Here is a 72089-nt window from a genome sequence, read left to right as displayed (position 1 = left end):
GATCTCTCCTGATAGACACAGCCAGAATACAGCAAATACATAGGCGAATGCCAGCAGCAAACCACTGAACTGAGAATGGGACCCCCATTGAAGAATTCAGAGAAAGGACTGAAAGAGCTTGAAGGGGCTCGAGACCCCTTATGAACAACAATGCCAACCAACCAGAGCTTCCAGGGACTAAGCCACTACCTAAAGACTATATATGGACTGACCCTGGACTCTGACCCCATAGGTAGCAATGAATATCCTAGTAAGAGCACCAGTGGAAGGGGAAGCCCTGGGTCCTGCTAAGACTGAACCCCCAGTGAACGTGATTGTTGGGGGGAGGGCGGTAATGGGGGGAGGATGGGGAGGGGAACACCCATAAAGAAGGGGAGTGAGAGGGGTTAGGGGGATGTTGACCTGGAAACTGGGAAAGGGAATAACAATTGAAATGTAAATAAGAAATACTCAATTTAATAAAGATGGAAGGGGAAAAAGGGAATTATAACTAGGCCTGAGCGTGCATGGATGCCCAAAGTTTCTATTGTTGAGGTTGTTCCTGGTGTAGGAGGGTAGAGAAATATTTAGAAAACCATGTCCTAGGTAGGACTGGTGATGAGGGTGGTCAGTACATAAAGATTGTAACAGGAAAATTTGGAAAGAACACTCCAGACAATATCTGCAGCCATCCTTGCCTCGTCCCTGTCCAGAGTAGAGGCAGCTTAGGGCTGGAAGAGAAAGGGCCCTGGAAAACAACCTGAAGCTTAGATGAGGACAGAGTTTAATTTAACTCTTCAGGAAATACAGCAGAGTGTCAATAGATGTGGCTGGCCCAATGGTAGCATGAGGAACACAGGGTGCTATTTGGATTATTTTCCTGAACTAATTGATTGTTAAATAAGACTTTTAGTCCATAAAATAAAATTATAAGTTTACATTCTCACTTTGTTAACTTAAAGATATACCTGCAAATTCTTTGATATCCTTTCCATCATGAAGTAGAAGTCCAAATTCCTCCACCCTGAGAACACAGTAATTCTTTCAACCAACCTTTCATTCTAGGCCAGATAAAAGACATGAACATGGCCACTTCTATGTTGAGACACATGTACCTTGGAACTCTGAGCTATCATGTAGGAGCTTCAAAAACCCCTAGGCCATCTGAGTTCTTTGCTCTTTAATCTTCACAGCTCAGGACCAATGAAGGGATGAGCAGGGCATCAAGTGACTCAAGGTGAAGCCACCATGCCACCATAGACTTCTGAGGCTCTAGATCAACACATTCACGGATCCATGAGAGGTGGTAACAAAATATGTGTTCAGAGATAGATTGTTATATATCAATAAATAATCAGGATAGTGGGATATTAGCTACATTCCTTATTCCTACTACAAAACACCTGGTGAAAGTAACTTAAAGAAGGAGTTCTTAGTTTGAGGATATAGTTTACTGTTGAGGAAACTCATGACAGCAAGGGCATCCATTGTGGTAGCATGCTCTTGGAGGAGCCAGTTGATCCCATCCTGTGCACAGTCTGGAAACAAACAATAATGAGTACTGGGGTCACTTTATAGGTAGTCCTGGACCTCAACCACTACATCCAGGGTTAATCTTTATATTTCAACTAAAACTTGCTAAACTATCATCATAGTCATATGCATATGATCGTCTTCAGGGAGATTCTAAATCTTATCATGTTGGGATCATGGAGATGGCTCATCTCCTCAGAGTACTTGTTATCAAACCTACATTTGATCCCTCCAGCCTGCCATGTGGCTTCCCAAACAAAATAAATACATTTTTTAACAATCTTTTCGAGATTAACCATCACAACTGATATTCCGAAGTATTTACAAATAAAACAACACAAAACCATCATTAGAAATTCATTGTATTTTTTATTGAATTATCTTAAGATTTGTAAGATTATAATATATCCAAAATCAATTCTGAAATAAATGTATAAGGATAGAGTGAAGTGCTTCTTAGAATTGTAGAATATATTTACATACAACACAATGTTTGGATAACTCTGGTGGGTAGAAAGAACTTCACTTTAGATGCCTTTGGATTGGACTCAGGTCTGGTTTTACACCATTAGCTTTTTGGCACTGAGAACATCCCTGGACTGTGCTACTTCAGCCATATACAATAAATACAATGTGGGAAAGTAACCAAATCACCTCCATAATGGCAAATTTCAAAGAACAAGACCCTCTAGAAAGTACCAGGGACCTGGGGAGTGAGAGACTCTCGGGACTCAAAGGGGGGAACCCTAGGTGAAAGACCCTTCAGTGGGGAGAAGGAACTTATTGAATCCACCTTCAGTAGAAAGACAGGGCATCAAGTGAGGCATGGGTTTGTTATCCCACAGTCAAGGCTCTGACACATAATTCTTCCTATCCTAAGAAATGCAGGAATGAAAATGAAGAGGAACCTGAGGAAATGAAGGTCCAGCAACAGGCCCACAATGGGTTCCAGCTCAAGGGGAGGTCCCAAGACCTGAAACCATTACTGAAGCTTTGGGCATTCACAAAAAGAGACCTACCATGATTGCTTTCCACAAGACCGAACAAGCAGTTGAAAGAGTCAGATGCAGATAGGAGCACCTACCCAACGAACAGAAGCTGCTGACCCCTCTGGTTGAATTAGGGAAAAGCTGAAGGAAGCCAAGGAGGAGGGCAACCCTGTAGAGGACCAGCAGTCTCAATTAATCTGGACCCCCAAGATCTCTCAGACACTGGATCGGATCACCAACCAGGCAGCATACACCAGCTGAGAAGAGGCCCCCAACACATATACAGCAGAGGACTCCCAGGTCTGGGTTCAGTCAGAGAAGATGCACCTAACCCTCAAGAGACTGGAGGCACCAGGGAGCTTAGAGGTCTGGTGGGGTGGGTGAGGTGGGGACATCCTTGTGGAGAGGGGGTGGGGGAGGAGTGCAGGGAGCAGGAAGGAGGTATGGGATGTGGAATCCTTGGGGGTAGGGGTGGGGGACCAGGAGGGGAATAAAATCTGGAGTTTAAAAATAAATACATAAATAAGCAAGCCTAAAAAAATAAGTAGAAAGAAATGCCCACCAGATTATATTACCCATAAACTTATCATGTTGGAGAAAGCTGTTATAATGTGTAGAAAATCCGAGTAAGCTTTATCATAGGCATACAAATTTAAGCCAAAATTTATGCTAATTTTATAAGGATAACTAAAATTCACTAGTATGTGCCCACATCGTCTCTCACAACATTTTAGAAATATTTTAATCTTTCGCTCATATTAATTTCAGTAGTATGCTCCAAATGTCACAGTCTTTGATTTATGATTTCAGTTTCTTAAAAAATAGACTTTATTCTTAAAAACAAGTTTAGATTCATAGAAAAAAAATACGACAGTGCAAGAGTTCTGACATTTCTCTTGCCCAGTAACCCAATCTTTAAACTCACATGTTACAATCAATAACCAACAGACACATTGTCAATGACTTAAGTCCTTAATTTGCTTCTATTTCCTACTTTATTCCTGAAATGTGTTGTTATATTTCAATCTAGGTCATTTCCAAGGCACCACATTACATTTAGATGTTGTACCTGCCTCCTTTCACTAATGTTTCTTGTGATGGTTTCTTAGACCTGGGTTTTACTGGATGACTTGAAGAGCTTTGAGGAGAGCTGCCCAGGTGTTTTATACACTATTCCTGTAATGAAATCCATGGTGTGTTTTCTTCATCATTGGACTGGACTTGCTGGGTTTGGGGAACGGAGAGATCACAGATGTGCCGTGCTAATCAGAGTATGTCAAGATGCATACTAACTATATGATCTAGGATTGCTGATGTGACTCTGACAACTGTACTAGGTCATACTCTCTGTAAAGCAGGCTTTTCCTTTCTTGTACTGTATGGTATTGAAAGAAGTTATCACCACGCTTTTGGAAAGAAGTGCATGCCACACTTTAGTGAGAATTTATGCTCTTGTTCCTCTGAGGAATTATCTATATAAACTTCTCAAAACTCTGTAGGGAAGAAATACCCCTTTTAATTGGATGATTGATTGACTTAATTTATCATGTCAATGCTTTTATATTGTGCTAATGCCACTGTATATTATTTCTCAAATGAATCCAGTTCTTCCAGTTACTTCTTGTATGGTTTCAGTAATAGATATCAATATTGATTTTACCTGCTCTCTGGCACGGTAGTGTTCGTGAGGCTGATTTTTGTATATTTTCTGCCAAATTCTAGAATTAATCATTTCACTAAGGAGTCCTAATTATCTTGAAGTTATGTTTTCATGAAAACATGTAATGTAGTTGAGCATCCTGGCTGCACAATTTAACACAGAATAAAACAAACATTTTGCAATTTCTTACAGTTTATTACAGAAGGACACTGATGAGGACCCAGTAAAGAGACACTGGAAAGCTGAATCAATTCACATCCAAGAAAGTAAACCATGATAAACACAGAGATTATTATAAGGATTTCATTGGGACCACTGGTTACAGATTATATATGTGTCCCCAACAGACTCAGAAAGGTTGACATCATCACTGGTGCCACTCTTCCAGAAGATTATAGATCCTTTAGGAGTTGAGAACTACCCGATTAAAGTAGGTGTTTTGGAGAAGGCCTTTGACAGGTTTACCCCACGTTCTGGTTCCATCCTCCTCTGCTTCCTAGTCTACTACGATATGAATAGCTTTGGGCACACTCACTCACCAGGATGACCTGAACCAGTCTGCCGTGCCTTCCCAGCTGTGATGGACTTAAACCTTCTGAAATTATGAGAGAAAACAAATCCTCCCATTAGTTTGTTTTTGTCAGGGGTCTTAGTCAAGAGATCTGCAGGCTGACACTGAAAGTGAGGAGTTGGATCGTGATTTTAAATAAACTTGACCGTGTGGTACTTGGCCTTGGGTACTGGTTTTCAGGAGAAATAGAGATGTTTAGTAATGAAATGGGCCAAAACTGTTCCAGCAGGCAGCCCACTTGGTGTTTGTTTGTTGGCCATGCATACTACTGACTTTACAGGTAGGCAGAATTATATAGACTTATGAAGGCTTCTGGTTTTCTTTTTTTTAGGAAAGAGGCAATCAGTAATGGAAACAGATTCCCCATGAGGAGTCTCTAACAGGGAGGTACATGGAGCTTTGTGAGTATAGATTAAGACCCTGGGATTTTTTTTTGACACCAGAAACATGGACATTTTGAAAATGGAAGATGCAGATCCCAAGTGTCACTATCAGGGGAGAGAGGCTACAAAGGTCAAGAGTGGAAGAGAGGAGCATCCTAATCCTTATTAGAGCCTACGGGACACCAAGTGCCCGGATCCTGACCATGGACATCTATAGTTCAGTGTTTCCCATGCTGGCTTTGAATATTGTTTTATCCCAATCTTTCCTTGCTGTCCTTCAGTTCTTCCCCTTGAGAATAGGAATATTTATCTTGTGCTATATTATATGAAAAGCATCTAATTCTAATTTTGAGTTTATAAGGGCTAACAGGTTAAGAGTGTGTCTTGTCTCAGGAAAAAAAATTACAAACAAAAACCAAAAACCCTGAATGCTAGAATTATGAACTGTGCTGGGAAAGTTAAGACTTTGGGGACGCAAAGTTGAATAACATGCATTTTGCAATACAAGAAAGCCATCAGCATCAAGGGCCCATGTCAGAAATTCTGGTTTGGATCTGAGACATGCCCTGAAGTCTTTTGTTTTGATCCTCATTACCAGAAACCAGCATATGTTGAGAGCTATAGGACTTCAGTAGAGTTTTCTTATGGATTGAACATAAAATATTTCAGCACAGGCTCAGTGACTTAAGCATTTGTTCACCAGCTGCTGATGCTGAATGAGAATGAAGCACCTTTCTGATATTTGGCCAATAACTTGTAAAGGAAAGGCTCTTTCACATCACTGTTCATCACCAGAGGAAGTCACAACAGGCACTCAAACAGTGCAGGAGTCTGGAGGCAGGAGCTGATGCAGAGGCCATGAAAAGGTGCTCCTTACTGGCTTGCACAGCATGGCTTCCTCAGCCCGCTTTTTTTACAGAACCCAGGACCGCCAGCCTAGGGACAGCATCACCTACAATGGGCCAGATCCTCCTCTGTCAATCACCAATGCCTTATCATGGAGGCATTTTCTCGATTGCCGTTCCTTCCTTTCAGATAACTCTAGCTTGTCAAGTTATCATAAAACTAGCAATGCCAGGCTGGCAGAGAAGGGTTCACGGGGCAGGCCTAAAAGGTACCTGTACATTTTTGGTCTGAGCATCTATTTCTCAATCTACTAATGTGATAAGAAACTATGTCTCCCCCCCCATTTTTCTTTAATTGGATATTACTTATTTACATTTCAAATGTTATCTTTGCTCCTGATTTCCCCTCCAGAAATCACCAATCCAAATCCCCCCAGCCCCTGTCTCTATGAGGGTGCTCCCCTACCCACCCACCCACTCACTCCGTTCTGCCTCCCTGCCCTGGCATTCCCCTACACTAGGGCATTGAGCCTTCACAGGATCAAGGGCCTCTCCTCCCATTGATGCCCCGCAAGACAATCCTCTGCTACATATGCAGCTGGAGCGATGGGTGTACTCTTTGGTTTGTGGTTTAGTCCCTAGGAGCTCTGGGGTGTCTGGTTGGTTGATGTTGTTCGTATGGGGTTGCAAACCCCCTCAGCTACCTCAGTTCTTTCTCTTAATTCCTCCATTGGGTACCCCGTTCTCAGCCAATGGTTGGCTGAGTCTCTGCCTCTGTATTTGTCATGCTCTGGCAGAGCCTTTCAGGATACAGCTATATCAGGCTCCTGTCAGCATGCTTTTCTTGGAATCCCCAGTAGTGACTGTGTTGGTGACTTCATGTGTGATGGATCCCCATGTATGGTAGTCTCTGGATGGCCTTTCCTTTAGTCTCTGCTCCACACATTGTCTCTGTATTTCCTCCCGTGAGTATCTTGTTCTCCCTTCTAAGAAGGACTGAAGCATCCACACATTTGTCTTTCTTCTTCTTGAGCTTCATGTGGTCTGTGAATTGTATCTTGAGTATACCGAGCTTTTGAGCTAATATCAACTATTGGTGAGTACATACCATGTGTGTTCTTTCCTGATTGTGTTACCTCACTCAGGATGATATTTTCCATCCATTTGCCTAAGAATTTCATGAACTCATTGTTTTTAATAGCTGAGTAGTATTCCATTGTGTAGATGTACCACATTTTCTGTATTCATTCCTTTGTCGAAGGACATCTGGGTTGTCCAGCTTTAGGCTATTATAAATAAGGCTGGTATGAAGAGAGGGGCGTATGTGGCCTTGTTATATGTTGGAGCATCGTTTGGGTATATGCCTAGGGGTGGTATAGCAGGGTCCTCAGGTATGTCCAATATTTTGAGGAACTGCCAGCCTGAACTTCAGAGTGGTTGTACCAGCTTGCAGTCCCACCAACAATGGAGGAGTGTTCCTCTTCCTCCACATCCTCTGTCACCTGAGTTTTTGATCTTAGCCATTCTGGCTGGTGTGAGGTGCAATCTCAGGGTTGTTTTGATTTGCATTTCCCTGATGATTAAAGATGTTGAACATTTCTTTTTTTTTTTTTTTTCAGAGCTGGGGACCGAACCCAGGGCCTTGTGGTTGCTAAGCAAGCGCTCTACCACTGAGCTAAATCCCCAACCCCTGAACATTTCTTTAGGTGCATCTCGGCCATTCAATATTCCTCAGTTGAGAATTCTTTGTTTATCTCTGTACCCAATTTTTAATAGGGTTATTTCATTCTCTGGACTCTAACTTCTTGAATTCTTTGTATGTATTGACTATTAGTCCTCTATGAGATATAGGACTGGTAAAGCTCTTTTCCCAATCTGTTGGTTGCCATTTTGTCCTATTGACAGTGTCCTTTGCTTTGTAATTTTATGAGATCCCATTTGTTGATTCCTGATCTTAGAGCATAAACCATTGGTATTCTGTTCAGGAAATTTTCCCCTCTGCCCATGTGTTTGAGGCACTTCCCCACTTTCTCTTCTATTAGTTTCAGTGTATCTGGTTTTATGTGAAGGTCCTTGATCCACTTGGATTTGAGCTTTGTACAAGGTGATAAGAATGAAAAAAATTGCATATACAACTCCACTGCCATGTGATTTTCACATAAGGCCCTGAAACCAGAGCCAAGTAAAATTTTCTTTCTGTAACTTGAATCTGCCAGGAACTTTATGACATAGATGACAAAAAATAAGAAATACTGCCTCAGCTGGGAGTAACGGGTCACTAGAGTGAACCTTTGACCCCAAATAACCTTCACAATTCTAAAACATTAAATAAAATGTTGCTAATTAAATGCAAAACAAAAACAAAAGGAAAAGAAGGAAGAAGCAAAAGAAAAGAGAGAAGGCTAACCCTAGCCCTCTTTTGCCAGCAATGAAATGAACAACCTGCACCACACACTTCCCCTTCCATAAACCGAGTCACTCTCTAATAGATCAAACTTCCGAAGTCCTTGAGAACTATAAGCCAAAATGAGTTGTGATTCCCTGAAATTCTTTGTGTGGAATATTATAGCTATAGTAACACAAAAGTAACTAATAAACCAGTAATCATTAGAGCAGAGGTAAAGGCCAAAAAGGCCCCAACTTAAACCACCAGCAATGGCTCGGTATTGCAGCAGCAAAGACACTACTAATAAAGAATTGCTTTACTCCGGGGAGAGGAAAATTCTGTAGTGTATATTTCTACTCTGCTATACTGCAGACTATTGGAGTTTGAAAAATGTGAGGAGGAAGGAAAACAAGCTGAACATATGTTCCTTAAATATATATGAACATACATACACACACACAGAGAGAGAGAGAGAGAGAGAGAGAGAGAGAGAGAGAGAGAGAGAGAGAGCAAGAGAGCAAGAGAGCAAGAGAGCAAGAGAGCAAGAGAAAAATATAGACAAAACAAACCAAAAATCAAGTCACTTTTTTGGGCCATTAAAAAAGAAAGAACTTGTATTTTTCAAACAACAGAATAAAGGTATTAGACGTAACCTGATGTGTGCACCAGTTCCAGGAAGCTGTTGCAACAACACCACAGATTGAGTAGTATAAGCAACTTGGTTTTTGTTGTTGTTGTTGTTGTTGTTGTTGTTGTTGTTGTTGTTGTTGTTGTTTAACAGTATCAAAGGCTGGAAGTCCAAGATCAAGGTGATAGCAGGGCTGACAGCTTTCGAGGCTTCCTCCTTGGCTTGAGGTAGATCTTCTTGTCATGTCTGCCTATGGTCCCCCCTCTCTGTACAGTTAGTTGACTCAGTTTCCTTTTGTAATATAGACAGCAGTCAGAGTGGATGGAAGGGCATAATGGTCACCCCACCAGCCTCATTGTTAGTTTATTTCTTCTTCAAAAGGATTTTTTCCCTAATACAGACACAATCAGATGGATAAGTTGAAAAAGTTATAGACTAGAACTATAGCTTTGATATTTTCATTTGAGAACAACATGGTTGTGCAATCCACACTCATCATTTTACAAAAGAGGAAAATCCAAAGCCTGGGGATTCATCATAGATTATGAAAACTTGAGGTTAGAAGCCAACTTATTCAGCAAGTCTAAGGTCCTCCACCATCACACAGGCTCAAGGCTAATGTCCTCCACCATCACACAGGCTCAAGGCTAAGGTCCTCCACCATCACACAGGCTCAAGGCTAATGTCCTCCACCATCACACAGGCTCAAGGCTAAGGTCCTCCACCATCACACAGGCTCAAGGCTAAGGTCCCTCCACCATCATACAGGCTCAAGGCTAAGGTCCTCCACCATCATACAGGCTCAAGGCTAAGGTCCTCCACCATCACACAGGCTCAAGGCTAAGGTCCCTCCACCATCACACAGGCTCAAGGCTAAGGTCCTCCACCATCACACAGGCTCAAGGCTAAGGTCCCTCCACCATCACACAGGCTCAAGGCTAAGGTCCCTCCACCATCACACAGGCTCAAGGTTAAGGTCCCTCCACCATCACACAGGCTCAAGGCTAAGGTCCCTTCACCATCACACAGGCTCAAGAAGAAGAAACCAGTGCAACATTAAAATATATAAACGGATATAGCTTGGGACAAGAAAATTTCTTTAGAGTAGTGTGAATATTCTGCTACCCTTTGTAAAAAAAATTGCTAAAGTCAGTGGTCAGTTCCAACAAAATTTAGTTTACACAAAATTCAAGACATCTCTTTTTGTAATTTAAATTTTGTGATAGTGCTGTAGAATTGGTATTTTGATTTGCTTCATACTTCTGTAATTAAACACCATGACCAAAAGCAGTTTGGGGAAGAAAGGAATTATTTGGCTTGTAGTGCCCCATAATCATTCATCACTGAGAGAAGTCAAGGCAAGAATTAGAGGCAAGAACTGAAGCAGAACTGCAGATGAATACTGGTCACAAACTTGATCCTCATAGTTTGCCTAATCTGGCTTCTTATACAACAGAAGACTACCTGCCCATGGGTGGTACCACCCTGAGTGGTCTGAACCCTCCCATATCAGTCAAAAAATATCCCACGGATTTGTCTATAGGTCAATCCAACAGAGGAATCTTCTCAAATTGTGTTCTCAGATTAGCCCTGTCAAGTTGAGAAAACAACAACCAGAACAAGCAAGCTAACCAGTATAGAGGACCCTGTAGTTAAGAGCACTTATTGCTCTTGCAGAAGACACGGCTTTAGTTTCCTGGAACAATGTGGCAGGTTATAACCATCTGTTACTCCAGTCCCAGGGATCCCATGCTTTCTTCTGACCTCTGCATGGACACAGTACACATACAAACACACAGGCCAAGAATTAAAACATAAAAAACTTTGCAAAATTTATGAAATAACCCCAATACATATTCAGAAGATAATATAATACCTATTAATAGCTCTGAATATGATACCTATTATTTTTATATTAAAAATTATACTTTAAAATCCCAATACCTTCTATTGAAGACTTACTGTCATGAATGTAAGGTTATTATTCTCACATCTTAGTATAGAAGCATATGTAGATGTACATTACTGTCTGTGTTTTTTAAATTTATGTATCATGCTCTATTTCACCTTATTTCTATACACATATATATTACATATATATGTAAGAGATATTGACTTTATTTTAATTGGATGATTATTTTATATGAAGATTAGAAAGTTTGTTTCCATGGGTATCAATGTTTTCCTTTTTCATTATGGCTTGTACTTTCTTGGGAATATTTTTAAAAATAATTATGCTAGAATATGGAAGTAAAATTATCCTTTGAAGGCTATGTGTTTCTTCTTTTCCTTCTCAAGCATATCAGTATATCAAACCACCAGCAATAGTTCAGAGCTTCTAGAAAATTATATCTTGCCAAGGCTTGTACTACCTATTTTTGTCCAGCTGATGTATGTGAAATGATATTTCAATTTGGTTTAATTTGCACTTCCCTAATTAGTAGTTAGCTTGAATAGCTAATTTTCAGTCTACTGGGCATTAAGCTCTTCTTATAAGTTCTCAGTGGTGTCCTTTGCCTGCGCTTTTCTTCTACAGTTTGTGAGTACTTTTCCTTGTATAAATATTTTATTCTTTATAGATTACAATCTGTTGGTTATAAGGATTATACATATCAAATGCTTACTGTAATTATTTAAAGTATGCCACATGTCTTCTTTATTTACATACATGTGGTAAAGCAGCTACTGAAGTCAAGCAAATTAACATATCCCTGGCCTCACAGTTATCCTTTTTATTAAAACATCATCTAAAATATGAAACTTTTAGCGAGGTACAGCCTTGTTGAAGGGAATACATCGCTTGGAGTAGGATCTGAAAGTTCATACTCGCACCCAACTTCCACCTCACTTTCTCCTCCAGAATGTGGGTAGAGATGTGACCTAGGTGTCTGCTCTCATGTCTCTACCACCACTATGATCCTCCTGCCTCTGCCTCCTTCAGCAAATCCTATCGGTGTGAGCCACCACAACCCACAACTGGCTCCACCACTATTATGAAATCTTCTGGAACCATTAGTTCTGAAATAATTGTGAAGTTGAATTTTACACGCAATGAACTGATGTCTTAGGCAGAGGGAATTTCAGGAAAGCATAGTATTCAGTTTGTTTCTTGATAACTATTCTCTGCTTGTATTTGGGTTATAATGGAGACAAGGGCAATGGTGAAGACAGACAGATAAGAAAGAAATACAGTTTGATGAGGATAGAAGAATGAGCAAATTTAAATTGTAAACAAGATGGGTAACAGAGACAACAGCTGTAATTGTTTAGGAAATAGCACAATTTAAGTGAAACCTCATCTTTGCACTGGGAAAACAGGAAAGGTTTTATGAGAGTAAAATGCCATCTGTTGAAGGGCCCAGTGTGTACACATGCAAACTCGTTTGAAAGGAGAGAGAATGGATTAACTGCAGAGCTTCCATGATTAACCTAGGGAAGTGCACTCTCGGGTTCAGCAATTGGAGATACGTACAAGCCAATTCAGTTGTGTTAGTTAGCATGGGGACAAAGTACACCTTGAGGCAGCAAAATCATGTCTCGGGATCATCCCAAGGGAGCTGGGCTTGCTAGTGTTCAAGAGTCAGTGAGGCTATTCAGGTAGGATCATATTCCTTCTAAGGAGGCCTGCCATTTATTTCTAAAGATGAAGGTTATGTTGTCATGGAGAGTCCAGAATGTTCAAAATATAAGAAACAGTGATATTCACCAAGGAACATTGCAGATATGGAGTTGATCTAACCCAAGAAAGAGACCACATTGATGCGGGCTGCAGAGCTGGAGAGAAAGGGCTTCCAAGGCTTTGAGAACGAGTTTGTGCCACCAAGAGCCCAGCAGCTCGACATGGAGCTGCAGGATGGAATGTTTTCCTTCTCGCTGGGATGGAATGTTTTCCTTCTGGCTGGGATGGAATGCTTTTCCTTCTGGCTTTCTTTCCTATACATTCATTCCTCACTGTGGAAAAGGAATGTTTATTCTGTTGTTGAATACTGGAGCTACTGTCTTTAGTCACTTCTATTTTTGTTTTATATGGGACCACATTTAATAGTAGCTTTGAGTCTTTCAAAAGATCCTGCATTTCTGGTTTCTGAGCAATGTTCAGTCTGTTAAGACTTACAGAGCTTTTAGAGATGACCTAAATTTGCATCATGTGATGCAAATGAGTCTTTTGAGGTGCAAGTGGTAGAATGTTCCAGATTAAAGTGATATGGTGTGTGGTTCATTGAAAAGGGGTCAATGGCGAACCTTCATTGTCAGTTCAATTGGATTAGAATCAGTGATGAGACACAGCTCTGGTCATATCCATGCAGGTGTCTGTACAAAGGGTAATTAAGAAAAAATGGTATTTTCCCCTCCCTGGCTTTATGATTTTCCTTTTTCTCTTTCCTCCCTTTCTCCCTCCTTCTCTCCTTCCCTCTCTTTCTTTCTCTTTTTACTCTGTTGGGTGTAACTTTGTTTGGATTTCTCAGCCTTTTCTTAAACATAGGTATTTAATCACTAAACATTCCTCTTTAAACAGTTTTTTGTTGCATCAACCTACTTAATTTTTTAATTTTCCCTTTGAATTTATTCTATGAATCATTTCTCTTCAAGAACACATTATTGGTTAATCTTTGCAAATTAATGAGTTTTCCAAGTTTTCTTCTAGAATCTATTTCTAATTTCCTACCATTGTGGTTGGAGGATATACTTCGTAAAATTTTATGTTCTTAAACTTATTGAGCTGTTTTGTGACCTAACTTATCATTGCTCTCAGAGCGTGTTGGTGAGTGGTTGAGGAGCAAGTGCATTATGCTGAAGCTAGCTAGAATGTCCAGTGCCTGGATACTATGTCTGAATTGTTGTAAACTATTGGTAAAACCCAACATTTCCTTGTTGATTTTCTGTCTAAATGAGCTTCCCACTGTCAGAGTATTAAAGTCCACAATTCAGATTTTTCCATATATTTGCTTTGAATGTTTAAAAGGTGTGTTAGAGAATATATCATTATCATATATCATAAACATATAAGTTTCTTGTAGGCTGCATGCAGTGGAATATTTTAATTTGCACACTTTATGTCTTCTTAGTGGAGAATTCAAACCATCTGTACTACAGGAAATTACGAGTAGTTTTGCTGGTAATCAATTCATATTACATGAGCCCAATAGGAAATGCCATCTAAAGAGCAACCAGTTGTTCACCTGTGCATCGGATTTCTTTTGTTCCACACTGTAATGTACATGCACAGAGTTAGTACAGGCATTCATTCTTTCTAATTTACTTTCTTTTTTGTTTGTTTGTAGTATGATCATACTAGGTAGCCCAAGTTGGCCCCACGTTTATGATCATCCAATATTAGCCTTCAATGGAATGCTGGGATTATAGCCTTATACCACAATCTGGCATAGTTTAAAATGACAGAAACATCATAATTTAATATATTTACAGTGTTGATAGTATTGAATGTGTAGGCATTCTTGGTTATATCATAGAATAGATATTTCACATATTGTAATGTACAATCTCATCAGTGCAGAGGGAATATTGCTATTCTAATTTGACAGGTCCTTTAAATTTTAGTGTTAGAAAAATATAGGCTACTCATTAGTCTATGTAACATCTATAACCCCTTAATTATCCTGAGAACATTTACAAACGCTTACCTCTGAACTCTTGAAATTTCTGTGTGCAATTAGATTATGAAGTTGTTTCCTACAACTCTAACAAAAGCATATTTTCTAAAATGTCTATTTTATTTTTCACATTTAGCTTTTTTAATGATGCAAAAAAGTATTTTTGTATACAGTGAGATGCATGTATCTAGATTTACATGTTTCGATAGATACTTTTACATTTCTAAGGTCACTCATTGAATAGTCGGCTCTCATTGCACTGATGCAAGAATATTCTGTTTTAATGACAGAAACTTTTTCTTCCAATCTCTCAAATTAAAACCTCAGAAAACATTACAGCAAAGCAAAAATAAACCTGAGAATATCCTGTGTCATTTTGGAATTCATTTGATTATACTTTGTTTTAAGGTTGCATTTCATGAATTTTCTGAATATTATTACAGCAGTCTTTTTTATTTATATTTCTATGTACTTCTGTTATCTTGAGCTTCTTACATTATTTTTATGTATAAAACAATTTCAGCTGATAATTAGTTAATTCTTTGACACTTTCATACATCAATAGGATGGATTCTGATTGCTTCATTCCCATCCTTGTCAATCTTCCCACCTTCTTATCCATCACATTCCCAGATTTGTGTGTTTTCAATTTATCTGCGACTCAGTGCGTCACTAGGCTGAGAGCATGCATTTGAGCCTAGTGCAGTCACCAGGGAAACAGAACTAAAGTCGCTGACCTTTCCTTTCCCTGATCCTATTGGTAGCATGTACTTTATCAGTGAGGGGGAAGACCTGTCAGCAATTCCTCTATCCATGCCTGGATGCTGATGGGATCACTGCTCTTTAGGCCACACAGGGTTGTTCTCTCTGTCTGTCTCTGTCTCCTCCATCCCCCTCAATACAGCATACATTAGGATAAGCATGCAATGAGTTATTTTCAGGTTCTCCTGTCTCTGCCTCTCACAGTGGATAAGAGATTACAGACATGTGTTACTAGCTCAGTTTTATATGGTTATGGGGATTTGAAATCTGACTTTATACTTATGTAACAAGTACTTTATCCACTGATCCATACTGAATATTAGGTAAAGATTTCTACTACAGTCCATTGAGTTAAGGGAAGTGATTGTACTGTTCTAATCTTCTATAGCTAATACTTTATTTGTTTAATCCACTATTAACTGAAGGCATTTAAATCCGTAATTATGAAAATGAGGTGTGACTTAGTGTGGAAATTTTAGAGCACTTCCCTAAGATGTCGGAATAAACTACAGCAAGACGTAAATAAATGTGTGTGTGTGTGTGTGTGTGTGTATGTGTAGGGGGTATTTCTCAGGATATCTGAAGCAGAAGTGAATATACATTTTCTTTTTCTGTTCATTTGTGAATGTTTAGCTAATAGTAAACATATTGCCATAAATTTGGGTATATATATGTATATATGTATATATATATGTATATATATGTGTGTGTGTGTATGTGTGTGCGTGTACGTGTGTGCGTGTGTGTGTGTGTCAGTGCATATGTGTTCAAGTTTTAAGTTTTAAAAAGCCTGCACACTAGTTTTCAAAGTGGTTGAAATAGCTTTTGTTCCCACCAACAATGCCTATGGTTTACCAACCTTTACTATTGCTTGACCTCCTGAGGCTGGCTACTAAGGTATAAGAGACTCTCACTTACTTTGGTGTGTCCTTCCCTAACAACTGAGGCTATTGACAGTCCCTTGTGTGTCTATTGGCCATTTTACAATCTTCATTTCTAAAGAACCTGCATAGGTCCAATGTCCTTTTGGTGACTGGGTGATTTGCTCTTTTGGTTTTTACTTTCTTGAATTCTGTACATTTTAAATGTAAATCACATTTTGAATGAGCACTAGGCATAGACTGCCTTCTGCTACAATATATTTCTTCACCACACTGACTGTCCTTATGCAGAATTTTATTTTTCACCTTCCCCTTCCTATCCTCTAGTGTTGTATCTTTTTCTTCATTCCCTGAAATCCAGTTTGTATTACACAACTCGTCTTATGAGTAGCACGTGTTCTGATGTCACACCAGTACAGGGAATGGACTTCCTCTCCTAGTAGCTCTCAAATGGGATTTTGTACCTACATTATCCCTCCATGCTAGGATTTTGTCTTTCTTGAGCTTGTTCAGATCTTGTGCATGCTGTCACAATTGTTGTGAATTCGTATGTGCAACAAATAAAGTGTGGTCCTTTCCAGGAAAATGAGCAGAACTAGAGATTAGCCTACTAAGTGAAAAAAAATCTAGGGGAGAAAAAGGAATAAAAGTGAAATTGCTAGATACTTGAAGGAGGAGGAAGGGAAAGTGGGAACAAGGCTAGGAAAGCAGGGGCCGGGACTGTAAAGCTGAGCAATCCATAAGGGACAAGCCAATAAGCAGCACTCCTCCATGGCCTCTCCATAAGCTCCTGCCTCCAGGTTCCTGCTATGCTGGAGTTCCTGTCCCGACTTCCTGTTGTCAGTTTGTACAATGTGAAAGTATAAGTCAAATAAACCTTTCCTCCCCAACCTGCTTTTGGTCATCGTGTTTCATCAGAGCAATAGTAACCAGAAGGAAAACCAAAACGTGGATGCTTCATTCCTTCTTAGAAGGGACAACAAAATATTCATGGGAGGAAATACAGGGACAAAGAGTGGAGCAGGGACTGAAGGAAAAGCCACCCAGAGACTGCCCCATCTGGGGATCCATGCCTTATACAGCCACCAAACCCAGTCAGGATTGCTGATGCCAAGAAGTGCTTGCTGACAGGAGCCTGATATGGGTGTCTCCTGAGAGGTTCTGCCAGAGCCCTACTGATACAAATGAGGATGCTTGCAGCTAGCCATTGGACTAAACAAGAGGACACCAATGGAAGAGTTAGAGAAAAGGCTGAAGGAGTTGAAGGGGTTTGCAATCCCATAGGAAGAACAACAATATCAGCCAACCAGACCCGACCAGAGCTCCCAGAGACTAAACCACCATCTGAAGAGTACACATGGAGGGACCCATGGCTCTAGCCACATATGTAGCAGGGGATGGCCTTGTCAGGCACCAATGGGAGGAGAGGCCCTTGGTCCCCTCCAATGTAGGGAATGTCAGGGTGTTTAGGCAGGGGTGGGTGGGTGGGAGTGGGAGCATCCTCTTAGAAGCGGGGGGAGGAAAACGTTATAGAAGAGGTGGGAAGGCAATAACATATTAAATATAAATACATAAAATATCCAAGAAAATTAAAAAAATAAAAACTGAAATAAAAAAAGGCACCTGACAGAAAGGCAGTTCCACAAGGACAAGTATACTTTCTCTCATTTGGGAAATCTAAGAGAGAAAAAAGAACATGGATGTATACATGAAATTGTTAGATTATGAAAAGGGAGTCAGGGATAATGAAGACAAGAACGACAAAATTCTGATGACATCTGGGTGTATCTCTCTGGTGAGTATCTTTTACTTTGTCATTCGTAGGAACATTTCCTGCAAGTTCCACCTGGTTGTTTTTTATAAACTGTATTACCTTCTTGTTGCACCAATCCATTCTTTTGTGATACAGAAAGAAATTTATTCTATAGTTCTTTTAAGTTGGTGAATTTTCTGAAAGTTCATTATTTCCTCCCACATTTAACAATTGCAGGGGCAGATTTCCATGTAACCTGGATTATGTATTCTAATTCAATGTTTTTGCAAAGAATTCGGCTATAGAATTATAGGTATTCCCACCCCATGACTAGTATTTGTAGTTTGACTGTCATTTCAGAATTGATAGTCTGCCTATGGCTGTGTTTCTTATTCAGTGCGAAGATGGGGGTATTCATTTGTACTGAAGACAATTATCATGCTCTCTTTTTAGTATTTTTCACTCAGGTTCCAAGTAGAAGAAATTTCATTCTGGGTTCCTTCTGAATCCTAAGAAATTTGTGTTCCCCCTTCTGGATATTCAATTCTCTGAATCCTAGAACTTTACGGTTTCGGCTTGTGTACTAACATTACTCCAAGGGCTGTCATATCCCTTCCTGAATGAGTCTTACTTACAGACTTAATTGTAGAACAGAGACTCCAGAAAACTGCATGCTAGATGGATGTGCTTTCCTCCCAGGGATCGGTCGACTCTTCCTTTTTGGCACTGTGGCAGATCGCTTCCTTTTAGGAACCCGCAAGCATTTCAAGCTGTTATAATTTTGTTTTCAGGAGGAAAATGACCACACATGCTAGTTTGATTTCCTCTGTCTTTATTCTGATGGAATCACCTTATTTGACTTAATGTGGTTTACAGACTAATTGCCTTACCACAGTGGAATGCACTCTAACAATTCAGAAGGACTCCATATGACAGCAAAACCCAACAACTTGAAGAAATCATTTATTAAATACTTTCAAATTGTATAAAACTGAAAATGTTTGAAATGTTTTTGTCACAATATTACTCTTCCCATTATATATTGGAACTATATTATTTTCATCATTTAGTCTGTATTTATTAAGTGAGACAAAAACATATAGTCACATATAGTTATTTCAATGTCAGATTTTCTATTTAATTGCTTTCAAGTAAATATGCACTTTATGATAAACATTCTGATTGTCATACATGAATACAATGTATCAACATCATATCCATACTTTTTTTCCCAAAACCTCATGAATCTGCCCCTTTGCCCTCCCTATTCATATCTTTTTCTATTATGATTATAATCATTTTATACATACACACACACGGGGAAACAAAGAGAGAGGGGGAGGGAGGGAAGGAAGGAGAGAGAGAGAGAGAGAGAGAGAGAGAGAGAGAGAGAGAGACAGAGAGAGAGAGAGATCTCAATTGAACCTGGGTAGTGTTGCTGACATGGAATATAGGGCTGGCTATTTGTGTGTGATCAACCTGTAAGAAGTCTCACCTCTGAAGAGAATTCCTCCCTCTCCCAGCAGCTACTGACAGCGTATGGTTTTTCACTTGGGGATGGGGCCTGGTGAGTCTTTCCCTCCTTGTCCATGCTAGATGTTGGCTGGGGTGGTCTTCTGCAATCATACTGCCCAGATTTACAGCACAGTACCATCATATCTAGAAGACACTATTTTGCAGAGTCTTCCAGTTCCCTGTCTCTTCCGGTTTCTGCCCCCTCTTCTGTGATTTTTCCCAGATCCTTGGGAGTAAGGATGATGTTAGAGAGGTCCCATAAGCACTCCATGGTGACTTATGGTTGCCACTTTGACCACTTTCTATAATAGTCTTCATCTGTTGGAAAAAGAAGCTCCTTGATGAGGAGTGAGAGCTGCCCTTACCTATGGGTACAAGGATAACTTTTTTTACTTGGATACTATACCAATCTAACAGAATCACAGTAGTCAGTTCTCTAAGGTCCATGACCTCTCCAGCCACAAGGTCTTGGCTGGTTCTACAGCACAGGCATGAATTCCTGTGTGTTGAACAGGTCAATCAAATACCTGCTGAATATAACTTCCCAAACATTACTGCTGCCATTGTACCATTGGCTATACCTTTCCAGGCTAGTCATTAATTCAGTCAGCAGGATTTACTGCTGAGCAGGCCTGTGGACAACTTTTCTCCTCCAGCTCGTCTCTTGCATAGCATCTTCCAACATTGCACAGACATCATGGAGGTAAGTAGTAGCTTGGTTTTTTCCAAGTCCTGTGACTGAAGCATGTATTGTCTTTAGCAGTAAGGTCTTATGTTCAAGCTCTGAAAGGTAACGGAGAGCCAAGGCAAGACCCTGCATTGTTTAGTATGGGGTGTCTTGAACTTCCTAATCAACAATTTGAAGGGAGGTATAGTCACCTAATACAATGCATTTTGTTTGATAGTTTAAGGCTTTGTGTGGAAATTATTGCTTACAGTGGGGTGACTTAAAATAAAAGAATTATAAGTTTAATAAAAGCTTATAAAATAGTTGGTTTCCCCATCGCATTTTCAAAGTGTTATCTAATTCCGAACACACACACACACACACACACACACACACACACACACACACACGCACACTCCTTCATTACCCTTCCATCCTTCCCTTAACCCACTTTTTTCTAAAAAAAAAAAAAAAAAAAAAAAAGGAAATAAGCAATATGACATGCAAGCAGACAGAAATCAAGCTTGTTTCTTTTAGCTATTTAAAATGTTATAATATGGTTGGGAGGGGTGTAAACTCAAAATTCTTAAGGAGGAGAAATAATTTTGTGGAATAGTACCTTTTTATATGGTCTTAAGACAAAGAGATTTAAGTCACTCCTAAATTGACTCTTAAATATTTTAAATGGCTGTGCCTCTGCAGGGACTCCCAGGTTTAAGTGATTTCTAATGCCAGTCTCACCACCCACCATATTGTTTACATTGCCTAGTCCATACTGTATTTATTTCAAAATTCCTGAACTGGACATTGCATGTACAACTGACTGCCGTATGAAATGACGCAAATGTATACTTGTCTAGGTGGTGGGTTTCATTGATCTGTACATAAACGCCAACTCTTATCTTACAGTATTTGTCTGACAAATGATTAAATGGAGTTAATTGTATGGAGCTCGCATGGAGATAGAACCAGAATAAAGCCAAGTGTTCTATTAGCCCCGTCTCCCTGACCTTGTTAGCATTATACTCAACCTCAAGTATGTCCAGCTGTAGCTTCTTGTAGACATTCTAGTAGACTAAGAAATTTTGTATAAGTTTGATCATTCTTAGCATGCCTGCAAGAGCAAGAAGGCTCAAAATTACATTTAATCTCCACAAAGAGCTGACTCTTAATATGACAGCTGGACAGGTCATATATCAGCCCAGTCAGCTAACCTCTAGCTTCCGAGGGATTGCAATGGTTAATGTGAACTACTTACCAGGACCCCACACTGACTCTCATAAAAGCCCATTCATGATGCGTTTCAACAGTCAGGTAGTATTTACAAAAGTTGACAACGAGTTAAATGCAGGAAAAGTAGCAATTTTATTTATGGGAGTTCATCATCAGTATCAAACATTAGTACCAGAAGTTGTAGAATGCAACACACTCTACTTATGTTCTTATATTTTCATATATTCTTGGAAAGCCAATAAGCAATGGGATTACTTGTCTCACATAGAGAAAGTATAAATTCATGACCTAAGCAGAGACTTGAACCAACCAAAGATTCTAAATGACTTCTATCTTGGTGGAAATGATTTTTATCCAATCATTTTCAAAGCATAATTCATATACCCTGAAGCAGCCTAAATATCTATTCACACAAACAAGAACATATACAAACAAAGCACATGACAAAAGTTGAGAAAACAGAATTATGCAAAATCTCTAGCACAGATACATACCACTCTGCTCTTCTCCAAAGAATACACCCAAGTGTTCCTCTTGGGAAACCTTGAACAAAAACAGCAAAAAAGGAGAAAATCATTAAAATGGAAAAAAACTCTGAGACAATTACAGACAAGTGTTTGATGCTTCTGAGAATTAGAGTGTGGTCCTTCACACTCTTCAAAAAAGCATGCTAAATTTCGAAAGACTTGAATATAGTATTACTAGACTTTTCTCCTAAATTATATATATGCATATATATATATATATATATATATCCTAAATTAAATTTTAAAAATTAAAAATCATATAGATATGCTTGTTTACAAAAGCATCATTGCCAGGCATGGTGATATAGTCCTGTACTATTGGAACCTGAGAAACTGAGGTAGAAGATGCTGGGTTGGAGTTCAGCCTGGGCTACAGACGGAGATACTGTCAACAGAAGGGAGAGTGAGATGGGGGGACAGAGAGGGGCTGTGCTTACTTAGCTCTTGTTTAAAGCTTTAGTTCCTTAGCCTTTTTGTTAAAGGAAAGAAATAAGTGCCAAGCTTCCTTACCTTGCCGTCACAGTGCACTACTGCTTTTATTTAATGCACACATTTAATTTAATGGCATGGCCTTGCAGTCATTTCGCTGCTTAAGGTATCTAATAAAGATCTTGATCTGCCTTCCCTTCTAAAGGTTGACATACAATACATAAAGACGCGGAGTGAACATTAGACAGGAAGAAGGAATTTTAGATGCCGCACTTAAAAGAAGCAGAGCTTTGCTCTAAAGGACTAAGAGGAACAAGGATTCTCCATACACAGTAGAACAGATAACTGTGCAAACTGAAATGGGATCTTAGGTGTGAAACAGGGTCAAGTGCAAAAGCCTTCTTCGCTGTATAACAGAGACACCTGCTGGTCACTAAATAGTTCATGGATCAAAACTCCAAATACATTTGATCCTGTGCTCTTAATGAAACACTCCCACACAGTCTTCCATCTCCTGGAAATTCAAACATAAATATGATAAACAAGCTCCATAAAACAATAATTAAATTAATTTCATGTATGCTCATTCATATTACATCTTGGACAGGAAGTGAATCCTGCCAGCAAAACAACTATGGCAATTCCACTTCCCTGGACCTGGTTTGTATGACACAACTATAGAAGACACAAGAAAGGCATGTGAGCACATCACACTCTGGTCCTTCAAGAAGCAGTCGTTTTTGCTTCTGAAGTTGCACAGTAACACTGTGGTCAGCAAACTATGAGACACTGCACAGTACACTCCTAAGTCACTTGTTTAAGATTCTTATGTTTGAAAATTAATGTAAACTGTGATTATATAAAAGCATTTGAACTTTATCTTCTAAGGAAATCAAACAAACTGATTTTCTTTTCTCACAATAATAGATGATTGATGGGATGTGTCCACAGAAATTTTTGCAAGGTGTCAGACATGAGGACTGATCAGATGGGATGAGGGTACATGGAGACTCCTCCCCTAGCAAAATGCTAACTCATTAGTAATGCATTCATGTTCCTTATGTAATACAAGCTGAAAAAAACCTGCGGTGTTAAACAGAGTTTGGGACAATAAAATATTCTTTATATTTTAGAAATCTGATTTTTCATGTTTTCTATCACAAGATCTGAATTACATTATAGAAGCCAAGAGTTATAATTCCAATCTAAGACAACACATAGCACTTGTAAGTTAGATAATATACATACTAGATTCATGGTATGAATTATTTTAATCAACTAACTCATCAATTAAAATAGTGATTCACACTGTGTTCAATAACACACTTAGCAGCATTCAGACGCAGAACTCTGAGAAAATCTCTTTTCAAGGACCCTAGATTCTAATTGGATATGTCACTTATTTCACATAAATAATAATGTGCAATAAAAGTCAGGATTTAATTATCAGCTAAATTAAGTGATGATTGACCAAAGCCATGAAGAAGTTCAAGCATGAGAGCTGTGTTACTCAGGGCAATGGGCCCAGTGGAAACGAGCACTGGGCTGGGCTAGCGAGCTAGATTTGTGTAGGAGAGCATCTAAAGAACTGTATTTCATGTGATTCCCAGAGCCTCATCTTCACTGTACAACTGAAGAGAAGGGGGCTGTTGTTGAACAAAAACAAATGTAGACAAGGAGTTCATATTCTTTAAACAGAGGGTGGATTGAGGGTCTATTATTGATGAGAATGTTTGAGTGGAAAAGAGTGGGCCAATTGAAAGAGTTTTTGAAAGCTTGGCAATAAAATTTAGATTTGATGCATTAAAGTATAAAATGAGTTTTGATAAATTCAAAGAGAGTGACTTAATAAATTCAGTCTTTAAGAGAGATTAGTTTGGCACAACATTCACTGTAAGCAGTATAATATGGATTGGTTCCACTTGAGTTACGCTGCTAACAATATTTGGATTCAAAATTCATCTACAAAGAAAGCATTTCATATATCTTTATATATTTTACAGGATGGTTAAATTATTTATTTAGTGTCTACACTAATAATACATGAGAAAAGACAACGAAGCAATAAGTTTAAACAGTTTAAAACAAAAAGTTCCCAAACTTACGCTCTTGTGCCCTGATTTTTCCACCTTATGATAAAACGAAAGACAAGAATAATTTTACTCATCTTTTACACTTATGAAAAGTAGGGATATTTTTCTGAAAAAGTATATATGTTACTGTTCTATTTTTCAAGCATTAAACATATACCCTTTCACTTTATTCTTATAATACTCCTCCTGGGGAGTCATTATGATCTCCAGTTCTGTGGCTCCAGACTCTGAGCCTTACAAGGAGTGGAAGACCCCTTACAGTGTATATTGGGATGTGAAGCCAGGTGTTTCTGGTCAAAAAGCTTGTTGTCTCTTGCATGATCTTCTTCATATAACGAGTCTTCTCCTTCTTTCATTCTCATAATGCCACATGTCAAACTCAAAAGTTGCACTCAGCTACATCAATATTATAACATGCCAAACTGTGGGTAAACTTCTCCAGCACAGGTCATGGAAAGCACAGGTACTGATAGCCAAGTCTGGCTGTGGAATCCAATGGCACAGTTCCAATTCTCAATTACAACATTCATTCTATGCATTCTAGAGACACAATGGGGCCTGGCACTGAACACTCCAGAAGAACATCAAAACCATTTGATACACTTTCAGGTTAGCTTCAGTTACTTCTCCATTTTAAAGGTAGCACTCACAGAACTCTATATTAGGGCTTAATTTTATAGTTGTTCATAATAAACCACTGACATCGTTTTATAAGGCTGACTTTCATTTTGCATGATTTTCACTATAACTCATGAGAATATTGCTATTTGGATATCAAGCAATCTCTGAGGGATAGTTTCTAGATAACTAAGAATGAAGCCCTTGCTTCTAGCTCTCCTGCTGTACAATCCTATAAGACTTCTATGATCATAAGCAATACAGAGAAGTTGGTTGACTTTAATGGCAGAACATAAAGCCGCTCTCCCTACCTACAGACCCTAACCCATAAATAAGAGCTGACATTTCACAGACTATCAGTTAGCTTCATTACTGTACATCTGACTGAGTTTTAAGGTTGTGCCGTAAGACATCTGGAGAACTTACACTTGTAAAAAAATATTGCACATATATAATCAAGACTCTTATAGAGACAATAACATGCATAAAGTCCAGCTACATTGAATGCTAAGCTCCTGAGAGATTGAAGAAAATCTCCAAGGAACTAAAAAGTGAATCTTCTGAAACACAAAGAAGGATGCCAAAAGGAATTCGCAAAAGCAGAGATGTCCCCAGGCCAATGTCAAACTCAACACATCAGGTTTCAAATCAGGAGCAAAGATGATGATGGTGAGACTCACAAACTAGGTGGAGACTTGGGAAAGAAATATGTGGCCCCACATTTGTTATTCTAATCAAGTTGTATCATTAACACATCCTTTTTTTAATTAAAAAATAAAATCAGACAACAAATTTCTGAGGAAGAATAAAACAAATTTATTTATTTGTCCAGAGAAACAGCACAATTTAGTGCTAAGCTGTAATAAAAATATCAGATCACTTGTTCTGTAAAACAGAGTCGGGTGAGAAAGAGACCTATGCAGCCTGCAATCCTGTAAATAATAAAGGACATTTAACACTATAGGATTTATGTTCAGTAAATAGTCCTAGGCTAATACCTATACAGACAAAAAAGAGTAGCATTCTAATACACTGTCATTCCAAGGTTGATTAGAGATCCAGTATGAAAGTTAAGAAAGGGTAACATGGTATAATATCCTAGGGAATTTGGTTTAAATTAGTATTTAATGATATACAAAAGATAAAACAACTACATTTCATAGTTAAGAATTCAGATAGTCTTAAAAGACACGAAATTAGTTGAGATATTTATAACACATATGGTCTGCTAAATATTAGTAGTTAAACTATAAGGAAACACCATGATTTGAACAGATGAGGAAAATAAAGACAAAAATACTGAATCTCCCTAACAATCAGGGAATTTCAAATACATAAGAGAGAGATGCATCATTCCACTCTCATCAGACAAAAAAAGATACTGGCGAATAAGATGATGTTGAGGCCTCTCTCAGATGACTCTAGGCTGTGTCAAGTTGACAGTTAAAGCTGTCAATGTCAACTTGACACAAAAACATATCACTTTAAACCATACACTTTCAATCCTTGCAAAGTGTCATGTTCATATATCAGTATGAAATTAAAAGAAAAAACTTTAGAAGTGCCACAGTCTTTAAAAAGTTCCAATGATTAGAAGTTCAATGTCTTTATAAAGGTCCAAAGTCTTTTAACCTTGGGTTCCTATAAAATAAAAAACAACTTGATACTTCCTATTCCATAAAAGTAGAACCAAAGCAAAGACAAAAATCAGATCAAAGCAAGCCCAAACCTAGCAATGTAAATGTAGGTCCCATAAGCCCAGGGTTCACCATCTGGTATTCATTCACTGGGCAGTCTTCTGACCATCTGTGGCACACACACCTTGTCTGATGGGCTTAGGCCCATTCCACTCTACACTGAGAAATGTCCCACATTCCCGGAAGCTCCAATATCCTTTAGTCTCCACAGCAACCCGGGTGACAGCTTTACTACTGGACTCTCCACAGGTATTATGACTCTGCTAGTTTGGTGCCAGGCCTCAACTATTCTCTATGATCACATCATGCTTTCAAAACCAGCAGCATCTGTGTGACATCACGTACTCTTTGCCAAGATCTGTTGTGAGCCTGAAATGCAACCTAGCAACTTCCCCAAATAAAGGAAAACAAACAAAAACAAACCAACCACCAGGTGTGTGCTGCACGTTGGTATCAGGAACTGGCTTTACAGTTACAGGTCGTCTCTGAATCCAGCAATGACAGTGATGGGTGATGGTGATGTCACCCATAGGTGACAGGGACTGCACATCTGTTGCCATGGCAATTGCCATACATTCACAGCATCTACCTAGTTTACCTCCCACCTTTACCTGTGAGCAGTTGCATCACAGCCTAAATAAAAGGCAGACTCTCTTAACTTTAGCCCTTTCTTCTCTCTCTTTCCCCCCTTCGTCTCCATTGCCCTCTTTATCCCACAGTAAACCTCTCGCACATGGAACTGGACTGGACTGCTGTGCTCTGTCCGGACACGAGCTGCATTTCTAATACAACAGTTTGACTCTGGAAAAAAATACTACTTTGCCAGTTATGTAGAATAAGTTTCACTTCAGTGATGCTAATATCTTAGTAACTGTAGCTTATTCTTTAGTCCGAGCTGATCAACACACTCAGATTCTTAGCTGAAATGCCACACAAATGACTCTTGCCCCAGTTCTGATAAAAGCTTTCTTGCTTCTGAAAATTTACAAGCCAAGTTTCAATGGGCCACATTTCTCTCAGCATTCTTACCTTCCAAGTTCCTACAGAATGCCTAGTAAGCTTTGAGCTTTCCCATCTCAAAGTTCCTAAACTCTTCACATTCTTCCATTAGAAGAGTTCAAAAGTACTGTGGTAATTTGAAGGAAAAATGGCACACACACATGCACACACACACACACACACACACACACACACACACACACCCTGCCCAGACACACACAGAGGCTCGTGAATTTCAAAGTTTGATCCGTCGTTGGTGGCACTAATTAGGGGCCACACGTAAGGGCAGCATGAATGGAGGAAGTACATTAAAGGGTGGATTTTGAGACATCCTTGTCTTGGCCTACTTTCAATTTCCGGTGTCTGATTCTTTATAATGGTGCTGCCTCTGCTTCCTGCTCTGAAAGTTTGCCTGTGGCTTGTTGCTATGCTTCTCCACCATTCTGTACTCTCCACGTGCAATATTAAGCCCAAATCAACTTTTCCTTTATAATTGCCTTTGACATCATGTTTCATCACAGCAATAGAAAACTAACACAAGAACAAAACTGTATGCGGCCAGGTCCAGGGCAGGTACCCTATGCTTGGTACCAATTTCTGTCCTAGCTGAATCCTGGTGGTGAAAAATAACCATGAGTGAAAGCACCTTCGGGAAGACAGGGCAGATCTGACTTGTACTCGAGGCCATAGCCCATTATTGAGAGAAGTCAGGGCAGGGACTTGGGTAAGAACTTAGAAGCAAGAACCATGCAGGAATACTTCTTGCTGGCTCCCTCACAGGCCCACACTCAGCTAGTTTTCTTAAACAGCTCAGGAACTCTTGTCCATGGAACGGTACCAACATAAGCAGAATGAATTAGGCCTTCCCGAATTGAGTAACCATCAAGACAACGCTACCAACCTGCCCAAGTTAATGTTATAATACAGACAATTCCTCAATGGGCCTTGTTCCTTTAAATGCTGTGTCAGTTTGTCAGTTAAAGCTATGGCTGTACACACGCGCGCGCACGCACACACACACACACACACACACACACACACACACACACACACACAGGACGGGCCATACATACAGAAAGTATTACGTACAGTTAATAGATAACGAAATGGTAGTGGAGGCGCTGGCTCACACCTGTAATCCCAGCCTGGGCCATGGAACCAGGACATTCACAGTGAGTTTTCAGCTAGTCCCATAGTCACACAATGGTTTTCGGGCCAGCTCAGACTGTGGAGTCAAGACACTGTCTCTACAGTAGCAGCAACAACAATAACAAATATAGAACAAATAAACAAATGTGAGCACTGAGCAAAGGGAAAACAAAGCTGAGTTTACGGAGAAACAATCAGTAATTCAGCAAGAAGACAGTGAGCAGAGCAGAAGGCATAGCCATCTTCTGAAGCATCTCTGTAAGAAAATTCTCCTTGGAAACTGCAAAGGGCAGAAGAAGGAGCAGACGCAGACGGAAGCCGCACAGTGCTCAGCGTAATCTAGGAGCAGAGCGTGCCCTTATACTCCTGAGTTTACAACACAACAGCTTGTCCGTCATATGTGCTAAAGCTGCAACTGAGGAAGACTCTGTTTCTGACAACAGTCGTTCTCCAGCCAGCAATGCAATGGGACAGTGCCCTCCTCACTCTGTTCCTTCATCGTGTACAGCAAGAAACCAAAAAAATGGGTGTAAGCTTTCACAGTTGCTTTTCATTTTTATTGGATATATTTTATTTACACTACAAATGTTATCCCCCTTCCCCCCACCCAACCATGTATCCCTTCCTGCCTCCCCGCCCTAACATTCCCCTATACTGGGGGTGGGAGTGGGGTCCACCCTTGGGAAGACCAAGGGCTTCTCCTCCCTTTGGTGCCCAACAAGGCCATCTTCTGCTACATATGCAGCAGGATCCATGAGTCTGTTCATGTGTACTCTTTGGATGGTGGTTTGGTCCCTGGGATCTTTGGTTGGTTGGTGTTGTTGTTCTTATACAGTTGCAAATGCCTTCAGTTTCTTCAATTTTTCTTTAAGTCCTCCAAAGGGGACCCTGTTCTCAGTTCAATGGTTGTCGCAAGCATCTGCCTCTCTATTTGTCATGCTCTGGCAGGGCCTCTCTGGAGACAGTTGCTTTTCTATCATTATTTTCTCATGGGAGAGCAGAACCTGTCTTAGTATTTAGAGGTGATAGTTATTTTGATCAATTAAGCACACACACACACACACACACACACACACACACACACACAAACTTTAATTGTTTAAATGCTTTATTGGCAAAACAATTCTAATAAGGACTTTATCACAGTACCCCAAGCATTAGAGAACCTTAATGAAAGTTTCAAAATGTGTAACATCTATTGAAGAAAAATACTTACAAATCCTCATTAAAACAGAAACAACTACTATCCTAGATTGACATTCCACTATTGTAATTTATCTTTTATCAAGATAAATGTAAATTTATTTAGTCTAAATTTTAAAGGAATTATAATAATTTTTGGAAAGAATGGAACTAATCTGATTTGTAAGTTATACAAAAAATAATTGATGCAAACAGAGAAAAATATGAAAAGAAAAACTAAGTAATTTTGTCCATTCAGATATGTGTCTATAGCAAAGTCCCAAGGATATAGCAGTATGTTACTAACCCACAATAAGCAAGTGAAACAAGTGTCAAGAAAAGATTGCTATACCTTCCAGTATGGTTTTGTCTGTTAGGTCCCTTTCTAAACTAATAACTGAGCTCAGAGGATCCTACATTGTAAGGGAGACATCTTACCACTGTGTAACATTCCTCTTTCATTGTTATTTTGTGACAGAATCCTACTAAGTTGTGAACGATGACCTTGAACTCACTTGAATTTGGTCTCAAATTCTGAATTTTATCCCTTTGAGCTGTGTATATGGAATACATAGCATCAAAACAGATACATACAATTATATAGTGGTATACTGTATTTATGTATTCAAAAACACACACATACACACACACACATCAGGCATGTACGTATGTAACAACAATTAATGAAAAAGTCCATGAATTTGAAAGACAACAAGAAGGGGCTTGTGGGAGAGTGAGGAGGGAAGCAGGAGAAAGGGGAAATGATGTAATTATATTATAATCTCAAAAGATAATTAAGATTCCATCCATGAGAGTTTGGTTGTGGATGTTCACACCTGTGATAGTCACCCTGTTAGGAGGATCAAAGGAGTGCCTAGGGGAGTAACACTGTTTGAAAAACAGGGCAAAAATACACAAAAGACCAAACAAATAAACAGAAACACAAAAAGAAAATAAACAAAAAGTATTATAAGAGGCAAAACCAAAATAAGCTTTGAAACTAATAAGAAAGGAAGATTAATCAATAAATACCAATGAACTAGTTAAATATTGAAGAAGAAAGCTAAAATTAGTCTTGTAATATTAATAATATTCTGTTAAATCTGTAATTTGAACATGATAAATAATATATGTAAAAATGTTATAAACTACAGGAATATATGTATTGTATTTGCTCTAAGCACATTTCCACTGATAAATATATAGGTATGCTACATCTATCTGAGCCAGTGAACAATCAAGGCAGTACAAGACAAAGGGAAGCTGGTTAGTTTCAGTTTCCGTTACTGTGATGTCTAAACCTTCTACAACAGGCTATCTAAAGAAAATGTTTTCAGATGTCCTACAATTTAGAAGAAAAAAATCCACATAAATAAAAGAATAAACTTAGGACATCAGTCTATTTCGTTAGGTCCTCTGAACTCATCATCTTCATGAATAAAACAGTGCACTGCTAATTCTTGACCTGCTTTCAAGTAGACAGCACTGAAATAAGCTTACAGTCTGGACTATTGCTGAAGGAAAGTTCTAGGAAAAGGGCAGATCATTTTATTACATATATGCATATATATTAATTATATGTTATTACTGTAGATTATTTTCATTGTAATCATCCCACTAACAATTACATTTCTCTTTTCTGTCACTGTAAAAAAATATCTCAAAAGGAATAAAACATTTCTTCTAAACAAATTTAGTAGGACCAGGTGGTTGTAGCTGTAAATATATTTTGAGTCTGAGTCATTATTCTGGCAGCTTGAGGCTAGGAGGAAAAATAGCCTGACATATAACAAAAGTACCCACAACTCTATGATTTAAAATAAGAGTAAAACCATTACAGAACTATGATCCAGCAAAACACATAGCAAATTTCTGACCTACAGAATTGTACAATAGGCCTCTTTTAGTTTTAAGACAGTTTGTTAAGTCAGTAACAGTGAAAATAACCTGTGTGCGGCACGCTATATTCCTCTCTGAGGGTAAAGGTTTTCTATTCTGAAACAATGTTCTTTACGGCTGCATATTAAGTGAAAACTGCAAAAGGAAAGGGTATGTACTAGCTACCATTTTACTGCTGTGATTAAAATGGTAGACTGAAAGGCACTATATTAGTTACGCTTCTATTATTGTGATAATGGCTTACTGTTTCAGGACTTTAGAATCCAAGTTGGTCCAGTGAAGTATTGTGGAAGGGTAACTGAGTGCTTACATCTTTAACCATGAACCACCCCACCGCAGCAACTCAAGAGACTGTTTATATTGGCTCACCATTCCAGAAGGCTAGCTACTCATATTGGCAGGAGAGATGTGACAGCGGGCCACTAGTGCAGGAAGCTACAAGACTATACCAAGTGTAGTCAAGCTACCAACTCTGAAAGCCTGCTTCCCAGTGATGGACTTCCTCCAAAAAGTCTCCATGTTCTAACTTCCCCAAAGAGCAGCAAGAGCTAGGTAGCAAGTGTCTATCTACAGGAGCCCGGAGGGGACATTTCTCTTTCAAAGGACAACAGCATGGTGGGCAGAGAGACAATGAACAGTGCTTGAATCGCTAATCGTCCTGTTAGGAATCTAATGGCTGGTGAGCCTAATGACCCTCTGCCTCTAGTCTGTTGGTAATTGGGTCACTTTTATCTGGAGTACTTCGGCTACTTCGTATCTTCCCATCAACCTTCACTGTCACATTTCAAAGACAGCACAAACAAACAAACAAACAAACAAACAAAATCCCCCAAACTCTGGAATACTGGAACTTCTCTTCATAGTAAAACTACGTAGGCCCTCTCCAATCTTGTTCTTTCCCAGGGATCACACGAATACTGTGGCACACAGCATTCCTTTTTACAGTGACAGAAAAGAGAAATGTAATTAAGTTTCCCAATTCACCTTCTCTCTTTCCTTTCTTGTTGCCAGTGGCTACCACCATGCTAAGCACACAGTAACTGTTGAATAATATTTATTAAAATTATAATTACCATGAAAATCATCGACTGGATGTTTGAATTATGCTTTCTTCATTCTTCGTAAGAATTTTGGTGGATAGTGGTCATATATTGACACGCTTTTCATATTTCACACAACGAAGCATTTAAAAACACAAAAGTATAAAAACACAAAAGTATTATAATGGGTCTCTATTAGCCATAATTCAGATTTAAAATCATTATATATATGTGACTATAGCTATCTATTGATAGGTAGATAGCTACATGTAGATATAGACCAATACATCATAAAGTATGTAGATGGCTAGAAAGATAATAAAGAGATACAAAATTTTACACAAATAGAAAACCAGTAGAGGTTTTCCCACATCTAGTAGCACTGTTGTCAGTTGGGACTGCTTGCTTTGCATCTAGAACAGAGAAGCAGATTTAAGTTTCTAGGACATTAAGTGTTCATAAACTTTCCCAATAGTAAAATCATGACTTATTAAGTTATATCAAATATTAAATAGTGAGGGGGAAAAATCAGGTTTTTACATACTAAAACGCACAAGTATCCTCAGTAATTGTGGTTAATCTTTTCGAGTTGCTAGAATTCAGAACCATTATGGAAGTAAACTTCCGGGTACGTATATGAGGGAGTTTCTGATCCAATTAAGATGAAAAGACTTCGCCTAACTGTAAGTGCTACAATTTGATCCAGCAGGTTCAAAGGTGAATGAGAGGGAGGAGAGGGAGGGGGAGGGGGAGGGAGAGGGAGAGGGAGAGGGAGAGGGAGAGGGAGAGGGAGAGAGGGAGAGGGGGAGGTGGAGGTGGAGGTGGAGGGGGAGGGGGGAGGAGGGGGAGGGGGGAGGGGAGGGGGGAGGGGAGAGGGAGAGGGGGAGGGGGAGGGGGAGGGGGAGGGGAGGGGGAGGGGGAGGGGGAGGGGGAGAGGGAGGGGGAGGGGGAGGGGGAGGGGGAGAGGGAGAGGGAGAGGGAGAGAGGGAGAGGGAGAGAGGGAGAGGGAGAGAGCTTGCATTTCCTCTCTCTGCTTCCTGACTAAAAATCTTGCCTCCTAGACTTCCTTGTACGATGAACTATACCATTGAACTTTGAGCCAAAATAAATCTTGTCTTCTTCAAATTGCTTTGCTAATGTATTTCAGAGCAGCAAGGAGAAAAGAAATCGGATAGTCAACGGAAGTGACAGGACCTGTCCAGGAAGGCAATGGTGGGCACTTATGACATAATTAACGCGAAAAGTAGAGTGCATCGTTTCATATGTATTTGTAATAGCGTATCCGAATGTTAGTATTAGATTTAAAAATATCTTGGATAAGCCGTGGCGTCTTGGATAAACCTCAGTCCTATAGAGCCCGCGAAATAATTTACTGCCAATAGCGCCGGCTTGGCGATGCTTTTAGGGATTACAGGGACGTTTACAATGCAAAGAACTGCCCCACTGCGGAATGAAAAGGGGGCTTTGGAGGGCTTAGGAGATGTCTATCTAGAATCTTGATTTCGACCAAAGGCATAAGAGGCTGAATAATAAAGCAAAACAAAAAAACAAACAAACAAAAAAACAAAAACAAAAACAAAAACAAAAAAAACCCGGAAGTTTGAATCCCGCGCCAGCCTGGCAGCGCAACCCACCTCAGATTCTTAATCGGTTTTATCCTCCTTACGGCGTCTAAACTATGGACGGTCCAGAACTGCAGCTCCCACAGTACAATGCGGAGAGGCGGGGCTACCGCAAATGTTTATACCGCAAGTAGGCTCTCCTAGTTTCGGGTTTGATGAATGGCAAACTCCGGGCTTTCCCAAAGGCTGCTCCCTCAACAAAGCCTGGTTTGTTGGGCCTTCGTGCGTCGGGAGGCCGAGTCTTTCCTCACTGGCTTGCGTGGGATCCGCCCCGCGGCCTGATGGTAGATGAAGTCTTCGCTGTGGTGAGAGTCGTAGTTCCTCCATCTACCTCCGAACTGAAGAACTACATTTCCCAGGAGGCAACGGGAGAGTGGGCGGCTAGGGGGCGGTGCCTCCCGTCGGTACAGTCATCCTTCTGCCTGTTCGGCGGGACTGATGGCCGGAGAGATGACGATCTTAGGTCAGTACCTCAGGGGTCCTTGCGGTTATGGCAGTCGACAAGGCGATTTCAAGAGGTCTGGTGGGCATGGGTTGGTTGTCTCACCCCCCTGAATCATAGGTCACACAGCCGAAGGGAACCTGAAAAGGGGACTAAGGTTTGGAGCTGGTGGGGGCGGGGCGCCTGGAGCCGGTGTCTGGCTGGTGGAAGACTTTTGGGGTCCTGCCCTTAGCCGCAGGTCAGGGGGTCGTGGGCCTAGGAATGCAGATGACCTCGGTCTTGAATTGGTAGCTGAAATCTGTTCTATGTGCAAGAACCCACTGTGACTAAGAAGGGGATCTGGATGAAGACACTTAGCTTCATTCTGGATGCCGAGTTGGGGGGGGGGGGGGGGATACTGGTCCCTGTTCATTTGTAACTGGATTCTCTTTCGAACATACCGTTTGGGAATCACATTCCCTTGCCAAAACGTGATGAGATGCCTTTGAGATTTGTCTGTGGTTTGGAAGAGACAAGTGGATAGGTTCTTGGTCTGCTATGATTGCATGTGCCAGGCGTTGAAGGAGCTAGCAATTACCGGCGGCACTATAGACTGACATTCTGGGTTTGTAGCATGTGTGAGTGGGAACAGGTGTATGACACAGACTAGCGAGACCAAGTAAGATACCAATTCTAAACTCAAAGTGATGTCCTTATTCGCTTCTGTGTACAATATGCACGACGTTTATGTATGATCTGTTTCCTTTGATATTTGCTAAGCCTCTGCTCTTGATAGGCCATACAATGGTGAACTGAACTTGAACTTGCCTTTGGGAAGCGTCCATATTGTTGCTGTCAGGGTTAGCACTTGTACACTTCTTCCCTAACTGCTACCTCTTTGAGAAGTGTATCCTTAATGCCTGCTTAAGTATGCAAAAACTCTCCTGGAACTGTGTTAGGGGGTAACAATAATACCTACGTAGTTTTCAGATCAGCGCATCCAACTTTATGAATTTTATCCTTTTGAATGGGTAAAGACAAAAATCAAAGAGGTTAGCCTTACATACCAGAGCCTTCACTGTGAGAAAAAGCTTTTGTTGTGAGAATTTCAGAATGGCATTTTATTTTAGTAATGACAGGTAAGTGAAGCTGTCAATCTACATGGCAATGAGACAAGAAAACTGGATTATATCCACCTTTTGCTACCCATTTGTGATATTTTCATTCAACAACAGCAAAATTATTACTTAAGTATCTTTGCATTTTATTCCTTTATCCCAGAAATACAGTTATGAGGGCTTTTGGTTTTGGGTTTGTTTGTTTTTTTTTTTTTTTTTTCGTCTTTAATTGTGGCCTAATGGAATGTTAAAAGTTTGATGTCCAAAACAAGTACTTACTAATCCTATAAAGTAAAATGTTTTATGATTCGTTCCAAAAGCGGTGTTCAGGAGACGCTGCTGTAGACGCAGGATTTGATAGCAGCTCCATAAAAGCCTGTCTTACTTTTTCAGGTTCCGCTGTCTTGACTCTCCTGTTGGCTGGCTACTTGGCACAACAGTATTTACCACTGCCAACTCCAAAAGTGATTGGCATTGACCTGGGTACCACCTACTGTTCCGTCGGTGTATTTTTTCCTGGAACAGGGAAAGTAAAGGTGATCCCAGATGAAAACGGGCATATTAGCATCCCCAGCATGGTGTCCTTCACTGATGGCGATGTGTATGTGGGCTATGAAAGCCTAGAGCTGGCAGACTCCAATCCTCAGAACACAATATATGATGCTAAAAGGTTCATAGGTAAGATTTTCACCCCTGAAGAGCTGGAGGCTGAAATTGGCAGATACCCATTTAAGGTATGAAATTAATCTAAACTCTGTGTCCATTTGATTTAACTGCACTGTTTCAATTCATGCTTTGGCTTCACAGTACGAACCATTTCGTCTCCACTGGCTTTATATGCCAGGGAGTTGTGTCTTCTCAGTAAGAAGTTCCACAGCAGCTACAGGGCGAATCTGGTCAGGAAATGGGGCCTTACTGTGCACTCATTCCGTCATCATCTCAGGATCCAATTAGTTCTTTCAGGATATTTTAGGAAGGATGTTGAAGCCCCACGCACTGTGGATGGGTATTCTCTACCTATGTACATTTTTATATACATACCATTTGTGCACTCGCTTTCGTGTTTTCTGGCCTATTTGAAGTGCATTAGCATGTCACACACATTTAGTGCATGAACCTCACTAACTTTCTTTTTAATTGCATTATTTTTAATTTACATTTTAAATGTTATCCCATTTCCAAGTTTCCCCTCCAGAAACCTACTATCCCACCCCACCCTGCTTCTATAAGGGTGCTCCCTCACCCACCACCCTTTCCCTCCCACCTCCCTGCCCTGACATTTCCCTACACTGGGCCATCCAGCTTTGACAGGACCAGGGGCCTCTCCTCCCATTGAAGCCCAACAAGGCTATCCTCTGCTACATATGCAAATGGAGCCATAGGTCCATCCCTGTGTTCTCTTGGGATGGTGCATTAGTCTTTGGGAGCTCTGGGGTGTTGGTTGGTTGATATTATTTTTCTCGAGGGGTTGCAAATCCATTTAGCTACTTCATTCCTTTCTCCAACTCCTCCAATGGAGATCCTGTTCTCAGTTCAGTGGTTGGCTACAAGCATCTGCCTCTGTATTTGTCAGGCTCTGGCAGAGCCTCTCAGCAGACAGCTGTATCAGGCTCCTGTCAGCATGTACTACTTGGCATCTACAATATTGTCTGGCTTTGGTGGCTGTATATGGGATGCATCCCCATGTGGGGCAGTCTCCAGATGGCCTTTCAGTGTCTGCTCCACACTTTGTCTCCGTATTTCCTCCTGTGAGTATTTTTGTTCCCCCTTCTAAGAAGGTCTGAAGCATCCACTCTTTGGTCGTCGTCCTTCTTGAGCTTCATGTGTTCTATGGATTGTACCCTGGATATTACAAGCTTTTGGTCTAATATCCACTTATCAATGAGTGCCTACTATATTTGGATTACCTCACTCAGGATGTTATTTTCTAGTTCCATCCACTTGCCTAAGAATTTCATTGTTTTAATAACTGAGTAGTACTCTATTGTGTAAATGTACCACATTTTCTGTATCCATTCCTCTGTTGAAGGGTATCTGGGTTCTTTCCAGCTTCTGGCTATTATAAATAAGGCTGCTATGAACATAGTGGACCACGTGTACTTGTTATATGTTGGAGCATCTTTTGGGTATAGCCATTCTGACTGGTATGATGTGGAATCTCAGGTTTGTTTTGATTTGTATTTCCCTGATGACTAAGGATGTTGAACATTTCTTTAGGTGCTTCTCAGCCATTCAAGACTCCTCACTTGAGAATTCTTTCTTTAGATCTGTAGTCCATTTTTTAAAATGGTTATTTGATTCTTTGGAATCTAACTTCTTGAGTATATGTTGAATATTAGTCCTCTATCAGATGTAGGATTGGTAAAGATCTTTTCCCAATCTGTTGGTTGCCAGTTTGTCCTATTGACAGTGTCCTTGCCTCATAGAAATTTTGCAATGTTATGAAGTACCGTTTGTCTGTTCTTGATCTTAGAGCATAAGCCATTGGTGTTTTGTTCAGGAAATTTTCCCCAGTGCCCATGTGTTCAACGTTCTTCCCTACCTTTTCTTCTATTAGTTTCAGTTTATCTGGTTTTATGTGAAGATCCTTGATTTACGTGGACTTAAGCTTTGTACAGGGTGATAAGAATGGATCGATCTGCATTCTTCTACATGCTGACCACCAGTTGAACCAGCACCATTTGTTGAAAATGCTCTCTTTTTTTCCCCTGGATGGTTTTAGCTCCTTTGTCAACAATCAAGTGACAATAGATCTGTGGTTCATTTCTGGGTCTTCAATTCTATTTCATTGATCTACCTGTCTGTTTCTGTACTAATCACTATTGCTTTTAATCACTATTGTTTTTAATCACTATTGCTCTGTGATAGAGCTGGAGATCAGGGATGGTGATTCCTCCAGAAGTTCTTTTATTGTTGAGGATAGTTTTCGCTATTCTAGGTTTTTTGTTTTTCCAAATGAATTTACAAATTGCTCTTTCTAACTCTGAAGAATTGACTTGGGATTCTAATGAGGATTGCATTGAATCTGTTGATTGCTTTTGGCAAAATGGCCATTTTTTACTATACTAATCCTGCCAATCCATGAGCATGGGAGATCTTTCCATTTTCTGAGATCTTCGATTTCTTTCTTCAGAGACTTGAAGTTCTTGTCATACAGATCTTTCACTTGCTTGGATAGAGTCACTCCATGGTATTGTATATTATTTGTGACTATTGTGAAGGGTGTCTTTTCCCTAATTTCTTTTTCAGCCTGTTTATCCTTTGAGTAGAGGAAGGCTACTGATTTGTTTGAGTTAAGTTTTAACCCAGCCACTTTGCTTAACTTATCAGGCTTAGTAGTTCGCTGGTGAAATTTTGGGGTCACTTTGTCATCTGTACAGTGATATTTTGACTTCTTCTTTTGCAATTTGTATCTCTTTGACCTTTTTCTGTTGTCTAGTTGCTCTGGCTAGGACTTTGAGTACTATATTGAATAGGTAGGAAAAAAGTGGGCAGCCTTGTCTAGTCCCTGATTTTAGTGGGATTGCTTCAAGTTTCTTGTTTTCTGTATATTACTTTTCCAATGTTTAGGTATGGGCCTTGAATTCCTAATCTTTCCAAGACTTTTATTATGACAGGGTGTTGAATTCTGTCAAATGTTTTCTCAGCATCTAATGAGATGATCATGTGGTTTTTTTCTTTGAGTTTGTTTATAGAGTAGATTACGTTGATGGATTTTCAAATATTGCACCATCCCTGCATCCCTGCGATGAAGCCTACTTGATCATGATGGGTGATCGTTTTGATATGTTCTTGGATTCAATTTGCAAGAATCTTATTGAGTATTTTGACATGGATATTCATAAGGGAAGTTGTCTGACGTTCTCTTTCTTTGTAGTGACTTTGTGTGGTTTAGGTATAAGAATAATTGTGGCTTCATAGAAGGAATCGGGTAGTGATCCATCTGTTTCAATTTTGTGGAATAGTTTGGATAGTATTGGTATGAGGTCTTCTATGAAGGTCTGATAGAATTCTGCACTAAACCCATTTGGTCTGGTCTGGGCTTTTTTTGATTGGGAGACTTTTAATAACTGCTCCTATTTCTTTAGGAGTTATGGGATTGTTTAACTGGTTTATCTGTTCCTGATTTAACTTTGGTACCTGGTATTTGTCTAGAAAATTGGCCATTTCCTCCAGATTTTCCAGTTTTGTTGAATCTAGGCTTTTGTAGTAGGATCTGATGATTTTTTGAATTTCCTCTGACTATTGTTATGTCTCTTTTCATTTCTGATTTTGTTAATTTGGATACACTCTCTGTGCCCTCTGGTTAGTCTGGCTAAGGGTTTTTTTTATCTTGTTGATTTTCTCAAAGAATCAGCTCCTGGTTTTTTTTTGTTGTTGTTGTTGTTTTGTTTTGGTTTTTGTTTTTTTTTTTTTTTTGTTTTTGTTTTTTGGGTTTTTTTGTTTGTTTGTTTTTTTGGATTCTTTGTATAGTTCTTTTTGTTTCTACTCAGTTTGATTATATCCTGCCTTCTACTCCTCCTGGGTGTATTTGCTTCTTTTTGTTCTAGAGCTTTTAGGTGTGCTGTCAAGCTGCTGATGTATGCTCTCTCCTGATTCTTTCTGCAGGCATTCAGTGCTATGAGTTTTCCTCTTAGCACAGCTTTCATTGTGTCCCATAAGTTTGGGTATGTTGTACCTTCATTTTCATTAAATTCTAAGTCTTTAATTTCTTTATTTCTTCCTTGATCAAATTATCATCGAGTAGAGCATTATTCAGCTTCCATGTGTATGCGAGCTTTCTGTTGTTTTTGTTGTTATAGAAGACCGGCCTTAGTCCGTGGTGATCTTTTTTTTTTTTTTTTTTTTTTTTTGGTTCTTTTTTTCGGAGCTGGGGACCGAACCCAGGGCCTTGCGCTTCCTAAGTAAACGCTCTACCACGGAGCTAAATCCCCAGCCCCAGTCCGTGGTGATCTTATACGATGCATAGAATTATTTCTATCTTCCGGTATCTGTTGAGGCCTGTTTTGTAACCAGTTGTATGGTCAGTTTTGGAGAGGGTACCATAAGGTGCTGAAAAGAAGGTATATTCTTTTGTTTTAGGAAGTCATGTTCTATAGATATCTGTTAAATCTATTTGGTTCATAATTTCTATGTCTCTGTTTAGTGTCTGTTTCCATGATCTGTCCATTGATGAGAGTGGGGTGTTGAAGTCTCCACTATTATTGTGTGAGGGGTAATGTGTGATTTGAGCTTTAGTAAGGTTTCTTTTATGAATGTAGGTTCCTTTGCATTTGGAACATAGATATTCAGAATTGAGAATTCATCTTGGTGGATTTTTCCTTTCACTAGTATGAAGTGTTCTGCCTTACCTTTTTTGATAACTTTTGGTTGAAAGTGATTTTATTTGTTATTAGAATAGCTACTCCAGCTTGTTTCTTGGGACCATTTGCTTGGAAACTTTTTTTCTTAGCCTTTACTCTGAGGAAGTGACTCCCTTTGTCACTGGCACCTCACTATCTTTAATGGCTGGGAAACTGCTATTTTCTCACAAAATTGATCTATCTAATCTATCTTCTACCAAACTTAGCTAGTATCACACTAAGTTTTGAAGTTCAGTATGTATACATATAGATATAGACATGCATACATGTGTTTCTTTCTAACTGTAAGAAATTGCCTGTCTTGTAGACTTTTGAGTTGGATATAAATGTTTGGAGGTTTTTAAAATTACATTACAGCTGTTTCCCCTCTCTGGGTCCTCCCACAGTTCCTCAACCCAGTGCCCCTCCCTCTTCCCTCTGAGAGGGTGCTCCTCCCTCATACCTCACACTAGGTATCCCTCTTCCCTAGAACCTCAAGTCTCTTGAGGATTAGGCTCATCTCCTCCCACCAAGGTCAGACCAGGCAGTCTCCCACTGTATATGTGGCGGGGGCCTCAGACCAACTCATGTATGCTACCTGGTTAGTGGCTCAGTATCTAGGCACTCCTAGGGGTCTGTCTGGTTAGTTGAGACTGCTGGCCTTCCTATGGAGTTGCCTGCCATATTCATCTTTTCAATCCTTCCTCTAATTCCTCTATAGGGATCCCCAACTTTAGTCCAATGGTTTGGTGTAAATATCTGTGTCTGTCTCAGCTGCTGGTAGATAGAACCTCTCAGAGGACAGCCATGCTAGGCTCCTGTCTGTAATCACATCATAGCATCAGTAATAGGTCAGACCTTAACACACTCTATGAGATAGATTCCAGCTTAAGTTCAGCTGGTCACTAGACAGCCTTTCCTCAGTCCTGCTCCATTTTTGGCCCCGCATTTCTTTTAGACAGATACAGTTTTGGGCAGAAATTATGACAGTGTAAACCCGTCCCTTCACTTGAGGCTCTGTCTTATCTATGGGAGTTGAGCTCTTTGAGTTCTCTCTCCCCAGTGTTAGGTATTTTGACTAAGGTCACCCCCATTGAGTCCTGTGGTTCTCTCACTTTCCAGGTCTCTGGGACCTTCTAGAGGGTCCCTTCCACTTTCCACACTCAGAGGCTGCATATTTCCATTCATTCTCTTGGCCCTCAGGGCTTCTCTTCTGTCTCTACCCCCAATACCTGATCTTGTTCCTCTTTTCCCCTTCTCCCTCCCTTGGCCTCCTATGATTATTTTGTTCCCCCTTCTAAGTGAGACTGAAGCATCCTCACTTGGGCATTCCTGCCTGGTAAACTTCTTACAGTCTCTTTGTTGCATCCTAGGTATTCTGTATGTTTGGACTAATATCCTCTTCACAGTGCGTACAGACTATGCACATCCTTTTGGAGCTGGGTTATCTCACTCAGGATGATATTTTCCAGTTCCATCCATTTGCCTACTTTCATAAAGTCATTGTTTTTGATAGCTGAGTAATATTCCATTGGGTAGATGTACCACATTTTCTGTATCCATTCCTCTGTTGAAGGGCATCTGGGTTCTTTCCAGCTTCTGGCTATTATAAATAAGGCTGCGATGAACATAGTGGAGCACGTGTCTTTTGTATATGTTGGAGCATCTTTTGGGTATATGCCCAAGAGAGGTATAGCTGGATCCTCAGGCAGTTCAATGTCCAATTTTCTGAGGAACCTCCAGACTGATTTCCAGAATGGTTGTACCAGTCTGCAATCCCACCAACAATGGAGGAGTGTTCCTCTTTCTCCACATCCTCGCCAGCATCTGCTGTCACCTGAGTTTTTGATCTTAGCCATTCTGACTGGTGTGAGGTGGAAACTCAAGGTCGTTTTGATTTGTGTTTTTAAGGAATTTTATTTATATTCCCAGATTGTAGACTGCATGCTCTTAACATTTGCTCTTTGGAATATCTGTATTGTCAGCAGGTAATATGATTGTCGTTACGTATTGAGCCCAGACAGTTACTGACCTTTAAGGCCTCAGCCTCTGAGGTGAGTTGCCTGTGCCATCAGGTCCAGTTTACTTAGTGTTCAGCAATCTACAAATGAAAAATGGCATTTCGTATTCAATGTCTTTCCTTTGGTTTCCAGGAGTTATATTTAGTTGTGGTTTTTTTTTTTCTTTTAAAAATTCTATTGCTTGGTTGATTGATTGATTCTTTGATTAATTCAGGAGCTAAATTTGTAGATTTGTCTGGCCTAGAACTCACAAAGACCTCACTGCCTCTGTATTTCTTCTTCTTTGTCCTGCTTTTAACATTTCTCTCTTTTCTCCAATGACAATAAACTGCTTTTTCTATGTGTCTTTGTTTTTCTTTCACCTTATCATCTCTATGATGTATAATTTGTTGTTCCTTTCAAAGTATTAGGCATTATGAAATCTCAATTATAGAAGAGTAGCTTTGATTCCTATAGTAATTAGTATGAACTTTACCCTTTGTACTTCCTTGATATTTTTTCCCCTTTTGGTTTTTTATCTTAATGCTTTTATGTATTTATTTTTTACTATTTTTTTAACATTTAATTTTTGTTCTTGTTTATCCCATATGGGCCTTTTCTTCTAAGTTATGAAGTGGTCTAGTGAGTCTACATGTATTAGACTCACTAGGTAGTTGTGTCATCATGGCTTACCGAATAAAGTGTTGCCTCCTCTGTGATTGGACGTTCTTTAGTTTTCTTTCTTGTGGATTTAATTATAGGTTGTCACTGGCCATGAGTATGAAATGCAAGCTCCCATAAATGGCCAATATGTAAATTGTTTAGGAGGAGCATGAGGAAGTTCTTACGTGCTTCCCAGTCTTACCCAGCGTGTGGACCATCCCATTGTTCATTGTATACTGGGCTTTACTCACTCAGCAGCAGTCCTGGAAATCAGGTCTTTCAGGCATTGCAGTGCTGTCATTAAGACTGTTTTAATAAGGAATGACCCCAGAATGCAATATTAGTGATATTAGCGACTTGTGTATATTGACGAGAAGTTTTAAAGTGCTTTGTCTAAGTGAAAAGGTGTCCACTTGAGGGTTTTCAATATACAGCTCTAATAAAAGGATTCTCCTGGGTGTTGTAATTCATTCTTCCAATGAGTACGTAATGAGAGTACTCTAGGCTTCTGTTAAATTCTTGGCTATTACTGTAACATAGATTTATTTTATAACATTTTAAGTATCATAGTCAGTGAACTTTAATCTGGAAAAGGGTACTAGATAGATGATAGAGGGTTTTTTTTTTATTTTTAAAGGTTTTTGTTAAGTTAATGCAATGTGTACATGTCAAAGTAACTGGACTTATGTGTATACAATAATATCTTTACATTCTTGCTTTTCCATTCCTATTCACAGGTTTTACACAAAAATGGAATGGCTGAGTTTTCTGTGACAAGTAACGAAACCATCATTGTTTCTCCGGAGTACGTCGGCTCTCGATTGTTGCTGAAGCTAAAGGAAATGGCAGAGAAATACCTTGGAATGCCGGTTGCCAATGCTGTCATTTCTGTGCCAGCAGAATTTGACCTACAACAGAGAAATTCAACAATCCAAGCTGCCAACCTTGCTGGTAACAGCACCCTTGACTGACGCGCTCTTTCTCAAGATTTTGTTAGGACAGACATCTCTATTAATCAATTGTAGGCTGTAGACTCTATGGCAGGTGTAGTAGATGTCTGTTTTATATAGATTCGCGATGATAATTATGAACTCCAGTTATCATTAAATGTTTATATTGGGGAGAAAAAAGAGTGTAGGGCTGAAGCTGTAGCTTTCTGGTAGATTACTTCTCCAGGGCAGGTCAGGCCCAGCCTAGGTTCAGTCCTCCAGGACACAACCATCCTCAAAACATGTTTAAAAAAGAAGAAAGGAAATGGTTAAGCTAATCTGGCATACGACAAAGACTGAGAGAGAACATGAATACTTCTGTCCTTCTGATAAAAGATATGGTCCCCTATTGTCCGGATGAAATGTTTCCAGACTTCCCAAGGTGAAAAGGACGTGACCTATTCTATAAATCCTGCTTTTGTGGCGCTCTATCCAACTAGAACAAGCTAGAAAGGTAGAGCAAGCATACGATGAACATAATATTAACATTTTACTGTGGGAACTTATCCCTGTCTTGAGTAATAGGAGCTGTCCACCCCTCCTATTACTATTGATATAATGGATATCAATCACCAGTGTCCCTATTGGCTTCAAGAGGATCAGTCACCCCTTGATCAGAGCTACTGGTACAGTCTTTACCAGAAAGTAGCATGAGTGGAAGAATGAAGGGTAGTCAGAGTATAGACGCAGCTTAGAGAATGATCAGGTATGCCTCCCTGAAACAGTGACACAAGTCTGACTATAGGACCCCACACGTGACCAGAACAGAGTGAGAAGTTTGATAACCAAAGGAAGGGCAGTATAATCTGTGGGAGAATCTTCAGAGTTTAAGACGCTGATGTGGCTCCTGAGGTACAGTCTCACATCTTGTGCACCACTGTAAGTGGAGAAGTGAGTTCAAAGCAAGAAGCTTACTGAAGGTAAAGTTAAAGTGGTCTTTTACACAAGATCAGATTACCACATTTCCACATAAGTATATATTTCCAAGTAGACTATCAATATTAGGGAAGGTTGCGAGAGATGTTTTTCAATTGTTAATAAAATGTCAAGATACTAAATTTAGGCTTTTCTTACGGTGTATTCTTTAAGAGAAATTTTAATTATATCAGTGAAAAAGAACTTGTGTTTTTCATACTCTTGTGTGACGTTCACATTAAAGAAGAAGCAAGTGTGTTGCTTACAAGCTGATTAAAAACTGTTTCCTCCCATGGTCTTTCAGGACTGAAGATCTTGAGGGTAATAAATGAACCGACAGCAGCAGCGATGGCCTATGGTCTCCACAAGGTTGATGTCTTCTACGTGTTAGTCATAGACCTGGGTGGAGGAACTCTTGATGTGTCATTACTGAATAAACAAGGAGGAATGTTTCTAACACGCGCAATGTCTGGTAAGAAAAGTGCAGAATTAAAGAGGTTCAGGCATGTTTCCCTCAAACTGCCTAGCATGTAGGATGTGGGTTTTGTTTTCAGGATGTTTTGTGATGTTTCTGTATTATGTTGTTTATATCTGTGTACAGATCAACGTTAACGGTCAGAATAATGGCTGGGAGTCAGATAAGTTGTCCGTTAGACCTTTCTTGATTGTAGTTCAAGGGAAGATAAGGGAAAAACACATTAAAATGAAGACATTTGGGTATTTCACCTATTTTATGCTTCATGATGAGGATGTCCTAAGAAACACTACTTTAGTATCACTGAAGAAACAAGATCTTTTACTTTAAATCTCTTTTTAAGACTTTTGTTTTCAGTCCTTCCTCTAATTCCTCCATTGGGTTCCCCATGCTCAGTCCCATGGTTAGCTGCAAGCATTCTCATATATATCAGTCAGGCTCTAGCAGAGCCTCTCAGGAGACATCCATATCAGGCTCCCGTCAGCAAGCACTTCTTGGCATCAGCAGTAGTAACCAGGTTTGGTGGCTGGTTTGCAACCCTATAGGAAGAACAACAGTATCAGCCAACCAGACCCTCCAGAGCTTCCAGGGACTAAACCATCAATCAAAGAGCACACATGGAGCACCCATGGCTCCAGCCCCATGTGTAGCAGAGGATGGTCTTGTCAGGCATCAGTGGGAGGACAGGAGGACAGTCCTTTGAAGGCTCATTTTCCCAGTGTAGGGGAATGCCAGGGTGTTGAGGTGGGAGTCGATGGGTGAGAGGGATCATCCTCATAGAAGCAGGGGGAGGGAGGATGGGACAGAGGGAAACCAGAAAAGGGGATAACATTTGAAATGTAAATACATAAAATATCCAATAAAATAATAGTTAACTAAAGAAATCTTAGATTTTTAAATAAGTTTATACAAAGTGCCAACTATCAGTGTTAAAGTAATGACGTATGACATAAAATTAATGTAAAGCTTATCAAATGAAAAGAGACTTACAATAAAGATAGAATATAAAGATGGAAAAAGAAATAAAATATTCAATGACAAAACAATTATGAACTAAGTTCTGTCTTTGAATGTATTTGGATTTTGTTGGTAACCTCACCATCTGTGTACATTTTAGAAAGTTTTTCCCATGTTTGTAAACGTGTCTGATGCTAGTGTTGGTTGTATATAAAGACCCATGGACATCTACTTCAGTTATTTAAATAAAGAGTTAGTTTATAAATATATAAAAAAGATTTTTGCTTTGTGCTTTTTAGGTTAAAAATATAAGGGTCCTTGTTAACCTACTTCAGTGTTCCAGCATATATATTTTTCTCTTTTAACCAAATTCCATACAGCCAAAATATATACTCTGAGTTTATATTCCATCATTTTTTCCTATAGAACTATTTCTATTAAGATTTTAATCATTAACAGTGAGATAAAATATATATTTATTGCTACCTGTTAATAAAAATTACTTTCTTCTGGTACTGTTTCACATAGCTGCTGACTTCATTCCTGTATGTTTATCAAAAATTATTTGATGTCATTGAGATACTCCCTTCTGGATCGTTTAGAATTTCTAACCCTGCTAGACACTGGTTATCAATAGTAGAGGATAGAAGCAGAAGTAATAATAGTTGAGGTAAGACAGTTCCTAGACTCTGGAAGTAGGTAACCTTCTCCCCTTACCATTTAGGTTAAAATGGCTTTAACATAGGTCTTTTTAGTCAGTATTTATATAATCAAAATCTAAAGACATTACAGGATTTGTCATCCTTAGAATACTTTAACATACAGTTTATACTTTTGTGCATATATGTATGACATAAAATTTTTAATTCTTTTTTTAGGAAACAACAAACTTGGAGGACAAGACTTCAATCAAAGGCTGCTTCAGTATTTGTATAAAGAGATCTATCAAACATACGGCTTTCTCCCTTCTAGGAAAGAGGAGATCCACAGATTAAGACAAGCAGTGGAAATGGTCAAGCTAAACCTGACGCTTCATCAGTCTGCCCAGGTATCAGTATTACTCACTGTAGAGGAAAACGACAGCCAGAAACCTCAGAATGCTGACTCTAAACTTCCAGAAGACCAGCTTACCCCAGGGGATGGTCACCATGTGAACAGGGTGTTTAGACCTGGCCTTTCTGACAGCACGAGTGGAAAAAGTCAGGTTTTGTTTGAGACAGAAGTATCCCGCAAGCTCTTCAACACCCTCAATGAAGATCTCTTTCAGAAAATACTCGTACCCATTCAGCAAGTATTAAAAGAAGGCCTCTTAGACAAGACTGAAATTGATGAGGTGGTTCTAGTTGGGGGTTCTACTCGCATTCCTCGGATCCGCCAAGTTATTCAGGAGTTCTTTGGAAAGGACCCGAACACGTCTGTAGACCCTGACCTGGCAGTGGTGACGGGAGTGGCCATCCAAGCTGGGATTGATGGAGGGTCCTGGCCTCTCCAAGTTAGTGCTTTAGAAATTCCCAATAAGCATTTACAGAAAACCAACTTCAACTGAACTCTGAGGGAGTGCTGGTAACTGATTGTGTCTAGTGGTGTTAATGATTTCCATGTGAACCTCCTCCAGAAATGAAGGCCATGAAGTCACTCATGGATTCATGAGAGGACATTTATACATGACAACTTTACATAGTATTTTGTTTTAGAATTGAATATGACCAGATGAGTCTTGATTGTGTTTGTAAAAAAGGAAAAAAAAAAAAAAAAGAAGCTCAGTATTTCTAAAGTAACATTGGGGGGTAAAACTCCTGGATTCTGGAAGTAGGTAGCCATTTGTACTTACTAGTCTGGAACCCTTAAATAGTGTCAACTATGAGGCCCAAGTTCTTACTGAATTTTATTAGTAGGGGCTGATAATGTCTTTATTTGGTCATCACATAGAACTCTCAGTTTGGTCTGTACTTGAAGGACTGTTCTGTCAGGTATTTTATTGACTGGGAGATGGTATTAGACTACAAAGAGCATTCACTCATCAACTGCCATGTGATTTGTACTTTAAAAATATCTATCTTTTTACATATTACATTCTCCTAATCTACAGATTTTAATATATTTGAAAGATTAGTTTTTCTTCCCCAAATAGCTAAAGGTTTATCCGGCTTTCCTTCTGCCAGATAGTAGACATGCCTGGTGTGTACTGTAGTCCTTTTATCTTCAGGGCGCCATTTTCTGCGTGTATTCTCACACTTCTTCATAAGAAGACAGCAGAGAGTTGATGGCACAATAAGCTGTATTACTCTCTCCGGTTTTATTTGCTATCCGACCTTTCCATAGATCAAATATTTCTAGCAGCTGTTCAGTTTTGGTTATGTTGTTTTGTCCCCCCTTTCCCAGGGCCAAACCTAGAACTGCAGGACTATATATGATCCAACTACTCTGGGAAACTAAGGCAAGGCGCTCACAAGTTCAAGGCCTCTTTGAGCTCTTCAAGAAGTTCTAGACCAACCCAGGCAACCTAGTGAGATCCTGTCCCAATCTCAAGAAACGAGAGAGAGAGAGAGAGAGAGAGAGAGAGAGAGAGAGAGAGAGAGAGAGATTGTAGGTTGGGGGTGGGGGACTGAGAAGAAGAAGAAAGGAAGCCAGATAGCCCCAAGGACCAGTGAGGAAAATACTAGATGTTGATTTCGTGATAGCGATGTTATTGAAAGATATGTCATTTTCTTTTGCTTTAATGAAAGTATTCACATACAAGAATTATATCCTGGCTATCTGATCCATATAAAGTATATCCTGTTTATCAGTATTGTAGTAACTAAAAAAGAGAACTAAAACTTTGAATAAGATCAAGCACTTCAGTTTCCCAGAATGTAATGCTGAAAGCTGGTTTTTGTTTGTTTGCTTTTTGGTTTTTGGCAGCTTTATAAATTTTTTGCTCGGTAGTTAAGTTGCGGTTAAGAAACAGTCATTTACATGTACCAAAGCACGTGCACTAGGTACATAGGAAAACATAAAATGCCATGCTTTATAGGATGGATGGAGAAATGCCAAAGATGAGCCCTTCACAGCATTCTGAAAATATTCAAGACTGTGAATCTTAGATTTTAGATTGAAAAACATCTGTGAACATGTTTGAGACGCGAGGATTCAAGTCTCAAATGTGCTACAGTGTGCACATGTGCTTTGAATTCTCACTTAAGCCATTTAGGATTATAAACAGCAAACAAATTTCTCAGATAAATGGCAGAACCCAAGACATGAACAGAAACAATTTGCAGAATGGGGCAGATAGATAATACTAAAATGGGAAGGTAAATAACCTTTATGGAAAACAAAATGGCAGTGTTGGAGGCAGACTAAGTACTTAGCGTCCTCTTGTTGTTAGTAACAACAGGAAGGAAAGATCTTCAGTCATAGGGTAGAGTTATGCGTACCTATTCCTGACACCAGTGGAGTTTATTGAAAAGGTACAAATGAAGCCTGAAAGGGGCCATTTGTTAAAATCTGACATAATTTTTCATAAAATTTGCTTTTGAGTTGAACATTTGGCTAAAAAATTTTTTTGAAGTCTGTAACTTTAAAATTACTAAGTAATATGTAATTTATTTTGTATCAATGTTTCGGTACTGTGTTTTCACTCAAACCACTTATCAGATAGCACTGTGTATAATATGAATTCAGTATGACAGTTACTGTATAGAACAGATTGTGCCTCTTAAAACGTGTGTACAGGTAATTCACATTTTGTTGTAAATGCTCACCATTTTGCTTTTAAATTGTATGCTTTATTTTCCATCCGCGACCAGCTTGGAGTATATTTTTGATGTATATAAATTCAGAGAGAGAGCCGATGTGATGCTTACAGATGTTCACGAGCAAGTGGTCTGATTTCAGAACTGTCGCATCTTCCTGCAGCCTGTATGTCTCCTGCCTTTCTGCTAGTTGTTGTTCTCTGCGTATTTCTAATTTAGAAGAGCTACTTCTTAACATGAACAGTTTCTTTAGAACTCTGAGTAGCAAGCTGTGGCTATGCTGTGATCCATGCAGTTAATGAGTCTGCGTACCCCCTAACTGTAATCTTTCAGTTGACAGTTAATACTTCATAATTTTCTAATAAAGTCTGTGTTATTCTTTTGGACAAGAAAATTGTTTTCTGTCTTAAGAACTTCATGTCATTAGGTCTTAAACATAAGGCCCTGGAGGCTAAATGGATAGCTCCGTGTTTTAGGGCACTTGCTCTTGAGAAGACCCTGGTTTACTTCCTGACTCCACACAGTAGCTCACAACCATCTGTAACTCTTGTTACTCAGTAACTCCAGTCCAGGGCATTGGGCCCCTGCTTCTGCTTTCCAAGTGCCATGTAGAAGATTGCTTAGGAAGGAGAGAGGGGAAATGAAAAGTGTTGATAGAATTATTTTTAAATAGCTCATTAATAAATTCCTGGAAGAAAAAATACCACTGAGATTTGGACACTTCATATTTTTTTTTCTGAGGCTGAAGCAGATTTATTATTTTCCAATCTGCTTTAATACCACTTTAATTACATGCAGAATAATAAGATCAGTTCTAAGTGAAGGAACAAGCAAGACAATAAAATCCTGTACACACCTTTCTAGGGGCTAAGCAGGATGACCAAGACAAAAGGACTGCCACACAGGTTTCTGCTGAGCCTGTTCTGAGCTCTGCATTAACTCGAATGTAAATGTTCTTAATCCAGGCCTATTTCCTGAGTCCAGGCCCAAAGTCAGATTTCTGCTTTGAGCTTATTTCTTTTGTCCTGATAATGTCAAATTCCCACCAACTGTCTAGAAGCAAGTGACCCCAAAAGGTTCTCTACATCTCCCCCTTTTTTATTTCACAAACACAAGACTGAGTCTGTCTTGGGTCATTATGACAAGAATGCCTTCCTCACACATCGTGGAATATGCATTTTCAAAAGCGAAGCTATTATGTCTTAGGTTGGTAAGGCTCTGTACAGAATTGTATCTATCCTTGGCTTGCCAACCTGTTAAATTAATGACTCTGATGGGGGGTCCATTTTTAGTTTCATGCCATGAATTTTGGTGGCTAACATATTGCTGTTGTTAAAGGCAAGCTTTATCACAATGGGCAGGAAGCTTGAAGCTTGACCAAGATGGAAATACCGACCTCAAGCCGCAAATAATTTTATCAGCAATATCTGCAGCAAAGCTTAGTGGAACAGCATTCTTTAAATTAATAATCTCAGTATGCAAAATTAAAACATCCAGAGAGGTATTAGAATTGTGCCAAATACCCTGCCAGTGTCTTTGAACTTTTTTCCAATTATAGTAACTATCATGTAAATTTTAGAAGTAATGCAAATCCATTGGTATTTAGCATGACTCATTACACTTTGAAACTCCTCTCCAATAATTTGAATAGTATCATAAAGAGCATCAATCCATTGTTCCAAATGCCTAAATCTTCTTGAATACTCAAAACATTAGAAACATTTTTTGCTAAATGATTAACAAAAGTAGCTGTCTTAACTTCTTGTGTCAAAGCAATTGCAGAAGCAGTGGTACTAGCTATTAGCCCACTAACCTCTTGCTTGTGCTTAAAGCATGACTCGCTCAAAATACCAGGGTCCTGTAATACTCACAAGCAATAAAACAAAAGCTGGTTGATAGACCATCAAACAGACATGTCAGATTTCAATACATTAACAAAATTAGAAGGTGTATAATCAGTACAACTTACATTAAATACTGTGGAATAAACAAAAGTAATTTTAACATGACCAATTAATAAAAGATTAGGAGTTTTAACACATGCACTAACATTCGTTCAAAATCCAGATCCTGTATCAACTTTATCCACTGCAAATGTAATTTCATACAAGGCAATGTCTCTGAAAATGTCCTAGATCAGTCTTCCAAATGAAGACTGTTATTTCCAATATTGGTTTGATTTCTAGACCAGTCAATGATTGAATTAGAATAACTGGTCACATTAAAGGAAAGAGTCATTATAACTTCTCTTATTTGATTAATTTTTTGAAGCCAGTTTCCACAGTCTCTATGTTCTCTGTCGCACAAGGTCTAAAAGCTTGAAGCAAGGCAGCATGCTCAATCTGGGATATAGGCAAGCAAAAAGTGGGTCAGGAACATATGTCCAATATAGCTTTCCATTATCCTTGCCAGGGCACTCGGCAAGCTTATAGTTAGCACCGTCTTTTGTCCCAGGGTCAGCATGTCTCACCAATCACTCTGGCAGCTAGCACACTCCTGAAGCATCCTGAGGAAAGAACACAAACATGTCCTCTTCCCCATATTAATACCTGATCATGATCATGCCATATGCCCATTAAATGGACCCTTCCATTTCTCCTAGGCAGAAGTATGCCTAGTTATAGGGTGCCATAGACACTCAGAGAGTTCCTTGGCATCCAAGTTTTAAAATTAAAAATAAAAAAGAGCATTATTTAAATAATTGTGTGGTTTATAAGAATATAATTCCCCCATTTTATTTTATGAAAATATTGTTTTAAAGTTTCACAATACCTATTTTACAATCCCTTGTCCTTGAGGATTATAAAGAATTCCAGTAATATGGGTAATATTAATTGTTGACAGAACATCTCAAATGCTTCACTGCAATAGCTAGTTCCACGATCTGTTTTACTCTGACTTGAAACACCAAGCATAGAAGAACAATGTAGGCAATGGCTAATTACATTTTTAGTTGCTTCTCCTGTTAAAGCAGCTACAACCAGAAAGCCTGAAAAGGGGTCAATAGTCACATGTACATATCTTAATTTTCTAAAATCAGAAATGTGAGTAACATCCATTTGCCATAATTGATTAGGTATAATAAGTCCTAGGGGATCAACACCATTATGTGTTACGGGAAGAAATTGAAGACAACGAGGACAAGTATTTACAATTTGACTTGCACATTCTCTAGAAATATCAAATTATTATCTCAAGCTATTACTATTTTGATGATGTAAAGAATGAGATTGTTTGGTTCATTGTTCCTGGATAAGGCCTAAAATCTGCCTAGTATACAAATTTGCTGTGACATTGCCCTCACTAAGGGGTCTAGGCAATCCAGTATGAGTTCTTTTTTTTTTTTTTGTGGGTCTACCTACTTTTTATTTATTTTTTTTATTAACTTGAGTATTTCTTATTTACATTTCGAGTGTTATTCCCTTTCCCGGTTTAAAAATATGGAACGCTTCACGAATTTGCGTGTCATCCTTGCGCAGGGGTCATGCTAATCTTCTCTGTATCATTCCAATTTTAGTATATGTGCTGCCGAAGCGAGCACGGACACTTCATATTTTAAGAGCAGTTTAGACATACAATATTGCTTCTACCACACAAATAGACAATGGCTCATTAAAATATAATTACATCCAAACCATGAAAGAGTTACAAGTCAACAATTTTCTCCTGAGTGTATACTGACACTCTCTCATCTCTCACTTAAACTGATCTAGTCCCAAACTTTATGGAGCATTATTTTACTTAAAAGGAAGTAATAAATATAAAACATTATTTTAAACAGAAGATAAAGCTCCGTTACTTTTGGAACCATAAGCAGAAGCTGCCCAAGGGCTTACTTTTATGAGTCCCCTTCATCTCATAAGTTGGACAGTTGCTCAGCATGTGTACATAGGTATCTACAGCTTCTGAATCTAAAGTACATGGCTCTATGTTACAAAGACTCCTAGTAACATATCATACAAACTTAATTAAAACCAGGCATTTGCCTTTTAGTAGCAAGGGACACAGATTTAAGGAATTAAGAGTATAGTCAAGCAGGATGAAAGTATGCATGGGGTTAATGAGAACACAGAAAGGTACATTTATACCACACAGGCAGGTAGGTGGAGTGATTTATGTCATGGAATGAATGCAGACATCACCTTGGGTAATGTAAAGAAAAATGATTTGAACAGAACTAAGACTGAACGGAGACTAGTGTTGTAGTAAAATAATTCTATCCCACATTTGATCATTCAGTTCCCAGATAAAAGTCATCTTTAAAATAAGCCTCAACAGCAGTGGATCTGGGCAGATACCAACCCCTTTAAGCTACTTTGTCTACTTCCCTGTCAATTAGAACTTACCACCATACATAGCAACCGACCAAACCTCACCAAGGACAATGGCTGTAAACTTAAACTGACACATACAACCCATGGCCGAAGGCTTGCTTCTGAACATCTCTCACTGCCATTATTGTAAAATACTACTGCACTACATCCATTGCATCTGGGAAAGGTAACATACAACTAAATAATACTAATTTCTTTGTCCCTGAGTATTGTTATTCTGGTTTCTGTTGTAATTTAAAAGTCCTCTCTAACCAGACTCTGGGGCACCTTGAATTCCAAATTCTTCTGGAGTCTAGAACAAGCATCCCGGAATATGAAGAACATCGAGTTGAATAAACCATAATTGATTTTCCACTTAATCATTACCAAGAGAAGGTTTAAACTACCACATGAATTCTTTCAGTCCCAAGATACAAAAACTACATAGTGCAGAAGACAAAATTTTTTAGCATTCCTTTACCATTAGAATATTCCTCTAATTATTTTGGATGTTTTTTATACCTTTAGGGAGAACATATTTTCTTTGTACATAGGATAAAATCCTTGCCTAGAGGTAAGTATTCAGTGTCTTTCATATCTCTAATATCAGCCTTCAAGAAATTGTTTTGTGCTTACCAAGAAGAAAATGATCCTACATAAATCAGTGAAACAATATGATCTGTGAGCAACTGTTACGATGTTACAAGGAGAAAAACACCTTCATAATTATGTTCAGCACCAAGTTATCAGTCTTAAAATCAATAGATGCTGTTAGTTCATTTAAAAGGAGAATTTTTGTTTGTTTTATTAGGCAATGCACAAGCAAAACAGATTAGCTACCATTGTCCAACTCTGATAAACAAACAAACAAAACACAGTAAAATAATTCCACTGGCCATTTTTTAAATAACAACTTCTAATTCTAATTCCCAGATGCTATTATTAATGCCATACCTTTATTCATTCATTCTCTTCAAAAGGGTTCATTATGCTATTTCTGTGTATAATGCCTTTTCAGGTTCTGGGAATATAATAGTAAATAACAGAGACAAATCATGTTGGAGAAATGGCTCACCAGTTAAGATTCTGACTCAGTGACTCACTGACTCAGCTTCCAGAGGACCTAAGTTCCAGTCTGAATACCCACACAATGAGTGGCTCACAACCATCTGGTAACTCTAGTCCCAAGGGATCTGATACCTTCCAAGGTACTACATATATGTGATACACATGCAGACAAAGAAACAAAAACCTCCATATACATGAAATAAAAGGAAATAAAAAGAAAAACATAAAAGTCTGGAGAGTATATATTGTTTAGGGAAAGAAAGTGGAGTAGGGTCTTAGGTAAAACCGTAAGTTCTACTAATTAATGGTCTAAAACCTGGCTCTTTCCATGACTTGAATTTACATAAACTTTGACTAAGATGATTTCCTTTCTTGAGTAAGCTTTGCTTTTCACAAGTTAGAACCTTAGATGGGTGAGGTCAGGAAGGAGGATCCCTTTCCCTTTATTCCAATTAGCATCAGGCCTTTCTTTTAACCTCTTATCTCCTGCAGCACAGGACTTGGCTCCAAAATTACATTTTCTAATGCTCTTTTCTCTTCAAACTCTATATCTTGTAAATTTTTTTCCCAGCTTCCTCTTTTTCTGTAGGTCCACATAAAAATGGTCACTAATCAAGTCACACAGTCAATACTAGGGTGTCTTGAAATCTCCTCTGACAATGGTTTTAAAACTCTTTAATTTAGCCTCCAGAATATTTTTTTTCTGACAAGGGCAAAAAGCAGTCACATTCTTTGCCAAAATACCACAATATTGGTCTTTACTATTATTCCTCTCTGGCACCTATCCAGTTTGTCATCCATAGGCCACATTGCAATGCTGTCTTCCGAGTGGGACCCATTAAGCCCCACTTATGGCATTCAACCACTTTTCTAAACTAAATTCACCAAGTCCACATTCTGCTAACAAGCAGCCTGGTCAGGCCTATCAAAGTAATATGCCATTCTATGGTACCGATTTCTGTCTTTTTTAGTGCTTTATTTCTGTGAAGAGACACAATGACCAAGTCAGCTTATAACAACAACCACAAGAGCATTTAATTGGGACTTACTTACAGTTTCAGAGAATTGGTTGCTGATCATCTTAGTGGGGAGTGTATCGGCAGGCAGACATGGTGCTGAGAGCTTACATCCAATTCATAAGACGGAGGCAGAGAGAACATGAGACTGGACTTGGCATGTGCTCCTGAACCACCAACTCAGTTCCCAGTGATACACGTCCTTCAACAATGTCAAACCTTCTCATGCTTCCTAAACAGTTCCACCACCTTGGAACCAAACATTCAACTATATGAGCCTATGGTGGCCATTCTTATTCAAACTACCCACTATATGTTTATAATGATAGAAGTTGTTTTAAGTGCTAGAGGTTATCATTGAGAAAAACACACTGAAAAAAATTTCCCCTTATACAGTATGTATGTAAATGGGAAGAGATAGGTTGATCCATGAGCCATTTAACTACATGTAGTGTTCAAGAATGGTTAGGCTTTTGAAGACCAGAAACAGGAAGAGATACGGAAAGGGTTTCCTTTTCAGTGGGTTTGTTAGAAATCACTTGCCATGGTAAAGGTGGATCTTACTAAGATCCACTTACTTGGTGGATATTAGTACGCGGGCACTCTGTAAAAAAGGAACAAGCTACTCGTGCCAAGGACTCAAGACAAGAGCCTTCTGGCAGACCAACCAGAAGAGAAACAGTCAAAAACCATGCAAGAGTGTGTGGTATCTGAGCAATGAGGCAAAGCAATTCATGGAAGAAAGATAGTCTGTCAAAGAAGAGCTCACATAAGGCAAAGGCTGAGTGTGGAACATTGGGTAACCAGATACAGTAGACCTATAGAGTGGTAGTATCAAAGGACAGAAGACAGACAGTCCAACACTGACCAAAAGAAAGGAACTAGGAAAAGCAAGTACTGGTATTAATTTTCTATAAAGTGAACAGAAAGATGAAGTTCTAAGGTGTCTTAATAAACATTCGTCTTCTACATCAGTAATATTGGCATAATATATATTTACCAATAAAAAGTCAAATGGAAGCATACATACATTTAACAAAACAAAAAACCACCTCTCAGTATGTATTCTGATTTGAATCTTGACAAATACTACTGCCAGAAGGGATAAGGCCAATAGACTGAGCTAGCTTGTGGTGGTTTGGTTGGGTCTGGACCCACAGATTCATGTGTTTGAGTGCTTGGCCATAGGGAGTGACCATAGGATATGTGACCTTATTAGAGGAAGTGTGGTCTTGTTAAAATATGTCACTGTAGAGGCCAGGATTTGAGATCTTATATGCTCAAGGTATGCCAGTGTGACATAGTCCCCTTCTGCTACCTCAGGATCAAGTATAGAACTATCAGCTCCTTCCCCAGCACCATGTCTACCTGGATGCTACTGTGCTCCCTGTACTGGCTAGTTTTGTGTGTCAACTTGACACAAGCTGAAGTTATCACAGAAAGAGGAGCCTTAGTTGTGGAAATGCCTTCATGAGATCCAGCTGAAAGGCATTTTTCTCAATTAGTGATCAAGGGGGGAGGAACTAGCCCTTTGTGGGTGGTGCCATCCCCGGACTGGTGGTTTTGGGTTCTATAAGAGAGCAAGCTGAGCAAGCCAGGGGAAGCAAGCCAGTAAGTAACATCCCTCCATGGCCCTTGCATCAGCTCCTGCTTCCTGACCTGCTTGAGTTCCAGTCCTGACTTCCTTTGGTAATGAACAGCAATGAGGAAGTGTAAGCGGAATAAACCCTTTCCTCCCCAACTTGCTTCTTGGTCATGATGTTTGTGCAGGAATAGGAACCCTGACTAAGACACTCCCCACCATGATGAAAACCTACTAAACCCCTAAAGCTGTAGCCAATCCCCAATTATACGTTTCCTTTAAAGAGTTGCCTTAGTCATGGTGTCTCCTCACAGCAGTGAAACCCTAACCAAGGCTTAGTTGAATGTGAGATACTGGAGAATACAAAGATCATCTGATTGGTCATGAAATTTTTACAAATAAAAAAGGCAAGACCAGAGAGAATCTTGCAGGAATATTTAAAATTCAAGTGGAGGAGAGACTACATAGAGAATTTTTGCATCTTAGCAGGCTGAAAAGAGCAAAGGGTGGGATACTTAAATGTAGGAAATTAAACAAATGGTTAACAAAAACAAAAGAAGGCAGGAAGAGTTATGACCAAAAACTATAGCTGGGAAAATGAGGAGGTAGTAAGGGGCTAGGCAGGAGGGAGAGAGGAGGAGGCAATAGCTAACATTCTGACAGGAGATAGAATAACATTCCCACCTGCAAAGGAGCTAACTTTCCCACACAACATATGGAATGGGCTTGGAAAACAAGGTCATCCGTCAACCAGGGCCATCTATCAAAATCAAGGCCTTTCTTTGGACAATAACTTGTGGTTTTCTGACTATTTTGAATGAACAATGCCATCTGTTTGAAGTATTTTCAGTCCAGGATGAGGAAATGAAATGTGGGAAAGATCAAAAGGAAAGAGAGTCTAGGGCCCTATAAACATACCAACTCAGAGACTGCATGGACTCTGGAGACACCAAACTTCCTGACAGGGCACTTACTGTTCCTTGCTCTCTGTTATTTTAATAAACACCTGTGTTCAACGGTTTGTATCTTTACTATTTTTGTTCCTAGGTATTCAATTTTCTGTTTTACTCTGAGAAGAACCATGTGGGAGTCTGACCCACATGGTAGCAATAATCCCCTTATAGAATTATCAAGCTATTTTCTTGGAAGGAGCTATTTCTTTCTCAGACTGCAGTGCAAAAGAGAAAAAAAATAACTTCATAAGTGGTTTAAGGAGGATTCGAAATTCTGACTCTCTTATTTTTATCTGCCCTATAGTTATTGGGACTTGGTGATAGAATTAGCTACAAGCAAATTAAATATTTTGCTCTGTCAATAGTCTTTTTGTGTTCCCTACTTGTGGTTAATTAAAACCATCAAAATATGATTAGTCTTCTGCTTCCAGTTCAGAAAGATGTTAATGATGTACACATGAAACAGACAATATAAGCAATAAATGTAATTAAAATTGTACTGATTCTCAGTAATTATGAGATAATTATATTAATTTTCTCAATGTAGCATCTATACAACGTTGTAATTATAATGGTGTATTTAATGCATTAGAGCAGGTCAAGTCATAACTCACTGAAATATAATTTATTGTTTTATTGTTTAACAATTTCTCAGTGATACGTTTATCTTACAATCATTTTGAATTTCCTGACATTGAAATGCTCGATACTATATCAGAAAATTAGAAATGTATGTTTTATTTAAGGAGTTAATGGGGATTGCAACCCCATCAGGAGAACAACAGTATCAATTAACTGGACTCCTCGGAGCTCCCAGAGACTAAAACACTAACTGAAGAGTATACATGTTCCCATCCATGACTCCCACTACATATGTAGCATAGGACTGCCTCATCTGGCATCAGTGTGCATGTATACGTACAGGGGTGGGATGGGGTGGGCAATTGGTCCTGTGGAGGCTTAGTGCCCCAGAGAAGGCTGATGCTAGAGGGGTAAAGGGGGAGTGAGTTGGTGGGTGGGGGAGCACCCTCTTAGAAGCAAAGGAGAGAGGGGTGGGGTGGAAGGTTCACAGAGGGGACATGGGGAAAGTGGACAACATTTCAAATGTAATCAAATAAAATGATTAATAAATAAAATTTAAAAATTCCTTTTGGTGACTTCCACCATGGCATATTGTGGCCAGGGCCAGAATGGGCAGAAGGTGATGGTGTAGCCCATCAGCCTCATCTTCAGATACTTGCAAAGTAGATCTTGAATTCAGATGTGGCTGTATTAGCAAATGAATATGTGGATAGAGGACTGTATTATTGGCTTTGATGAGTACAAGAGCCTCATATTAGATGACACAAGAGAGATTCATTCTAAAACAAAGTCAAGAAGAAATCTGGGTCGGAACATGCTAAAAGAAGATAGTATTACTCTGCTCCAGAGTGTCTCCAACTAGAAATGGTCAAACTTGGGAGAAGTTGAAAAGGCAGCTCAGTGTTTTTAAGAGGATCTTCTGCTGCACACTACATTTATCCGCTTGGGGACATTATCAGTAGGTGACAATAAAAGCTGTGAGATTGTTTTTGTTTGAAAAAATAAAATAAAATTTTACTTTCAACATACAAATTCAAGAGGTGTGATGATACTTAACCCCACTGTCATTTAGTGGTTATTTAGGAATTCCTGGATGTGATGGAATATCTTTGTAGCTGTAATCCCACAGTTGGTCACAGAGACAGGAGGATCTGTGAGTTTCAGGGCAATCTGAACTGTGTAAAAATACTACATTTAAAAAACAAATGAAACAAAGTCCAGAAATGTTTGTGTCTTCACCTGTATTTTCAAATACACATATTCTTTGAATGGAAAATTTGCATTTGTTTCTATTTCATGTGCTTTCCTTATCAAAAATTCACATATACCTTCCTGCCTTCCGTTGCATATTTTGGGTTTGTTAACAAATTGCTATACACTAGCAAGAGATGCAGAAATTTTAAGTAGTATATTTTGCAGCATTCTAATTCTTGGCTCTTCTAATTCATAGATCATTAAGATAAACAAAATAGGTTGATTTATTGGATGTGCCCTTCCTATTCCAAGATGTTGATGTTGAATCCAATAAGCAGAAGGTGTAACACATAATTAACTTAAAAATTGTATGGGTTCAATAATTATGACTAAATTAAGACATTTTCCTCAATGTAAATCCCAAATAAAAGTATTATTGTAAATAATGGTTCTACCTTGAATCAGTAGGGCACAAATTTTATATCCTCCTCCATTCCCTCCCTCCCTGAATCTTCTTCTGAGTGACTAGGGACCAAACTGAAGGCCTTGCACTAAGTAAGTGCTCTACCACTGAATGATAGACCTAGCTTGAATATTTATTTGCTTGAATTTGAGACTACTGTATTTGATGGTCCATTTAACTTGAACAGATATGGATTTGAAGCTCTTTAAAGGTTCTATTTAACCCACTTAAGACTTAATTTACTAGAAATACATTTTACTAGAAACATAGAAATGTCAATGTTTGATTACGATGTCTGCTACAGGCCCTACTTGTGCACATGTACTGTATCTGTTTCCTAGAAGCCTAAATTCTCAATTCTAAAACATAACTAGGTTAAGGGTTGAGATGAAAGGCTGATAGAATTAAGTAGTTTAATGTATTTGCTTGTTCACAAAAGGGGCACCAAATTATTCATATCAGTAGTGTTCTGTGTTGTGTAAGGCTAAGACTTATTTAGGAAGATCTTTCCAAGCCAAAACAGAGCGCTGATACTGTCCCTAGAATTTAAGCTATCTCCTTAGGTGGGGCAAAGTGAATGTTCCAGCCTTGATAGAGAGAGGTCCTATCTTACAAATCTATGGGGCTAAGGGAGCAGGGGATTTGTGGATGACTCTGTAAGAACAGAAGGTTTCTAGTCCTTTAGGGCTGATCATGAGCATTAGCTTACTCTTTCTGTGAGCTATGTGTAAACTGCTGAGCCAGCTTCCTGTTAGTACCAAAGGAGAAAAAGAAATGACCCTCCAGGGTAATATAGCTTTGTCTCTCATTATTTAGTTAATGCAATCTATATTTCAAACAAGTAATGGAGACGGATGTCTAATTAATTGGATTTTACACATACCATCTACCACAAAAGCATTATTGCTTACATTTAGGGCATAGGACATAGACAAAGCAAGTATCGCTAGATCTCTGGAATTGCATACCAGTGCAGCCAGCAGTGCAACAAGGAAGAACATTAAGTTGGAGACAAATTCAAGGCCAAAAGACAGCCACCTGTAATAAAGGGAATCACTTAAAGTTAGAGACATGTAACTTTGGGTGCACTTTGTCCAAATTCTTCTCTCTGAGACTGAAGCATAAACACTGAGAACTGCTTTCTGCTACCTCTGCAGTTATTTAGAACTCAATCAAATATAAGACTGTCACAAGGATGACAGCTTAAAGGATTCTTCTGCATAAAAATGCACTTTACTTTGCAGAGTTTGGCTTTAAAAGGCAATCAGAAATTAAAAAGTGAAAGAAAAGAACACTTGCTAAAATGATAGATGGCACTGAAAAAACTACTGGAAAAATCAATTACTGTTCCAGTTATACTTACTGTAAAATTAGATGCATTACATATTCATGATAAAATTACTCTTGTACATTAACATGTGGCCAGGTACTATAATACTTCATGCTCTCCTCTTACATGAGATTATCATTTGAAAGCATTATAGTGTATCTAAACAAGTGTATCTAGCAAATACAAAATTTAAAATAAGAGCCATGCCACTCTTAATTCCAACAATAGCCTATTTGTTCTTTCAAAATTTGTTTTCATACAAAGTAGTATGCACTTTCATATGAATGCAAGTCAATACAATTTCATTTCTATGTATATAATAAAATATTTAGGAATTAAATGTATACTTTTAAGTTGATAAACTCTCCAGACTCTTGTTGACTTAAAAAATTATTGAACATACCTAAGAAGAGACTCATGTTGAGTTTAAATGTTGATGTGACTTATACATTCAAAATTAAAGACCACATTCTCATTCACTAACTCTTTGTTTTGTTGGATTAAGTTTGATATCATGACTCTATGTTCTAACAATGGACATTTCCCATAAGTTCTCAGTAAAGTGAGATGCTCCCCCCAACAGCAGGAAGTATTTGCTGTGCCACAGAATCTCTAGTCAGAAGACAGGATGACACAATTGGATAGATAAGCCAGAAATTGCTTTCCTATAAAAAAATTATGCTTTCGTAGTGAACCTAAGGAGTAAGACCTTTAAAAACGTTACAATTGTCTAACACTTTATATGATAAATATGGCCTTATTTGTAGGCATGAGGAAAGTTCCCAGGTTAAGTTCATTACAGAAGAATGCATATTCTTAAGTTTAATATGAGCTTTAATACTGAATATCTAATAGACAGCAAAGAATGACACATAGGAAGAAGGCCACGTGACCATTATGACAGACCTGTGGCTCCAGGTGAAGAAGATGCCAGAGATTGACAACATCCAAAAAAATGTAGAAAGATACAAAACAAACTTTGTCTCTTAAGCGAGTAGAACCCCTTAAAGAGGGAACACAAAAATCCCTTAAAGAATTACAGGAAAACACAACCAAATAGCTGAAGGAATTGAGCAAAACCATCCAGGATTTAAAACAGAAAGAGAAACAATAAAGAAAGCACAAAGGGAGACAACCCTGGAAATAGAAAACCTAGGAAAGAGATCAGGAGTCATAGATGCATCACCAACAGAATACATGACATAGAACAAAGAATCTCAGGGGCAGAAGATACCATAGAAAACACTGACAAGGCCTGCAAAGATAATATAAAATGCAAAATGCTCCTAACCCAAAACTTGCAGGAAATCCAGGACACAATGAGAAGATCAATCCTAAGGATAATAGGTATAGGAGAGTGAAGACCCCCCCAACTTACAGGGCCAGGAAATATCTTCAACAAAATTATAGAAGAAAATTTCCCTAACCTAAAGAAAGATATACCCATAAACATACAAGAAGCATACAGAACTCCAATAAGATTGGACCAGAAAAGAATTTCCTTCTGTCACATGATAGTCAAAACACCAAAGGCACAAAACAAAGAAAGAATATTAAAAGCAATAAGGGAAAAAGGTCAAGTAACACAAAGGCAGACCTATCAGAATTACACCAAACTTCACATCAGAGACTATGAAAGCCAGAGAACCTGGGCAGATATCATACAGACCCTAGGAGAACACAAATGCCAGCCCGGGCTACTAAATCAAGCAAAACTCTAAATTAACATAGATGGAGAAACCAAGATATTCCATGACAAAACCAAATTTATACAAAAAATTTCTACAAATCCAGCCCTACAAAGGATAATAGATGAAAAACTACAATACAAGGAGGAAAACTACACCCTAAAAAAAGCAAGAAAGTAATCTCCTTGCAATGAAACCAAAAGAAGAAGACACACAAACATAATTCCACCTCTAACAACAAAAATAATAGGAAACAACAATCACTATTACTTAAATATCTCTTAACATCAATGGACTCAATTCCCCAATAAAAGACATAGACTAGGGGTTGGGGATTTAGCTCAGTGGTAGAGCGCTTGCCTAGCAAGTGTAAGACCCTGGGTTCGGAAAAAAAAAAAAAGACAACAAAAGACATAGACTAACAGATTGGATACGTAAAGAGGACCCAGCATTTTCCTGCATACAGGAAACATACCTCAATGACAAAGACAGACACTACATCAGAGTAAATGGCTGGAAGATGATTTTCCAAGCAAATGGTCTGAAGAAACAAACAAATATTCTATTTTTTTTTCGGAGCTGGGGACCGAACCCAGGGCCTTGCGCTTCCTAGGTAAGCGCTCTACCACTGAGCTAAATCCCCAGCCCCCAAATATTCTAATATTGAATAAAATCAACTTTCAAACAAAAGTTAACAAAAAAGATAAGGAAGGAGACTTCATATTCATGAAAGGAAAAATCCACCAAGATGAACCCTCAATCCTGAATACTATACTCCAAATACAAGGACACCTACATTCATAAAAGGAACCTTACTAAAGCTCAAAGCACACATTGCCCTTCACACAATAATGGTCAAAGATTTCAACACCCCACTCTCATCACTGGATGGATCATGGAAACAGAAATTAAACAGAGACATAGAGAAACAAAAAGAAGTTATGAACCAAATGGATTTAATAGATATTTATAGAACATTTCATCCTAAAACAAAAGAATATACCTTCTTCTTAGCACCTCATGGTACCTTCTCCAAAATTGACCATATAATTGGTCACAAAACAGGCCTCAGCAGATACAAGAAGATTGAAATAATCCCATGCATCCTATAAGATCACCAGGGACTAAGGCTGGTCTTCAATAACAATAATGACAGAAAGCCCACATATACATGGAAGTTGAACAAAACTCTACTCAATGATCACTTGGTCAAGGAAGAAATAAAGGAAGAAATTAAAGACTTTTTAGAGTTAAATGAAAATGAAGGCACAACATACCCAAACTTATGGGACACAATGAAAGCAGTGCTAAGAGGAAAAATCGTAGTCCTGAGTACCACGAAAAAGAACCTGGAGAGAGCAGCATTAGCAGCATAACAACACACCTAAAACCTCAAAAAGAACAATAAGAAGCAAATACACCAAAGAGGAGTAGATGGCAGGAAATAATCAAAGTCAGGGCTGGAGTGAACCAAGTAGAAACAAAAAGAACTATACCGAGGATCAACAAAACCAGGAGCTGGTTCTTTGAGAAAATCAATAAGATAGATAAACCCTTAGCCAGACTAACAAGAGAGCACAGAGAGTCTATCCAAATTAATGGAATTAGAAATAAAAAGGAAGACATAACAACAGAATCTGAGGAAATTCAGAAAATCATCAGATTTGACTACAACAGCCTAGATTTATTAAAACTGGAAAATCTGGAGGAAATGGACAATTTTCTAGACAAATACCAGGTACCAAAGTTAAATCAGGATCAGATAAACCATCAAACAACTACATAACTCCTAAAGAAATAAAAACAGTTATCAAAAGTCTCCCAATTAAGAAAAGCTCAGGACCAGATGGGATTAGTGCAGAATTCTATCAGACCTTCATAGAAGACCTCATACCAATACTGTCCAAATTATTCGTCAAAATAGAAACAGATGGAGCACTACCGAATTCCTTCTACGAAGCCACAATTACACTTATACCTAAACCACACAAAGACCCTGCAAAGAAAGAGAACTTCAGAACAATTTTCATTATGAATATTGACGCAAAAATACTCAACTAAATTCTTGAAAACTGAATCCTAGAACACATCAAAGCCATCATTCATTATGATCAAGTAGGCTTCATCCCAGGGATGTAGGGATGGCTCAATATATGGAAATCCATCAATGTAATCTACGCTATAAACAAATTCAAACAAAAAATCCACATAATCATCTCATTAGATGCTGAGAAAGCATTTGACAAAATTCAACACCCCTTCATGATAAAAGTCCTGGAAAGATCAGGATTTCAAGGCCCATACCTAAACATAGTAAAAGCCATATACAGCAAACCAGTTGCTAACATTAAACTAAATGGAGAGAAACTTGAAGCAATCCCGCTAAAATCAGGGACTAGACAAGGCTGCCCACTCTCTCCCTACTTAGTGAATATAGTTCGGAAAGTCCTAGCCAGAGCAATCAGACAACAAAAGGAGGTCAAGGGGATAGAAATGGGAAAGGAAGAAGTCAAAATATCACTATTTGTAGATGATATGGTAGTATACTTAAGTGACCCCAAAAGTTCCATCAGAATACTACTAAGCCTGAAAAAGAACTTCAGCAAAGTAGCTGGGTATAAAATTAACTAAAAAAAATCAGTAGCCTTACTCTACTGAAAGGATAAACAGGTTGAGAAAGAAATTAAGGAAATGACGCCCTTCATAATAGTCACAAATAACATAACATCCTCGGTGTGACTCTATTTAAGCAAGTGAAAGATCTGTATGAAAAGAACTTCAAGTCTCTGAAGAAAGAAATTGGAGAAAATCTCAGAAGATGGAAAGACCTCCAATGTTCATGGATTGGCAGAACTAATATAGTAAAAATGGCCATTTTGACAAAAGCAATCTACAGATTCAATGGAATCCCGATGAAAATTCCAACTCAATTCTTCATAGAGTTAGAAAGAGCAATTTCGAATTCACTTGGAATAACAAAAAACTCAGGATAGCGAAAACTATACTCAACAATAAAAACTTCTGGGGATAATCACCATCCCTGAACTCAAGCAGTATTACAGTGCAATAGTGATAAAAACTGCATGGTATTGGTACAGAGACAGACAGATAGACCAATGGAATAGAATTGAAGACCCAGATATGAACCCACACACCTATAGTCACCCAATCTTTGACAAAGGAGATAAAGCCCTCCAGTGGAAAAAAGATAGCATTTTTCAAAAACGATGCTAGTATAACTGGAGGTCAGCATGTAGAAGAATGCAGATCAATCCATTTTTATTCCCCTGTACAAAGCTTAAGTTCAAGTGGATCAAAAAACTCCAAATTAAAAGAAAAAATGTTACAGTCAGAGTAATAGAAGAAAAAGCAGGGAAGAGCTTCAAACACATGGGCACTGGGGAAAATTTCCTGAACAAAACACCAGTGGCTTATGCTCTAAGATCAAGAATCGACAAATGGGATCTCATAAAACTGCAAAGCTTCTGTAAGGCCTTAGGACAAAATAGCAACCAACAGAATGGGAAAAGATCTTTACCTATCCTACATCCAGTAGTGGGCTAATATCCCAAATATATACTGAACTCAAGAAGTTAGCCTCCAGAGAGACAAATAAACCTATTGAAAAATGGATACAGAGCTAAATCAAGAATTCTCAGCTAAGGAATATCGAATGACTGAGAAGTACTTAAGAAATGTTCAACATCCTTAGTCATCAGGGAAATGCAAATCAAAACAACTCTGAGATTCCACCTCAGGTCAATCAGAATGGGTAAGATCAAAAACTCAGGTGATGACAGACGCTGGTGAGATTGTAGAGAAAGAGGAACGGGTGGGATTGCAAGCTGGTACAACCACTCTGGAAATCAGTCTGGAAGTTACTCAGAAAATTGGACATAGTACTACCTGAGAACCCAGTTATAACACTCCTGGACATACACCCAAAAGATGCTCCAGCATATAGCAAGGACACATTCTCTACTTTGTTCATAGCAGCCTTCTTTATAATAGCCAGAAGCTGGAAAGAACCCAGATGCCCTTCAACAGAGGAATGGATACAGAAAATGTGGTACATCTACACAATGGAATATTACTCAGCTATCAAAAACAATGACCTTATGAAATTCATAGGCAAATGTATGGAACTAGAAAATATCATCCTGAGTGGGGTAACCCAATCACAAAAGTATACACATGGTATGTACTCTCTGATAAGTGGATATTAGCCCAAAATCTCGGATTACCCAAGATACAATCCACCAACCACATGAAGCTTAAGAAGAAGGACGATCAAAGAGTTGATACTTCAGTCCTCCTTAGAAGGGGGAACAAAAATATTCATAGAAGGGGATATGGAGACAAAATTTGGAGCAGAGCCTGAAGGAATGGCCATTCAGAGCCTGCCCCACCTGGGAATGAAGCCCATGCATATATAGCTACCAAAAGTAGATAATATTGATGAAGCCAAGAAGTGCATGCTGACAGGAGCCTGATATAGCTGTCTCCTGAGAGGCTCAGCCAAAGTTTGACAAATGCAGAGGCGAATGTTACCAGCAAACCACTGAACTGAGAACAGCATCCCAATTGGATGAATCAGAGAAAGGATTGAAAGAGCTGAAGTGGTTTACAACCCCATAAGAATTACAGCGCAAACCAACCGAGAGCTCCCAGGGTCTAAATCACTGTCCAAAGACTACACAAGGAGAGATCCATGACTCCAGCTGCATATACAGCAGAGGATGGCCTTGTTGGGCACCAATGGGGGGAGAAACCCTTGGTCCTGCCAAGCATGGACCACCCAGTGTAGGCGAATATCAGGGAAGGGAGGCGGGAAGTGGGTGTGGTTGGGGAGCAAGAACACCCTAATAGAAGAAATGGAAGGGGATGGGATGGGGGCTTAGGGACAGGAAAGGGACTAACATTTGAAATGTATATAAAAAATCTTTATAAAAAACACAGACTTTGCCTCAGTACCTCCAAATCTGTTTACATTTTAATTTTAGACTTCTGTTCTTCAGAATTGTCAGAGTATGATTTCTATGGTGCTTTGTCATAAGACACCTGGTAAACAAATACTCCTCTATAGCAATTAGAATTTCAAACTCTGGGCAGAATAGCTAGAACATAATTTGGTGAGTTTTTATTTTGATATTTCCCTTTGATGAAATTACTGCTTATCTCCTCTGGAAATGATTCTAGAGCACGTGCTGAAAATGCAAATAAGAACTCTACCCATCAAATGAGGGATGCTACAAAGTGTATATACATTATTTTTACTTACATACAGTGATAGAAGTAATTTTTCCTCACCAAAACACTTTTGTCCAGCTATGATTACAATTAGGCTTCTCTCTACTCTCCATTTTTCTCAGGAGGAAGACAATTGAGACTAGTTATGGCTGTGCCTTAACTAAAGGGAAAGACCATTAATGGAACCACTCTTCATTGGTTCCAGATGAGAAAGAGCATGTAGAACTGAAATGCAGGGGTTGTCAGATTCTGTACATTTTAAAGAAAAATCTCCAAATCTCGAATTTTATGTTTAGTTCAAAACTATCTTTTGTAAGATAAACATACTGAATAATCTAAGCAAGGTACACAAAGACTGTTAGTAGTTTAAAAATTCTACTTTATGAGACGTGCCCTGGAGAATATAGACGACTTTCAAAATGGAAGAACTTCAAGATAACTTAATCAGTTGTGTGATTAAGATATGATTTTGGGGATACATATCCTTATTGTAACTAATTCAAGGGATGATAGTTTCGAAAGAATAGTATACATGTGTAGAGATTTCATAAAATTTAAATGAAGTCATGGGCTATTTCCACAAATATCCAAGGTAATCTACTTCAAGATTCCTTTGGTATAGATCAACATTTCTCATACTTTTAGATGAATTAAATGGAAGCTTTGTTAAAATGCAAACTCTTGTTTCCCACACTGATATTTTGATTCAGCAGATCAGGAGATATGACTGGAGTCACACTGAATATCACATGCCTGAACTAAGCCTTCTGTTTAACTGAGGAGATAAATGAAGCCCAGAAAGGAATGGGAAGGGCTAATGCAGTGATCAAGAAGGTGACTGAACCTCGGGGCTCCTGAATAGACATTCAGGACACATTTGGCTCACTGCTACCAATAGAGTTTGATTTTTAAACTTTTTTCCACTTCTGTTTAGTGTTGTATACTCATGGTCACCATGATATTACCAAGTAAAAACTTACTTGCAATGTATTGTACAGCATAAGACATTAATCCTTAGTATCATTTTTTACACTTAATTATAGTTTAAAAGTATGAGACATGGTTTCTATCTCAAGAAATACACAGATTTAAAAAAGATAGTTTGTGGCCTTCTAAGGTAATTGGCTACTAGCAATGCATATGCTCATACTAGATCGCATACAGAGTTAGATCTGTTGCACTGTTTTAATAAAGAGTGAATCACACAAAGATAGAATACAGTCTAGCGTGTGAGGAGTTAAGTAAGATTTAGAGAGAAAACAGGTAATGTAGGAGGAATGATAATAGCATTGTCACAGATATGAGATGATTACCATTCTGTCTTGAGAAGTCTAAATTGCAATGTAAATTTAAAGACTAAAACTTTTGAAATCATTCATTT

General features: G+C 38.9%; 1 protein-coding gene, 1 non-coding gene and 1 pseudogene across 2 annotated transcripts; 2 read left to right on the top strand and 1 right to left on the bottom strand.

Annotated features, from left to right (window-relative positions):
• Positions 1–35087: 35087 nt before the first annotated feature.
• Positions 35088–49269, top strand: Hspa13 (heat shock protein family A (Hsp70) member 13). Its single transcript, NM_019271.2, has 5 exons — positions 35088–35115; positions 36585–36925; positions 44934–45147; positions 46405–46572; positions 48411–49269. The coding sequence occupies exons 1-5, from the start codon at positions 35091–35093 to the stop codon at positions 49076–49078; spliced, it is 1416 nt and encodes a 471-aa protein (NP_062144.2). The 5' UTR covers positions 35088–35090; the 3' UTR covers positions 49079–49269.
• Positions 49270–54703: 5434 nt separating this feature from the next.
• On the bottom strand, positions 54704–54810 carry LOC120095809 (U6 spliceosomal RNA). The gene has a single exon (XR_005491573.1). It is a non-coding gene; the product is annotated as a U6 spliceosomal RNA (small nuclear RNA).
• A 6556-nt stretch (positions 54811–61366) lies between these two features.
• On the top strand, positions 61367–61923 carry Snrpe-ps3 (small nuclear ribonucleoprotein polypeptide E, pseudogene 3; annotated as a pseudogene).
• Positions 61924–72089: the final 10166 nt, after the last annotated feature.

Source organism: Rattus norvegicus, chromosome 11, assembly GCF_036323735.1.
Source record: "Rattus norvegicus strain BN/NHsdMcwi chromosome 11, GRCr8, whole genome shotgun sequence".
NCBI classification, from domain to species: Eukaryota; Metazoa; Chordata; class Mammalia; order Rodentia; family Muridae; genus Rattus; species Rattus norvegicus.
Note: the sequence above shows the minus strand (reverse complement) of the source record. Positions and strands in the feature narration are given on the sequence as shown.

Bases quoted from the DNA above. Each gene is read 5' to 3' on its own strand.
- Hspa13 (NM_019271.2), top strand. From the start codon at position 35,091: ATGGCCGGAGAGATGACGATCTTAG. The intron at 35,116-36,584 runs GTCAGTACCTCA...TTACTTTTTCAG, and splicing joins CGGAGAGATGACGATCTTAG to GTTCCGCTGTCTTGACTCTC. The intron at 45,148-46,404 runs GTAACAGCACCC...ATGGTCTTTCAG, and splicing joins CCAAGCTGCCAACCTTGCTG to GACTGAAGATCTTGAGGGTA.